The following is a 69436-nucleotide window of genomic DNA, read 5'->3' as shown; positions in this document are numbered from 1 at the left end:
GGCAAACAGTGTAAGGCAGGTTGATGGAGTCTCAGATGTGGCACCAACATGTGAGCTCTGTGGCTTTTTGGAAAGAGGATCCAGAAACCGGACAGTGGCCTCTTCCTGCCTTTTTGCCTGGAAGAAAACTATACCCCAGCTCTCACATTGATGCCAGACACTTCAGTTTCTCCCAGTGTGCCACTGGTGCATCTCAAACTGCTAGTCCTGTGCTGGAGCCCAGCGGGAGTGAGCCTGAATCTGTATGTGTTTTCTTTAAGAAGTGCTTAGGAGTTTAGAAATTTCTTCCCTCAACTCAATCTCCATTGATTTTTGCAGACAAGGATGAAGACTTGTCTTCCTGGCCCTGGAACTGTGGGCCGGGGGCTGTTGTGGGGCTGGGATTCCTCACTGCTGAAATACTCCTCTCAAATTTTTATCCATCACATGCACATATTGGACCTAACTGTTCCACAACTCCTCCCCCTGTATCAGTGTGTTTGGATGTGGTTTCTTGAGTTCTGTAGTTGTTGGACTTCCACTCACCTCTGTTCCTGACAGTTCTGAGTGATGGGTGTTCTATAGTTTAATTGTAAGTTGATGTGGTTTTGCAAGGCGGAGGGCCGTGTTTACTTATGCCAACATCTTGATCTCATTGATGATTCTTATATGACAAGATTACCACAAATGTGATGGCCAGATGGTAATTTTTCAAATACTATGTTTTTTCCTATGTTTATTAATTGTGTTCTCATAAGAAGGAAGTTACCCTTATTCCCCACTCATTTGTTTTCTATTTGTTTATATCACTATGGACTCTTAGAATTTTACTTATTATTCTCTGAGTTATAATCCATTACAATTGTTATTCATTTTGAATGTGTAGGTGTGTTTATTGTTTACAGGGATTCTAAATAATATCAGAGAAGTCAACTAGGGAATATATATAAAAGGAATATAAGAAATAAAACCTTGAAACCAAAGTCTAAAGGAATGTTTATACATGGGTGTGTATCAGGAGTGGGACAGAAAGAATGAGGGATCAGAAGATAAAGATATATATACACACACACACACATATATATACATACATATATATATAAACATAAGTTTCCATTTCTTTATATGGAAAACCATATAACTCGGAAAGTTAAATGGCTACAAAGAACCATTTACATAGTTCTTTGTAAAACCCATGAACTGGAACTGATATCTCCAATACTAGTTAACACCCAAGAGTCCTTTGCAGCTTCTCCTTTTCTTTGCACAGTACCTTTCCCAGGAGAGCGAGGAGTCACTCTGTTCTCCTCAGTGTTTACTTGTTTGCTGAATCTCTGGATACATTGGAAGTAGTTCAGAATCTTGAACTCATACCACTGTTAATGACACACTAACTACAGCTTAAGACTTTGTTTCCAGTTTTCTTTTGTTTTTTTGTGAGAGTATATAGACAGAAATCTGGGTTCAAGAATTACTAGGGTACTTACAGTATTTCCCTCTTTAGTCTAAGTATGGCATTTATTTAAGATATAGTTAGGTTTATTTGTCTTCTTGATTCTATTTTGCTTTATGCATCACCTCTTCTATTTCTTTTCTAGTGGCGAAAGACAACATGGTCATAAGCAGGCTAATAATTATACTCACCTCCCATCTCTTCTGTCCCCTTTCTCTGGGAAAAGCACCTCATTAGTTGCTGATTTATTCTTCCTGTGTTTCTTTTTGCTCAAGTGGGCAAACATATGCATGTTTTATTTCCCCTTAATTTTTACAAAACCTTCAGTACTGTAAGTGTCCTTGTCCACGTTGCTTGTTTCCATTTAACAATATATACAGATGTTTCTCCATATTGATTCATAGATATGTTTGCTTTTATTTTTTCACAGTTGAAAATTACTCAATTTTATTGATGCTCTTTAGAGTTTCCTGTAGGGGTCCTAAATTGAGATATTGATGATGAGTCTCCTAAATGCCACTGAATTGTGTATCTTAGAAGGCTAAAGTGGTCAATGTGGTGTTTTGTATATTAAACATTACTTAAAAATTAAAAAGAGAGTAAGAATTAATCTCTGCATAAAGCACAGAAAAGAATTACAAAATAGTAATAATGTATGATTAATAAGTTAGTAGAGGGGTAATAGAATATCAAATTATAAATGAATATCAAAAGGGAGAAAAACGAGAGAATAAATGTAAAGCAGGTGTATTGCGTAGTTATATGGAAAATACAAACTCAAATACATTATGATTACTTTAGATGTCAATAGAGAAATAGCTCAAAAATAACAATTGTTGCTGCACATGAAAAGAACAAAATCCAACTTTATTTACACCACTGACAAAAGGACACCTTACTGACAAATTGGACACAGTACAGTCCAAAGTGATGAGGAAAAAATGCCATGTAAAACCTAACATGAGAAAAGCTGAGTATATCCTTACTAGATATACTATAGTAATACCCATATCTATATCTATATATGCATCTATGTAGATATAAAGTATCAATATTAATATGAGAAGTAGATGACTATTATTTTAGGCCCCATTTCTAGAAATATCTGTATCCAAATCTGTATCTATCTGTCTTCCTATCTATCTGTCAATCTATGTCTATCTGTATGTGTATCTATGTGTATAGGTATAAAATATCAATGTTAATATGAGAAGTAGATGAAGTATTAATGCAGGACACGATGTTAGAAATATCTCATTTTAAACAAAGTAGTGTGCTTTAAATGCATTTTTAAAAAGCATGTCTCTCTTTGGTTGAGAATTTTGCTTTGTAGCACATGTGCATTTTGATAGTATAATTATTCTGATCATGGCTGACTGCAGTCAGCCAGCATGACATCATTGAATGTGAGTTCGGAAGATGTGTACATAATGAACCTGAAGCTGACAAAAGCCAGCCTAACAAAATCAGTTCAAAAGAAAGGAGAGTTCACTAGTAGTAGATCATAACACTAAATCAGGTGTCCTCATAATACATAATAAAAATACATAAGGAAGAACTGACATATCTCAGTGGAGAAAAAAAACAAATTCATAGTTAAAATTGTGCAATAGGTTTTGCAAAAGATTTTGCGCATACCTTATAAGAGATGATGAATAAGTGAAAAATATTGTTTAGGAATAAGGAATTATAAACAATCCAAGTAGGAAATGTGACCTCATAGACATATGAACTTCTTCAACCCTGTTAAACATTCTAAGGCCTGCTTTATATCTCTGTTCCTCAGGCTGTAGATGAAGGGGTTCAGCATGGGGGTAACTACCGTATACATGACTGAAGCAATTATGTTTTTGGAATCCCATGATGAGGACAAAAAGTAAACACCTACAATTGTCCCGTAGAATAAAGACACCACAAGGAGATGGGAGCCACAGGTAGAGAAGGCTTTCAAGAGTCTCCTGGTCGAGGGAGCCTTCAGGATGATGGTCCCTATATGGATATATGAGCCCAAAGTAATACCCAAAGGCAAAAGTAAAATCATTCCTCCCTCAGTGAGGATTACCAGTTCATTGAGGGAGATGTCTGAGCAGCTGAGCTTCAGTAGCACACTGAGGTCACAAAGGAAGTGTGTGATGACATTGTTGGCACAGAAGGACAGTCGAACCAAGAGGACAGTGTGCAACAGTGCATGGGCACATGAAGTAATCCATGAGGCAGCCACCAGCAGCACACACAACTCTTCCCTCATGATGGTGGTATAGTGTAGAGGGTGACAGATGGCCACATACCTGTCATATGCCATCACTGCCAGAAGAAGATTATCAGCACAAGCAAAACATATATAAAAATACAACTGAGAAATACACCCTGGGTAGGAAATGAAGAAGTGATGAGTCTGCATGTTCATGAGCATCTTAGGGACAGTGACAGATGAGAAAGAGACATCAGTGAGTGCCAGGTGGCTGAGGAAGAAGTACATGGGCATGTGCAGGCGGGGGTCCAGCCTGATGAGCAGGATGATGAGCAGGTTGCCCAGCACTGTGGTCAGGTACATGCCCAGGAACAGGGCAAAGAACACGCCCTGGTGCTCTGGCACGATGGGCAGCCCCAGGAGGAGGAACTCAGACACGCTGCTCTGGTTCTCAGGCCTCATGCTGCTCTTCTGTCTGCTGGGGACAAAGGAGGTTTCGGAATCTCAGTATCCTAGAAAGACAAGCAGGACCATTACCTTTCATACTGTAATTTAATGGGAAAATCATGAAATTTTCTTCCCTTTCCTGAATGCACCTAATCCACACTCCCCCACTCCCTTAAGCCATCACCACAGAATGGCTCATGCATGTATATTCTTTGGCTAATCACTTCACCTGCCAGGTGCCGTTGACCTACAGCTATAAACTCAGGCCCACTCCAGAAATGGGTGACTGTTTAAAGCCCTTTGATGCCAGAATAGCTCTGAAACCAGAACAGTCCACAAACTCTTCCATAGTAATGCTGGCCATCCTGGGGCCATAAACACTGAGCTGTATATTTAAGTCAGGGGCTTTGTCTACCTTTTATAATCCAACATCAGCCTTACATTCCCAGACTAAACAATCTTCACAACTACAGTAAGCATGACTATCCTTTCTTTCTTATATTAGCTGCAAGGAAATAGAAACATAAAAATCATATAAATCTTATGTGCTTATGTAAATAGTATGTATTACCATTTTCTACAGGTTAAAAAATATCAAATACTTTTTAATAGCCAATAATAGAATAACTTCTTATGGTGACAAGTAGTTATTTAAATGTTGAATCACCATGTTGTGCACACCTGAAACTAATATTATATGTCAACTATAATTAGAATAAGCTTAAAGGGACAAATTATCAAATATGCAGGTCAGTCTACTCCATCTGTATGATCAGAGCCTGTGGTCTTAACTACCACCCATGGACACCTCTCCCATCCTTGGTAACACCCTGGGTTACTGTAGGGCTGCAAGCAGTTCAGTAGTTTCTTAGACCCCTACCTACATAGTTCCCATCATTTATATTGATCTGCTTTCCAATTGAGAAAAGACCATTACATTCATTATCATTGATTCAGAAATACATATTTATTGCACACCCAGCCACACACACTCTACAACAAGCAGCATACACCCTCCTATTAATAATGAGGGCATGCTTCTGCCCTTTCTGACCCATCCCATTAATTGGGGAAGGCTACGAGCATGGGGCAGTTAAGCCTATTCAGTCACAGGCACACTGATTAAACCACCTCCAACATCCCATGCACATGGACACACAGCATGGTAACACAGAGAGAAAACCAAGCAATACACCTTCCTGCTCTCACACACCAGTGTGTCACCCACAGACACAGCTCACATGTACACCAGCACATGCTGCTGAGCAGAGTGTGAACCCTCTCTGACCTGACCTTGGCTCCAGTGAGGTCAGTTGCTTCTTGTCCAGCACCAGAGCCAACAATGTCATCTCTGATGCTCAGCTGTGATGGAAGTACTTACGATCACAGGCATGAATCAGGAGTCCCTAGTCACATACCAGGAGGCTGATACAGGGGTATCCAACCTTTTGGTATCTCTGGGCCACAGTGGAAGAAGAAGAGTTGTTTTGGGCCACACATTAAATACATTGTAACACATAATCACAAAAAGAAATCTCATAATGTCTTAAGTAAATTTATGATTTTGTGTTGTGCCACATCATAGCCATCCTGACCTGCCTGTGGCCCATAGGCCACAGGTGAACACCCCTGGTATATACACTGAAGCAGCCCAGGTTAGGTCTCACTTAGGAAAAGAGTCAGGCTGTGAGTCAGATACACAGCACAAGCACACACATGAAACTACCAAATGACATGTACAGAAGGATGCATATATGATACACAGAAACAGAGAGTATCACACAGAAGCCCACCTATCCACAGGCAGATCCATAGTCAAGTGCACATTTACAGCTCCTCTGACTTGAGCTCATCCTTGGTGATCTCACACCCTTTTGCTCCGGACTGTGGCCTGACTCCTCAGCTTCTCTTTTGGAGACTCAGACAAATAGAAGAAATCTCTGTGGCCTCAGTGCTTCTGCAGGTGTTTATGTTGCTTAACCAACTCCAGAGCCATGAGCAAAAAGGTAACATTTTAATTACTGATATGAGGACTGAAACAAAGTCCCCAAGCTTCTGGGTCAGGGAGGAGCCACCACAGGCTAATTGGCCCACTTCTGACTGCCCTTAGGGGAGCTGTGTGTCCAGGACCAGAGGGGACTGAAGTTCCAGGGAACAGTGTCCCTGATGCCAGTGATGCCTTTCTTCTTGGACATGGATCCAGCTGGGACAAAGGATTTTTAAAAAGAGATTGTAATAGTGGCTTGTTTAGAAAGGTGTTGGTCAGTTTGAGGGGAACTGTTATGGTGTGGTGAGGGCTAGCAACAGTGGGGAACAGGTGTAAGGGGAGGGGGTGGTCATCAGAACCTGGTGAGACATGTAGGTTTAAGAGAGGACCCCTAAACAAGAACTATGGATGGCCACAGTCACCCCATGGTCCAGCAGGGAGAACAACAGACTAAATGCCCCAACCTTTCTCCTTCTGCCTTTGATCTTTTGATTGTGTTTTCCATTGGCCTGTCCCTTTGGGACAGGGAGCCCACTTGATGCAGCCCATAAAGGTCTGACTCCGGAGACAAAACAGGGTGGGAGAAGCTGGAGAGTGGACCTGGGGCAGTGGTGAGTATCTCGCATACATTAGCAGACATACATAGCATACATTATCTATGCTATAGATAATACGAGGTCTTCCGGAAAGAAACCCAAACATTGTTAATATAATGAGAACAGTTAGTGTGACATCGATGTAACTGGCAGCCTAGGTGAGTGGACTACAATGCACGTGCGTGAACAATGATGACTTCATTGTACTAGTCAGTGGGAACAGTACACACTGTTGAATGAGCATGTATATTGTGTGGCTTTCACCTTCAAAATGACTGAGCAAGTAGAGCAATGAATCTGCATCACATTTTGCATTAAGCTTGAACATTCTCCACAGAAACTATTTGGATGATTCAGAAGGCCACAGCTATGGGCAGCTGGTGACTGGCACCTTCATCAGGACAACAGAGCCACTCATATATCATGTCTCATGGAGAGTTTTTTGGCGAAACACCAAATCAACCAGGTGACTCAGCCCTCCTACAGCCCAGTTTTGGTGCCCTGTGACTTCTAGATTTTCCTAAAACTGAAATCATCTTGGAAAGAGAAGAGCTTTCAGACCTTTGATAAGATTCAGGAAAATATGACAGGGCAGCAGATAGTGATTAGGAGAACTGTGTGAGGCTCCAAGGTGCCTACTTTGAAGGGGACTAAGGAATTCTTGTCCTATGTACAATATTTCTCATGTCTTCTATGTTCTTCAATAAATGTCTTTATTTTTCATATTACCTGGTTGGATACCTTCTTGACAGACCTCATATATTATTATGAATTCACAACTTTTTTAATCTCTGAGTCATAATCCATTAGAGTTGTTACTCTTTTTGAATATATTATTATTTCAGATTCATTTAATATTTATGAGTTGAAGGTCCCAGCAAATTATAGAACTAATGGTGAAATGAAAAATTGGGGAAAAGTATTTTCACTCTCTAAGCAAGAACATAGGTGTTTCAGAGGTGATTTATTTATTGAGCATTCTGATTCATAGTATCTGGCTTGAGTGTCCATCCCCATAGCCACCACAGTGTACCATCTTCAACTCAGCCCATTAGCATTTTCTCTTGGGCTTCTGGATGCTGCTTCATTCTGACCTCTTTAAGGAGAAAAATTTCTGGTCACTCATATGCTTGCACAAAAGAGATACTTATTTCTGTGGTTTTAGTGTAATCTGTCCCTTTTTTTTGTCAAAGTTGTATCTTTGCATAAACAAAACTATATCTGGCAAGTAAAGTTAAAAGTAATCCCATTTGCAATAGCATCAAAAACAATTAAATGCTCAGGAATAAATTTAGCAAAGACGTGAAGGACTTGTATACTGAAAACTGTAAGACATTGAGAAAGAAATCAAAGAAGATGTAAGTAAATGGAAATATACCCAATGCTCATGGATTGGAAGAGCTAATATTGTTAAAGTATCCATGCAACTCATAGTGATCTGCAGATTTGATGCTATTCCCATCAACATCCCAATGATAGTTTTTATAGAAATAGAAAAAACATTTCTGAAATGTACAAGGAATGTAAATGTCCCACAACAGCAAAGCAATATAAAAAATAACAATGCTGGAGGCATCACCCTTTTTTATTTCAAACTACACTACAATGCTATAGTGATCAAAACAGTATGTTCCTGGCACAGAAATGGACACATAGGTCAATGGCAGAGATTAGAGCGCCCATGCATATGTGGTTGACTAATATTTGATGATGGAGTCAAGAATAGTCAATGGAGGAAAAACAGTCTCTTCAAAAAATGGTGCTGATGATACAGAACAAGAAGGGGGGCCAAGGGTAATATACTATTACCTGAAAAAATCCCGCAGATTCATTATGTCCACCATCTATAGGAAAGATGTCTCTCAATGCCAGAGATTCATGAAAAGGAAAGGAAATGTTTATTTAATGCTATACAAACTTAAAGTAGTGACCTAATGTCTTCATCAAAATCCCAAAGTCCCTTAAAACACCCACAAACACGCACAGTCCTTCCTTCCCCCTTTGCCCATTCTGGGGTACCATATCTCAGGAAAAGAAATAGAATTCTTCAGGCAGCCCCTGGTTCATCCCAGTAGTTTGTCTTGGCTGGGAGACCTCCCTTGGTTCTCTGCACCCTCAGCTGTGTTGCCAGGATCTCTGCTAAAGCCAGGTGGTGGTTCCCCCTACTAATGCTGCAGGGATCCCCACTCTGGCAAAGGCATGAGGTTCACTCCACTGCCCCAGAAACATGGTCCCCTCTTCCAGGGCCACGGGAGTCCCCACTCAGCCAAAACCATGTGGTTCTCTGCAGCAATGGCTGCCGTATCTGGGTTTTAAATCCCCAAGCCAACCTTCCTCTGCAAGCCCATTCCTGACTCCTCCCACACTCAGCCACACTTGCCATCAATCTCACATTCTTTCCACCTTTACTGGGCTGCCCTCGTGGGCCTGGGCAAGTGTGTCCCCTTGTCATGGAGCCAATCTTCTCCAAGCTCCCACATAGGCACTGTAACTCAGCAGACCTGTCCCCCAGTCACATATTGGGGGGGGGGGGGGAGTCCCTTTCTATCTCCCTGGCCCACAGCATGGTCACAGCTATTTAGCATATCTAAGTGACCAGCCAAAGGCTATAGGTATGTTAATGACCATGCCATGGATTAGCTGCAAAGCTGTTTCTGTATAAAACAGCCCTGCATGTTCTTGTTCCCTGTGTCCCTTACCCCAACTCACACCTGTGAGGGAAAGGGATGAAGACATCTTGTATGTCTTTGTAATATTTCTTGGACACCTTGAGTTCTGCACCCCATTTCAAATGCCAACTTAGGGTCCCCTCACTTGGCTGCGCCCTGTAACATTCCCTCCTTTCAGATATGCACCCACTTTATAATATTATAAAGGAGAATGGATGAAGGTCTCATCTTCTTGTAACTACTTCCTGCTGGACATGACATTGTGCTACCTACCCTTGGGTCAGGGCTGCCCTGAAGCAGGGGGGAGGTGCAGCAAGGAGGGAGTCCTTCCTGTAAGGGGAAGGACCTTACAGAATCCTGGTCAGTTGCTGAATCCAGGAAGTCACAGGCTTGGTGTCCAAAGGCTGGCATTGTTGGCCTTTTGGCATCCTGGTCATATTCTGGAGGTGACAGGTTTGGAAGGAGTTGGAAGGCACAATTAAATCATAAACACTAAATGTCAAAGGCAGGGACTTAAGTAAGGAATGGCTTATCATGAGGAAGGTGTACAAGGCATGCTACACCTATCCAGAACTCTTGTGGCCCATTATACTACACTTGGGCTGAGGGGAATACATTAGGATTTCCCTCCTTTCAGATTTCCGGGCTGTTTCTGTCCAAGCCATCAAGACAGAAAAGGCAAAATCAGTTCTAAAGTGAAGTCCACTGACTGCCCGAACCATTCACCAACCCAACCACTTAGTTCAGCCAAACCGTTGAGTCTCAGTGGGCGATGATGGAAATGGACTCCTTAAGTGAGGTTTATATTCACTCACTCATACAACCAATCACTCGGGTAATGAAGTCATAGGCATATGCCCTGTGAAAACAGAAGAACACACAGGTTAATGCACACAACAATCCCCAAACCTGCCTCTGTGCCTGTGAGACCATCTTTTGGGAAGACATTCAGTTGCAAGTTCCTTCCTGCAATAACATTTACCAATGGCAATTTGACAGGTCATCCATACCTGTAAAATTGTCCATCTTTGGTGATACTATAAACCCAGTTTCAACTTTCAAATGAAAACAAACTTTCAAGACAGTTAGCTGAGCCATTCTGATGTCCAATACTGAGCACTGTGATTTTCCTTGAACCCCAGTTTTTCTCCTTAAGATCACCTTCCTTGTTATTAAAGGGACTACTTTGAGTGTCGCTGTTGAATTTGACTGTTCATTTGCATAAACACACCAAGAGCAGCCTGGATCACTTATGATCTTTAAGCCCACTTTGCTGGAACTCACACAGGGAACCTTTAGATTGACTTTTCTGTCTGCCCCTCGGGGCACAGAAGTACAGCCACACATCCGCCATCTGGCTTCGCCTGTACCAGTTGTTTCACTCACATCCTTGAAGCTTCCATTGTCCTACTGGTTCCTTTTTGGCCATCTTTCAGAAAAGCAACCTTCGTTCCTTCCCTGGAAAGACTGCCATGAACCGCATAACCACCCAAGTACCAGGCTTTTCTCGTGGGCTTACGCTAGCTTCTCAAGTCATTCCTAGTTCTCAGGGCTCTCTGGTGATGACCAGAACCCAGACATGCCTTCTTCAGGCATGATGTTGCAGTCAAAGTCTTGGTTAGCAAAAACACTATTAACAACTGCTCTTATTGGTTTTATGCAAAGAAACCTTATGTCATCACTCACTCCTTCAGAATGCCAAGTTTTGGAGTGGTCAGGTAGGGAGAAAACTACAAAATATTAAGGAGAATCCTTTCCCTTCTGCTTTCCACCAGGCTTCTCAAAACTTTCACTTCCCCAGACCTTTTGCAATATTCACAAACCCTCTATTCTTTTTTCCATACACCTTCTGATATCCATCAAGATTGCATCTCCATGCCTTATAGCTTCTATTATTAACTAGCACCACACAATTCTTTCTTAAAACTTTCACTTTTCCATTTATCTTTACGGTTTCCCACAGACCTTCTGCAACATTCACAAACCCTTTATTCTTTCTTTCATACACCTTCATCTACATATTTCTACTCATCCAGATTTAACTATCATTCTCTTTTAGTCTTGGTTCCTTTCTCACACCGGGAAGGATTAGTGTCTGCCCTAAATGCTGTACACATTGCTTAATTCGTGCCTCGTGCTCCAAATCCAGAGGGGGTTTACCTAAGACACAAATTCAGAGGGGTTTCCCATAAAGTATTTCAAAAGGGCTCAGTTTAAACCTGCTTCTAGGTGCCACTCTGATCCGGAGCAAAGCAATGGGGAATGCCTGGTCCCATTTTAAATGTGTTTCCTGGCATATTTTTCCCAAAGTCTTCTTTATGGTGTGATTCATTTTCTCAGTCTTTCCTGTGGACTGAGGTCTCTAAGATGTGTGCAATTTCCATTGTATCTGCAATGCCTGTCCGACCTTCTGGGAGATTTCTGAAGGGAACGATGGTCCATTGTCACTTTGAATGCTTTGGGGAAGTCCAAACCTGGGAATTATTTCTTTAAGCAACAGTTTTGCCACCTCAGCTGCTTTTTCAGTCCTGGTGGGGTATGCTTCTACCCACCCAGAAGAAGTATCCACAAAGACCAACAAGAGTCTGAAATTTCCCTTCATTTTAGGCATTTGTGTGAAGTCCACCTGCCAGTCCTCAAAGGGGCACATGCCTTTATATTGTACTCCATTTTCTGTGGGAACACACTCTGCCTTAATTGTTTCTGGCACATATCTAACAGGCTTGGCTAACCCTGTGGACAGTCCTTTGCACATAAGGGCCCTTCAGGTATGGCCTAATGAAATCCATTAGAGCATCCCTTCCATAGTGGGTCCCTTCATGTAGGTGCTTGAGGACAGGATACACCAGAGCCTCAGGCAGTAAAATCATACCAGGAGGCATGATTTGGGCGTTGACCTTCCACATAGAATTGGGATCAGTGTTAGTGAGTCCCCACTCGCGGGCCTGCTCCTCATCCTGTTCCATGGAATGAGGTTTAAACTCTGACAAGTCCAGATGGGGAACCAGAGCTGCTAGGCGTGGCAAGTCCTTGGCTGCTTGTCTTGCTGCTTTGTCAGCAATTTGGTGTCCCTGACTGGTTTGGGAACCATCCCTCTGGTGTCCTGGGCAGTGCATTATAGCAACCTTGTCTGGTACGTTCACTGCCTCTAGTAGTGGTAAAATCACCTCTGAGTGTTTAACATCCTTGTTCCCCGAGGTCAAAAGTCCTCTTTCTTTCCATATTGCTCCATGGGCATGGACTACCATGAAGGCATACTTAGAATCTGTATCTATATTAACTTTCTTTCCTTGGGACAGCAGTAAGGCTCTTGTGAGGGCTATTAGCTCAGCTTTTTGTGCTGAGGTTCCTGGCATAAGGGCCTGGGCTTCCATTACCTTGTCTGCTTTGGCCACTGCATACCCCACTCATCACTGGCCATTTTCCATGAAGGTGCTCCTGTCTGTATACAGCTCCGAGTCCAGTGACGCCAGCGGCTGGTCCATCAGATCTGGCCTGCTAGAATAAACTTGGCCAATTATTTCCAAGCATTCATGCTCAAGGGCAGAGTCCCCCTCCATATCTGGGAGTAGGGTGGCTGGGTTCAGGGTTGTGGTGGTCTGTAAGGTAACATTTGGATTGTCCAGCAAAATGGCCTGGTGTTTGCCCATACACCCGGCTGTCAGCCAATATCTTCCTGTCTGATCTAGCAGAGTCAGAACCTGATGTGGTACCAACACTGTAGTAGGCTGTCCCAAGGTGAACTGAGCTTCCTGTAAGATGTCATAGGTGGCTGCTGCTGCTTGGAGGCATGGTGGCCATCCTTTCGTTGCGTGGTCCAGCTTCTTTGAGAGAGAGTCTGTGGGTCTGGGGATATTTCCCAGGGTCTGGGTTAGCACCCCTAGTCCTATCCCCTGCCTTTCATGAATATACAATTTGAAAGGCTTCTGTAAGTCCAGCAGTCCCAATGCAGGGGCCAGAGCCAGCTTCTCCTTCAAAGTATCAAATGTACCTGACAATCCCCTGTCCATTCTAGGGGTTCAGAGTCCCGTCCTTTTAGGGCATTATACAATGGCTTTGCTATGAGTCCAAAGCTTGGAATCCAAATCCGACAAAACCCTGTAATTCCTAAGAACCCACGAAGCTGCCTTTGATTTTCTGGGATTTTTAGCATAGCAATGTCTTGCTTTCCATCTGCCATCAGACTCCTGGTACCTTGTTTCAGTTGAAATCCCAGACATACCACTTCCTGTTTGCAAATTTGGGCCTTATGACATGACACTTTATATTCTTTCTTTGCCAAATGATTTAGAACCGTGAGGGTGCTGTGCAAACAGTCCACATAGTTACTGCTGGCTATTAACAGGTCATGCACACATTGCAAAAGAACTCCCGATTTCAACTGAACATCCCTTAAGGCTTTTGACTGCACTTACCCGAATATTGTCTGGGAGTTCTTAAATCCTTGTGGCAGCACAGTCCAGCAGTATTGGAGCGTGGCTTTCGTCTCTGGGTTCTGCCACTCAAAGGCAAACAATTGCTGAGCCTGCTCATCTATCAAGATACAAAAAAATAAGCATTTTTTAAGTCCAGGACTGAAAACCATTTGCTATCCCCAGGCACCATAGTCAACAGGTATAAGGGTTAGGCACAGTATGGTGAGTGTCCTGGACAATGTCATTGATGGCACGGAGATCCTGTACAGACTGGTACTCATCTGAGTTTGGCTTTTTATTTTATTTTTATTTATTTATTTTTTAGGATGAATCCAAAGCAGCACTCTTTTTTTTTAAGATTTTATGTATTTATTTTTAGAGAGGGAAAGGAAGGAGAACGAAAGAGAAACATCAATGTGTGGTTGCTGGGGGCCGTGGCCTGCAACCCAGGCATGTGCCCTGACTGGGAATGGAACCTGCAATGCCTGGATCGCAGCCCGCGCTCAATCCACTGAGCTCCGCCAGCCAGGCTGAGTGTGGCTTTTTGACTGGCAAAATGGTAATGTCGTATGGTGACCAGCAAGGCCAAATTAATCCTGATTTCAAAATCTTCTGCAACACTGGGTGGATCCCCTGTAAAGCCTCCTTTTGGAGGGGATACTGTTTCTTTCATGGGATCTGCACCCGTTCTTTCAGATTTATCTTTACGGGTTGTATGTTAACTACTTTACCTGGAGTTCTGTCAGCTCAAACAGTTTGATCAACCTGCTTGCAGATCTCAGGCAGGAAGGGTTCACCTCCAGGGCCTCCAGGACAGGTCAGGGAAGCCTGCAAGTGGAGGGCATTTTCCAGCAGGACTTCCATCCACAGCTGCTGTTGCTTGGAGAAAAAGGTTATTTGTGCATGCAGTCTATGCAGCAAATCTCGGCCCAACAATGGAATGGGGCAATCAGGCATATACAGAAAACTGTGTATAAGGTTTTCCCCCCCAAGCTGGCATTCCAGAGGTTGTAGGAATGTCTGTTTTTGTACCTGGCCAGACACACCAGTAACTGCTACTGTTACAGAACAAACAAGGTGGGCCTGGGAGAATATACTATTATTGAAAAAAAGCCCCCAGTTCCGTCATGTCTGCCGCCCGAGGAAAGACGTCCCTCAATGCCAGAGATTCGTGAAAAGGAAATGAAATGTTTATTTAATGCTATACAAACTTAAAGTAGTGACTTAATGCCTTTATCAAAAATCCTAAAGTCCCTTTTAAAACCCCCACAAACAGACACAGTCCTTCCTTCCTTCCCCCTTTGCCCAGTCCAGACCTCCCTGGGTTCCCGGCACCCTCAGCTGAGTCGCCGGGATCTCTGCTAAAACCAGGTGGTGGTTCCCCCTTCTAAAGCTGTGGGGGTCCCCACTCTGGCAAAGGCACGTGGTCCTCTCTCCCAGGGCCACGGGAGTCCCCACTCTGTCCAGGCCGCGTGGTTCTCCCTCTCAGGGATGCGGGAGTCTCCACTCTTTCAAGGCCACGTGGTTCTCTCTCAATGGCTGCCATTTCTGGGTTTAAATCCCTGTGCCAGTCTTCTTCTGCAGCCCCATTTCCGACTCCTCTTATTCTTGGGCACACTTGCCCTCAATCTGCTGTCTTCTTCAGCTTTTCTGGTCGCCATCGTGGGTCTGGGCAGGTGTGACCCCATGTCCTGGAGCCAATCTTCTCCGAGCTCCCACACAGGCGCTGTAACTCGGGGGACCTGCCCCCCAGTCACATCTTGGGTGGGGGGAGGTCCCTTTCCATCCCCCTGGCCTTGAGCATGGCCATAGCTATTTAGCGCATCTAAGTGACCAGCCAAAGGCTATAGGTATGTTAAATGACCATGCCATGGATTAGCTGCAAAGCTGCCCTGCATGTTCTTGCTCTGGGTGCCCCTTCTCCCAACTCACACCTGTGGGGGAACGGGTGAAGATACCTGAAAATCTCCTGGACACCTTGAGTTCTGGACCCCATTTCAAATGCCTATTTGGGATCCCCCCTCTTGGCTGCACCCTGTAACAACCCCAATGTGAATGTTGGAACATTTGAGGTTGATACAGAGGCTCCTTACAGTATCCTTGGTTTCATTTTTGATTCCTTTTTCTTCTTCTTGTTTTTTTATTTCTTTAAGTTCCAAATCTCTGATTTGATTCTCAGCTTTGTCCACTCTGCTGTTGTTTCCCTTTACATTGTTCTGTATTTTAATCCATGTATCATTTTTTCTGACTGGATCTTTTTTTTATTCTGTTGAAGTCCTCCCTAAGTTCCTTGAGCAGCCTTATAGTCAGTATTTTGAACTCTGCATCTGACAGAGTGCTATGTTTATTTTGTTTAGTTCTTTTTCTGGAGTTTTATTCTGTTCTTTGATTTGGGCCTTATTTCTCTGTGTACTCATTTTGTCAGCCTCCCTGTGTTTGTTTCTGTGTATTAGGTAGAGCTGCTATGACTCCCTGTCTTCTAGAGTGGCCTAATGTTGTAGGTGTCCTGTAGGGAGCAGTAGCACAGCTTCCCCTGTCACCAAAGCTGGGTGTTCAAGGTGTGCATTTTGTGTGGGCTGAGTATACTCTCTTCTTGTAACTGAGCCTCAGTTGGTGCTGGCAGGTTAATGGGAATGCTTTATGCAGGCCAGTCACCTGCAAGGATTGACTGTGACCACTTACCACCACCCTCCACCCTCTGTGGAGGATCAGCTGTGCAGGAGCCAGGAGATGGTGCTCTGACATAGTCTGTAGCTGTCAACTTGATGCACAGGCTCTGAGGTTTCTGATGTGGTGCAGGACAAGGTTAGCTGCCTCTTGTGTTCTGCCTGAAGTTACCCTGCATGAGCTGTCATGAGATGACTGCTACCTGTGCTGGGCTTGGAGGTTGCGAGGCAAAGCCAAGCTCTGAATCAAGGCTGGCTGCTGCTAGTGCCAGGCCTGGGGCCACTTAGCTAGAGGTATGGGGGATGGTGGCTCACTGAGGCTGACTGTTGGTTGTTTGAGATGATTAGGAAGTTGAGAAGCATGAGCTAAGACCAGCCATTCCTATGGAAAGGCCACTGTTAACATCCTGGGTGGGCCCATAAGATTGGTGAGAGAGAGTCTCGGGATCTCTAGGGCAGGGCAAACAGTGTAAGGCAGGTTGATGGAGTATCAGATATGACACCCACATGTGAGCTCTGTGGCTTTGTGGAGGGAGGATTAAGAAAAGGGACAGTGGCCTCTGCCTGCCTTTTTGTCTGGAAGAAAACTGTTCCCCAGCTCTCCCCTTGATGCCAGACACTTCAGTTTCTCCCAGTGTGCCACTGGTGCCTCTCAAATTGCTAGCCCTGTGCTGGAGCCCAGCGGGAGTGAGCCTAAATCTGTACATGTTTTCTTTATGAGGAAGTTCTTGGGACTCTAGAAGTTTCTTCCCTCAACTCAATCTGCACTGATTTTTGCAGACAGAAGGATAGAGACTTGTCTTCCTGGCCCTGGAACTCTGGGCTGTGGGCTGTTGTGGGTATGGGACTCCTGACTCCTGAGATATTCCTGTATAAATTTTATACACCACATGTGGATGTGGGACCAGCCTGTTCTACACTCCTCCCCTTATACTAGTGTGGATGGGTGTGGTTTCTTTAATTCCATAGTTGTCATACTTCCTCTCAACTCAATTCCTTACAGTTTTGAGTGATGGGTGTTCTGTAGTTTAGTTGTAATTTGATGTGGTTGGGCAAGGAGGAGAGCTGTGTTTACTTATGCCACCACCTTGATCTCATTGATGATTCTTATATGACAAGATTATCACAAATGTGGTGATCAGAGGGTAATTTTTCAAATAATATGTTTTTTCTTATGTTTATTGTGTTCTTTTATAAGAAGGAAGTTACCCTTATTCCCCACTCATATTTTATTCTTTGTTTATATCATTATGGACTCATATATTTTTGCTTACTATTCTCAGAGTTACAATCCATTACAACTGTTATTCATTTTGAATCTCTATGTGTGTTTATTATTTACAAGGATTCTAAATAATACCAGAGAAGACAACTAGGGGATATATATAAAAGGAACACAAGAAGTAAAACCTTGAAACCAAAGTCTAAAGGAATGTTGATACATGGGTGTGTATCAGGAGTGTGACAGAAAGAATAAGGAATCAGAGGATAAAGATAGATAGATAGATAGATATACACATAACTTTCCATCCATTCATAATTTTTAAAACCCATGAGCTCAAATTCATATCTCCAATTCTAGTTAACACCGGAGAGTCCTTTTGCAGCTTCTTCTTTTCTATATACAGTACCATTCCCAGGAGAGCAAAGAGTCACTCCCTTCTCCTCAGTGTTTACTTGTTTGCTGAATCTTTGGAAACATGGGAAGTAGTTCAGAATCTTGAACTCATACCACTGTTAATGACACACTAACTGCAGCTTAAGACTTTGTTTCCAGTTTTTTTTTTACTGTGAAGGTATATAGACAGAATTCTGGGTTCAGGAATTACTAGGGTACTTACATTATTTCCCTCTTTAGTCTAATTATGGTATTTATTTAAGACATACCTAGGTTCATTTGTCTTCTTGATTCTATTTTGCTTTATGTTCCACCTCTTTTATTTATTTTCTACTGGCAAAAAACAACATGGTCATAACCATGTTAATTATTATACTCAATCCCATCTCTTCTGGTCACTTTCTCTAAGAAAAGCACCTCATTAGATTCTGATTTATTTTTCCTGTGTTTCTTTTTGCTCAAGTGGACAGACATATGTATATTTTATTTCCCCATAATTTTTGCCAAAAGTTCATTAGTATCAGTACCCTTTTGCACATTGCTTGTTTCCATTTAACAATATATGCAGATGTTTTTCCATATTGATTCATAGATATCTTTGCTTTTATTTTTTCACAGTTGAAAATTACTCAATATTATTGATGTTCTTTAGAGTGTCCTGTGGGGGTCCTAAATTGAGATATTGGTGATGAGTCTCCTAAATACCACTGAACTGTGTATCTTAGAAAGCTAAAGTGGTCAATGTGGTGTTTTGTATATTAAACATTACTTAAAAATTAAAAAGGAAGTAAAAAGAAATCTGTAAATATAACCCAGAAAAGAATTAGAAAATAGTAATAATATATGATTAATAAGTTAGTAGAAGGGTAATGGAATACCAAAATATATATAAACAAAAGGGAGGAATACACCAGTAGCATTCATGACACTAAATCAGTGTGTCTTCATAACACAGTATGAAAATACATAAGCAAAAACTGACATATCTCAGTGGAGAAAAAGACAAATTCATAGTAAAATTGTGCAACATGGTTTGCAAAAGATTTCTCAGATATCTTATAAGAGATGATGAACAAATTATTTAGGAATCAAGAATTATAAATAACCCAAGTAGCAAACATGAGCTGGTTGATATATTAACTTTTTTAACCCTGTTGACAAATATTCTAAGGCCTGCTTTACATCTCTGTTCCTCAGGCTGTAGATGAAGGGGTTCAGCATGGGGGTAACTACCGTATACATGACCGAAGCAATTACATCTTTAGAATCCCATGATGAGGTCAAAAAGTAAACACCTAAAACTGTCCCATAAAATAAAGACACCACAAGGAGGTGGGAGCCACAGGTAGTAAAAGCTTTCAAGAGTGTCTTAGTGGAGGGAGCCCTCAGGATGATGGTGCCTATACGGATATATGAGCCCAAAACAATACACAAAGGCAGAAAAGAAATAATTCCTCCCCCAGTGAGAATGACCAGTTCATTGAGGGAGATGTCTGAGCAGCTCAGCTTCAGGAGCACAGTGAGCTCACAGAAGAAGTGGGTGATGACATTGTCGGCACAGAAGGAGAGTTGGACCAGGAGGACAGTGTGCAACAGTGCATGGGCACAGGCAATAATCCATGAGGCAGCTACCAGAAGCACACACAACTCCTCCTTCATGATGGTGTTATAGTGTAGAGGGTGACAGATGGCCACATACCTGTCATATGCCATCACTGCCAGAAGGAAATTGTCAACACTACCGAAAAGTATGAAAAAATACAACTGAGAAATGCATCCCACATAGGGGATGGATTGTTGCTGAGTCTGCATGTTCATGAGCATCTTTGGGACAGTGACAGATGAGAAAGAGACATCAGTGAGGGCCAAGTGGCTGAGGAAGAAGTACATGGGCGTGTGCAGGCGGGAGTCCAGCCTGATGAGCAGGATGATGAGCAGGTTGCCCAGCACCGTGGTCAGGTACATGCCCAGGAACAGGGTGAAGAACACGCCCTGCTCCCCTGGCCTGATGGGCAGCCCCAGGAGGAGGAACTCAGACACGCTGCTCTGGTTCTCAGGCCTCATGCTGCTCTTCCATCTACTGGGGATGAGGAAGGTGTGGGACTCTCAGAATCCTGGAAATACAACCAGGATCATCACATCTCAAACTGTAATTTTCTGGGAAGTACACGACTTTTTAACGATACACTCATTAAGTTTTTGTACTAGTAAATGTGTGCATCTCTGCTGTCACCCAGTCTGGTTCCAGGAAAACAGAGAGCCCAAAAAGTAGCCAAGAAGACCTCATGGCACAGAAGCAGGAGGCGTTAACTGTTCCATTCGGCCATTACTTATTGAACACGGAATCTGTGTTGGAACCTCTACTAAGGACTAAGATGCCACGGTGAACAAGAAAAGCAAGGTCCCCATTTCTGGGAGTTCAGATCTTGATGAGCATGGAGGGATACTTTGTACACTGGTCCAGTGAATACATAATTCACTGCAGCAGAATTGGAAGATGAGCCCTGAAAACGGATCAATTGTGTCTGCCTTAAGTAAACATGAGACTCCAGTGCTGAGGGGATGTTGGAAAAATGTGATTCTCTGCCTGTGAACCTGTGAAGTCCCATTAACCCACAACTGTAACCTCAGGGACACTGGAGAAATTTGTTGCCATTTAAAGCCACTTGATGCCACAATACCTCCAAAACCAGAAAAGTCCACAAACTGTCTTTCATAACAGTGCTGAACAGTTTGGTGAACATCTGAGTACTGGACTGAGGTTGTCACCTGTGTTCCCTAACTATATCCACTCATCAGATTTACATCCCCAGATTTCACAACTACCTGGCTGCTGCACTAAGACTTTGTGGCCTTTGACCTATATTGCAGCTTTTAAAAACAGAAACAGAAATGATACAAACTCTGTAGGCACAGAGCAGTGCACTGGTGGGCAGAATGGTACACACACATGTGTATCTGTGTGTATATGATATGCAATGTATAATATATAAATGACATGTATGTGTTACCATTTTCTATACCTCACAATTACCAAGTCCTGGTTGCTTCATGGGGTTCAGCCTAATACATGTGTGTAATCAGCACCCATGCTCTAAAACATTCTCACACAGAAACTTCCCGTTTGTTGGTTAGGGGAGCCAAGCATGATATGTTGTTTTAGAGCTGTAAGGACTCCAACTTGTCCAAAATTTTCTTAGTCTGCTTACTAATTTTGTTCCTTCACATTTATATACTCTCCAAGTGACAAAAATTCTTCAGTGCATACAAATTTTCATACAATAAACAATTCCTGAAAGCCTCTCTAAGATTCACAAGGAAGTGTAATTCTTTCTACTTTATAGATGTAAACCGAGGCCAAGGATTTAAATAACTTTCCAAGGTCACCACTATTTGAAGGTCATTCTGCCCAATACCTTCTCACAGTGGGATGCCTGGAATTTTTTTTTTGCCTGCAATGTTTAGTAAAGCTAAAGAGTTGCAACATTCTGAGTGACTCAGTCACACTCAGGTACATGAATATGACAGCAGGTCCATTTCCAGAAACAGGACATTTTTTGGAGTTTCGTTCTCTCAGCTAATGGTGCCCCACAATGAGGACACTTAAAGAAAAATCAAGGTTGTTGATGCAGATCACACACACACAGTGCTGAGTTGTGAATATTACTTACCTGGTACCAAGTTCCCACCCTAAGGGAAAGAGAGCTTATAACATACACACACATACATACAAATCTTAAGAAACACACAAATGAGGCATACAGAACTCACATTGATGGACAGATCACCTGCAAACACACTCAAAATGCACATCAACACACCTGAGTCATGACACACCCAGTAAACGGCTCACCACATATACACTAACACTACACATGTCACCAAAAACACACAAGGCCAAAAACAAAATAATCTCACAAGAAACAAACGCAAATGGCACATATGCACCCCCACCACACATTGACCACAACGGGCAGCACACACCCTCCTATTAAAAATGAGGGCATGCTTCTACCCCTTCTGACCCATCCCCTTCCTGGGGGAAGGCCATCACCTTGGGGCAGGGTAGCCTATTCAGTCACAGGTGCCCTCATTAAACCACCACAACATGCTATGCACATGGTAAACCACAATGCCATGCACACGGTCACACAATAGGCCACTATACAGAGCACAACATCAATACACCCTCCTGCTCTCAGACACCAGTGTGTCCACCCACGGACACAGCTCACACATGCACCAGCACATACTGCCAAGCAGAGGTGTGACCCTTCTCTGACCTGACCTTGGCTCCAGTGAGATCAGTTGTCTTCTTGTCCAGCACAAGAGCCAACAATGTCACCTCTGATGCTCAGCTGTGATGCAAGTACTTATGATCACAGGCATGAATCAGGAGTCCCTAATCACAGGCAAGAGGCTGGTAACTTGGTATACATCAGCTAAAACGGGGCCAGGTTAGGTCTAACTCACGAAGAGTCAGGCTGTGAGTCAGGTACCTGTTCACACACGTGTGCATACACATGTGCACACAAAAGCAACAATCAAACATAATGTGCATAAGCATACACAGTACCTGAAGACACACAGTCATGAACTGAGAGTCTCATCCATGAATCCACCATCACACAGGCAGATCTGTCCATCAGTGCAGACATCCAGCCTCTCTGACCTGTGCTCTTCATCTTTGGTGAGTTCAGACACCTCCTGCTGCAAACTGTTACCTTGCTCTTCAGGTTTCCCTCAGGAGTCCTAACATCGACACAAACAGAAGAAACATCATGGGCCTTGGCATTTGTACAGACTTTCATTTTGTTTAAACAGCCCCAGAGAGATGACTTAAAAGATAACCCTTACTAATGAGAGACTGGCACCCAGTCCCCAAGCTTCTGGCTAATTTCTGCCTGCCCTTTGGGGAGCTGGGTGTCCAAGAGCCAGAGGGACTAGAGTCCTAGGGGACAGTGTCCCTGATTCCAGTGATGCCTGGACCCCTTTCTTCTTGGGCATGTGCCAGCTGGCACAAAGGACCTTCAAGTTCTTATTTGGAAATGATTTTAAAGATACAGAAATGTTATAAAAGTGATGTCAAGAATTCCTGGAAGGGCCCTATCCTGATTCCCCAATGTTTAATGTTTTACTATGTTTACCTTCTGAGTGCATGCATGTATTAATGTAAGTATGTTTGAGGCTTAGGTTTTCAGAAGGTATGCCACAATGCATGTTATTAGGAGACATAGGATATTAATTTTTGCATTTAGTAGTGTTTGAATTCTTGATCAATTGACTATGGTGGTATCTGGCAGGTTGTCTTCTAAAGTGACTGTTGTTTTAAAGTTAATATTTTCACCTGGTTATTAATAGGTATCAGTTGAGTAGATAATTTTGATGATATATAAACATAACTTTTCCCTTATAACATTTCACCCACTATATTTAACATCCATTGGTGATTCTTTGTTTTCTTTCCTTTTTAAAAAAATTATATTGTTTGATTATGCTGTTACTGTTGTCCCAGGTTTTTCCCAATTTTCGCCCTCACCCAGCACCCCCCACTCCCTTAGGCAGTCCCCACTGTGTTGTTCACATCCATGTGTCATGCATATAAATTCTTTGGCTGCTCCATTTTCCTTACTTTACATCCCCATGGTTATTCTGCAACTACCTGTTTGTACTTAATTCTCTCACCTCTGCATCCATTTCCCCACACTCCCCTCCCTTCTGGCAGTCATCAGCATACTCTCCATATCCATTATTTTGTCTCTGCTCTTTATTATTGTCTAGTCTGTTTTTCAGTTTCAATTGTTGATAGATATGTGTTTATTGCCTTTTTATTGTTCCTAGTTTTTCTCTTCTTCTTTTTCTTAAATACATCCTTTCAACATTTCATATAATAATGGCTTGCTGACGAAGAACTCCTTTCATCTTTTCTGTCTGCGAAGTTCCTTATCTGCCCTTGGAATCCAAATGATAGCCTTGCTGGGTAGAGCAATCTTGGTTGTAGGTTCCTGCTCTTATTGATTTTGAATATTTCTTGCCAATCCCTTCTAGCCTGTAAAGTTTCTTTTGAGAAATCAGTTGATAGTCTTATGGGAACTCCTCTGTAGGGAACTACCTGCTTTTCTCTTGCTGCTTTTAAGATTTTCCCTTTATATTTAACCTGTGCATTTTAATGATGATGCCCCTTAGAGTGGGCCTCTTTGCATCCATCTTGTTTGGGACTCTCTGTGCTTCTTGCACTGGCATGTCTATTTCCTTCACCAAATAACAGAAGTTCTTTTTCATTGTGTTCTTCCGAATAGATTTTCAATTTCTAGCTTTTTTTCTTCTCCTTCTGGCACACCACATGTGAATGTTGGGACATTTGAGGTGGCTACAGAGGCTCCTTAGAGTATCCTTGGTTTCATTTCTTATTCCTTTTTCCTCTTGTTGTTTTTTATTTCCTAAAGTTCCAAATCACTGATTTCATTCTCAGCTTCGTCCAGCCTGCTGTTGTTTTCCTTTAAATTGTTCTTTATTTTAATTTGTGCATCCTTTCTTTCTGACTAGATTTTTTTATTCTGTTGAAGCCCTACCTAAGTCCCTTGAGCAGCTTTATAGTCAGTATTTTGAACTCTGCATCTGATAGAGTGCTTATCTCCATTTTGTTTAGTTCTTTTTCTGGAGTTTTATTTTGTTCTTTGATTTGGGCCTTGTTTCTCTGTGTACTCATTTTGTCAGCCTCCCTGTGTTTGTTTCTGTGTATTAGGTAGAGCTGCTATGACTCCCTGTCTTCTAGAGTGGCCTAATGTTGTAGGCGTCCTGTAGGGACCAGTAGCACAGCTTCATCTGTTACCTAAGTTGGGTACTCAAAGTGTGTGCATTTTGTGTGGGCTGAGTATACTCTCTTTTTGTAATTGAGTCTGGGTTTCTCCTGGCAGGTTAATGGGAATGCTTTATGCAGGCCAGTCACCTGTAAGGATTGGCTGTGACCACTTACCACAAACCTCCAACCTCTGCGGAGGTTCAGCTGTGCAAGAGCCAGGAGATGGTGCTCTGACATGGTTGTAGCTGTCCACTGGATGCACAGGCTCTGAGGTTTCTGATGTGGTGCAGGACAAGGTTAGGCACCTCCTGTGTTCTGCCTGAAGTTACCCTGCATGAGCTATCAAGCTACTTGAGATGACCGCTACCTGTGCTGGGCTTGGAGGTTCCCAAGCAAAGCCAAGCTCTGAATGAAGGCTGGCTGCTGCTATGCTAGGCCTGGGGCCACTTAGCAAGAGGTATGGGGGATGGTGGCTCACTGAGGCTGCCTGTTGCTTGTTTGAGATGATTAGGACGTTGTGAAGCATGAGCTAAGACCAGCCATTCCTATGGAAAGTCCACTGTTAACAGCCTGTGTGGGTCCATGAGTTTGGTGAGAGAGAGTCTCAGGGGATCTCTAGGGCAGGGCAAACAGTGTAAGGCAGGTTGATGGAGTGTCAGATATGACACCCACATGTGAGCTCTGTGGCTTTGTGGAGGGAGGATTAAGAAAAGGGACAGTGGCCTCTGCCTGCCTTTTTGTCTCGAAGAAAACTGTTCCCCAGCTCTCACTTTGATGCCAGACACTTCAGTTTCTCCCAGTGTGCCACTGGTGCCTCTCAAACTGCTAGCCTTGTGCTACAGTCTAGAGGGAGTGAGCCTGAATCCATACGTGCTGTCTTTAAGAGGAAGTGCTTGGGACTCTAGAAATTTCTTCCCTCATCTCAATCTCCTCTGATTTTTGCAGACAGAAGTTATGGAGACTTGTCTTCCTGGCCCTGGAACTCTGGGCTGGGGGCTGTTGTGGGATGGGACTCCTTGCTCCTGAGATATTCCTGTATAATTTTTATCCACCAAATGTGGATGTGGGACCAGTCTGTTCCACATCTCCACCCCCCTATATCAATGTGGATGGGTGTGGTTTTTTTAATTCCATAGATGTCAGACTTCCACTCGACTTGATTCCTGACAGTCCTGAGTAATGGATGTTCTGTAGTTTAGTTGTAATTTGATGTGTTTGGGCAAGGAGGAGAGCTGTGTTTATCTATGCCATCAGCTTGATCTCACTGGTGATTCTTCTCTGACAAGATTATCACAAATGTGATGGCCAGATGATAATGTTTCAAATACTGTCTTTTTCCTGTTTATTAATTGTGCTCTCATATAAGAAGGAAGTTACCTTTATTCCCCACTCATTTGTTTTCTATTGGTTTATATCATTATGGGCTCATGGATTTTTACTTATTGTTCTCTGAGTTATAATTTATTACTGGTGTTATTCATTTTGAACCTCTACGTGTGTTTATTATTTACAAGGATTCTGAATAATATCAGAGAAGTCAACTAGGGAATATATACAAAGGGAACACAAGAAGTAAAACCTTGAAACCAAGGACAAAGGAATGTTTATCCATGGGGGTGGGTCAGGAATGGTGCAGAAAGAATAAGGAATGGGAAAAAATATATATATATATTAGACTCTTTAGTCTAATTATGATATTTATTTAAGATAGAGTTAGGTTCATTTATCTTCTCGATTCTACTTTGCTTTATTCACCACTCTTCTATTTATTTTCTAGCAGCAAAAGACAACACCATCATAACCATTGTAATAATTATACTCGCTCACATCTCTTCTGTCCACCTTCTCTGGGTAAACCACCTCATTAGGTGCTGATTTATTCTTCCTGTGTTTCTCTTTGCTGAAATGGGCAGACATATGTATATTTTATATCCCATTAATTTTTACAAAAAGTTCAGTAGTATCGGTACCCTTTTGCACATTGCTTGTTTCCATTTAACAATATATGCAGATGTTTCTCCATATTGATTCATAGATGTCTTTGCTTTTATTTTTTCACAGTTGCAAATTACTCAATATTATTGATGTTCTTTAGAGTTTCCTGTAGGAGTCCTAAATTGAGATATTGGTGATGAGTCTCCTAAATGCCACTGAATTGTGTATCTTAGAAGGCTAAAGTGGTCAATGTCCTGTTTTGTATATTAAACATTACTTAAAAATTAAAAAGAGAGTAAGAATCTCTGCATAAAGCACAGAAAAGAATTACAAAATAGTAATAACGTATGATTAATAAGTTAGTAGAGGTGTAATGGAATATCAAAATATATATGAATATCAAAAGTGAGAAAAACAAGAGAGAATAAATGTGGAGCAGGTGTATAACAAAGTTATAGGGAAAATATAAATTCAAATATATTAAGATTACTTTAGATGTCAGTAGAGAAGTAGCTCTAAAAATAACAATTGTTCCTGCACATGAAAAGAACGTAATCTAACTTTATATACACCATTGACAAAAGGACACCTTACGGACAATTTGGACACAGTAAAGTCTAAAGTAATGGAAAAAATGCCATGTAAAACCTAACATGAGAAAAGCTGCATCTTTACTAGATATACTATAGTAATACCTATATCGATATCTATATATGCATCTATGTCTACAGATGTAAAGTATTGATATTAATATAAGAAGTAAATGAACCTTTATTGCAGGTCCCATAGCCAGAAATATCAAAATCTGTATATATATATATATATATATATATGTATATATATATATGTATATATATCTGTATGTGTATCTATGTCTACAGATAAAAAATAACTATATTAATATGAGAAGTAGATGAAGATTAATACAGGATCCAATGTTAGAAATATCTCCTCATTTTAAACAAAGTAGTGTGCTTTAAATGCATTTTTAAAAAGTCTGTCTCTCTTTGGTTGAAAATTTTGCTTTCTAGCACATGTGAATTTTCATAGTATAATTATTCTGACTGCAATCATGGCTGATTGCAGTCAGCCAGAATGACGTCATTGAATATGAGTTGGGAAGATGTGTGCATATTGAACCTGAAGCTGACAAAAGCCAGCATAACAGATTCAGTTCAAAAAAGAAAGGAAAGTTCACCAGTAGTAGATCATAACACTAAATCAGGTGTCCTCATAATACATAATAAAAATACATAAGGAAAAACTGACATATCTCAGTGGAGAAAAAGACAAATTCATAGTTAAAATTGTACAACAGGTTTTGCAAAAGATTTTGCAGATACCTTATAAGAGATGATGAACAAGTGAAAAATATTACATAGGAATCAAGAATTATAAACAATCCAAGTAACCTCATTGTGACCTCATTGACATATGAACTTCTTCAACCCTGTTAACAAACATTGTAAGGCCTGCTTTATATCTCTGTTCCTCAGGCTGTAGATGAAGGGGTTCAGCATGGGGGTAACTACTGTATACATGACTGAAGCAATTATGTCTTTGGAATCCCATGATGAGGACAAAAAGTAAACACCTGCAATTGTCCCATAGAATAAAGACACCACAAAGAGATGGGAGCCACAGGTAGAAAAAGCTTTCAAGAATCTCCTAGTGGAGGGAGCCTTCAGGATGATGGTCCCTATACGGATATATGAGCCTAAAACAATAGCCAAAGGCAAAAGTAAAATCAATCCTCCCTCAGTGAGAATGACCAGCTCATTGAGGGAGATGTCTGAGCAGCTGAGCTTCAGGAGCACATTGAGGTCGCAAAAGAACTGGGTGATGACATTGTTAGCACAGATGGACAGTCGGACCAAGAGGACGGTGTGCAACAGTGCATGGGCACATGAAGTAACCCATGAGGCACTCACCAGCAGCACACACAACTCCTTCCTCATGATGGTGGTATAGTGTAGAGGGTGACAGATGGCCACATACCGGTCATATGCCATCACTGCCAGAAGAAGATTATCAACACAAGCAAAAAATATATAAAAATACAACTGAGAAATACACCCTGGGTAGGAAATGAAGAAGTGATGAGTCTGCATATTCATGAGCATCTTAGGGACAATGACAGATGAGATAGAGACATCAGTGAGGGCCAGGTGGCTGAGGAAGAAGTACATGGGCATGTGCAGGCAGGGGTCCAGCCTGATGAGCAGGATGATGAGCAGGTTGCCCAGCACCGTGGTCAGGTACATGCCCAGGAACAGGGCGAAGAACACACCCTGGTGCTCTGGCAGGATGGGCAGCCCCAGGAGGAGGAACTCAGACATGCTGCTCTGGTTCTCAGGCCTCATGCTGCTCTTCTGTCTGCTGGGGACAAAGGAGGTTTGGGAATCTCAGGAACCTAGAAAGACAAGCAGGACCATCACATCTCATACTGTAATTTAATGGGAAAATCATGAATTTATCCCCTTATTTTTTATTGTTTACACCATTACAGTTCCCATTTTTTTCCCCTTTCCTGAATGCACCAAATACACACTCCCCCACTCCCTTAGGCCATCACCACAGAATGGGTCATGCATGTATATTCTTTGGCTAATTACTTCACCTGCATGGAGCCATTGACCTACAGGTGTAAACTCAGGGCCACTCCAGAAATGGGTGACTGTTTAAAGCCCTTTTATGCCAGAATAGCTCTGAAGCCACAACAGTCCACAAACTCTTCCATAGTAATGCTGGCCATCCTGGGGCCATAAACACTGAGCTGTATATTAAGTCAGGGGCTTTGTCTACCTTTTATAATCCAACATCAGCCTTACATTCCCAGACTAAAACATCTTCACAACTACAGTAAGCATGACTATTCTTTCTGTCTTATATTAGCTGCTAGGAAATAGTAACATAAAAATGATGTAAATCTTATGTGCATATGTAAACAGTATGTATTGCCATTTTCTATAGGTTAAAAATATGAAATACTTTTTAATAGCCAATAATAGAATAACTTCTTATGGTGACAAGTAGTTATTTAAATGTTGAATCACCATGTTGTGCACACCTGAAACTAATATTATATGTCAACTATAATTAGAATAAGCTTAAAGGGACAAATTATCAAATATGCAGGTCAGTCTACTCCATCTGTATGATCAGAGCCTGTGCTCTTAACTACCACCCATGGACACCTCTCTCATCCTTGGTAACACCCTGGATTACTGTAGGGCTGCAAGAAGTTCAATCGTTTCTTAGATCCCTACCTACATAGTTCCCTTCATTTATATTGAAATGCTTTCCCATTGAGAAAAGACCACTACATTCATTATCATTGATTCAGGAATACATATTTATTGTACACCCAGCCACACACACTCTACAACAAGCAGCATACACCCTCCTATTAATAATGAGGGCATGCTTCAACCCTTTCTGACCCACCCCCTTCCTAAGGAAGGCCACCAGCATGGGGCAGTTAAGCCTATTCAGTCACAGGCACACTGATTAAACCACCTCCAACATCCCATGCACATGGTCACACAGCATGGTAACACAGAGAGAAAACCAAGCAGTACACCTTCCTGCTCTCACACACTAGTGTGTCACCCACAGACACAGCTCACATGTACACCAGCACATGCTGCTGAGCAGAGTGTGAACCCTCTCTGACCTGACCTTGGCTCCAGTGAGATCAGTTGTCTTCTTGTCCAGCACCAGAGCCAACAATGTCACCTCTGATGCTCAGCTGTGATGCAAGTACTTACGATCACAGGCATGAATCAGGAGTCCCTAGTCACATACCAGGAGGCTGATACAGGGGTGTCCAACCTTTTGGCATCTCTGGTCCACACTGGAAGAAGAAGAGTTGTCTTGGGCCACACATTAAATATATTTTAACACATAATCACAAAAAATCTCATAATGTCTTAAGTAAATTTATGATTTTGTGTTGTGCCACATCATAGCCATCCTGATCCACATGTGGCCCATAGGCCGCAGGTTGGACACCCTTGGTACATGCACTGGCACAGGGCCCAGGTTAGGTCTAACTGAGGAAAAGTGTCAGGCTGTGAGTCAGATACACAGCACAAGCACATACATGAAACTACAAATGACATGTACACAAGGATGGATACACGATACACAGAGACAGAGAGTATCACACAGAAGCCCACCTGTCCACAGGCAGATCCATAGTCAAGTGCACATTCACAGCTAGCTCCTCTGACTTGAGCTCATCCTTGGTGATCTCAGACCCTTCTGCTCCAGACTGTAGCCTGGCTCCTCAGCTTCTCTTTAGGAGACTCAGACAAATAGAAGAAATCTGTGTGGCCTCAGTGCTTCTGCAGATGTTTATGTTGCTTAACCAACTCCAGAGCCATGAGCAAAAAGGTAGCGTTTTAATTACTGATATGAGGACTGAAACAAAGTCCCCAAGCTTCTGGGTCAGGGAGGAGCCACCACAGGCTAATTGGCCCACTTCTGACTGCCCTTTGGGGAACTGTGTGTCCAGGACCAGAGGGGACTGAAGTTCCAGGGAACAGTGTCCCTGATGCCAGTGATGCCTTTCTTCTTGGACATGGATCCAGCTGGGACAAAGGATTTTTAAAAAGAGATTGTAATAATGGCTTGTTTAGAAAGGTGTTGGTCAGTTTGAGGAGAACTGTTATGGTGTGGTGAGGGCTAGCAACAGTGGGGAACAGGTGTAAGGGGAGGGGGTGGTCATCAGAACCTGGTGAGACATGTAGGTTTAAGAGAGGACCCCTAAACAAGAACTGTGCATGGCCACAGTCACCCCATGGTCCAGCAGGGAGAACAACAGACTAAATGCCCCAACCTTTCTCCTTCTGCCTTTGATCTTTTGATTGTGTTTTCCATTGGCCTGTCCCAAAGGGACAGGGAGCCCACTTGATGCAGCCCATAGAGGTCCGACTCCTGAGACAAAACAGGGTGGGAGAAGCTGGAGAGTGGACCTGGGGCAGTGGCGAGTATCTCGCATACATTAGCAGACATACATAGCATACATTATCTATGCTATAGATAATACAAGGTCTGTCCGGAAAGAAACCCAATCATTGTTAATATAATGAGAACAGTTAGTGTGACATCGATGTAACTGGCAGCCTAGGTGAGTGGACTACAATGCACATGCATGAACAATGATGACTTCACTGTACTAGTCAGTGGGAACAGTACACACTGTTGAATGAGCATGTATATTGTGTGGCTTTCACCTTCAAAATGACTGAGCAAGTAGAGCAATGAATCTGCATCACATTTTGCATTAAGCTTGAACATTCTCCACAGAAACTATTTGGATGATTCAGAAGGCCACAGCTATGGGCAGCTGGTGACTGGCACCTTCATCAGGACAACAGAGCCGCTCATATATCATGTCTCATGGAGAGTTTTTTGGCGAAACACCAAATCAACCAGGTTACTCAGCCCTCCTACAGCCCAGTTTTGGTGCCCTGTGACTTCTAGATTTTCCTAAAACTGAAATCATCTTTGAAAGAGAAGAGCTTTCAGACCTTTGATAAGATTCAGGAAAATATGACAGGGCAGCAGATAGTGATTGGGAGAACTGTGTGAGGCTCCAAGGTGCCTACTTTGAAGGGGACTAAGGAATTCTTGTCTTATGTACAATATTTCTCATGTCTTCTATGTTCTTCAATAAATGTCTTTATTTTTCATATTACCTGGTTGGATACCTTCTTGACAGACCTCATATATTATTATGAATTCACAACTTTCATTTAATCTCTGAGTCATAATCCATTAGAGTTGTTATTCTTTTTTAATATATTATTATTTCAGATTCATTTAATATTTATGAGTTGAAGGGCCCAGCAAATTATAGAACTAATGGTGAAATGAAAAATTGGGGAAAAGTATTTTCACTCTCTAAGCAAGAACATAGGTGTTTCAGAGGTGATTTATTTATTGATCATTCTGACTCATGGTATCTGGTTGAGTGTCCATCCCCTTGGCCACCACACTATACCATCTTCAACTCAGCCTGTTAGCATTTTCTCTCGGGCTTCTGGATGCTGCTTCATTCTGACCTCTTTAAGGAGAAAAATTTCTGGTCAATCATATATTTACACAAAAGAGATACTTATTTCTGTTGTTTTAGTGTCATCTGTCCCTTTTTCTGTCACAGGTGTATCTTTGCATAAACAAAACTATATCTGGCAAGTAAATTAAAAAGTAATCCCATTTGCAATAGCATCAAAAGCAATTAAATACTTAGGAATAAATTTAGCAAAGAGGTGAAAGACTTCTATACTGAAAACTATAAGACATTGAGGAAGAAATCAAAGAAGACACAGCTAAATGGAAATATATCCAATGCTCATGGATTGGAAGAGCTAATATTGTTAAAGCATCCATGCAACTATATTGATCTGCAGATTTGATGCTATTCCCATCAAACTCCCAATAATAGCTTTTATAGAAAGAGAAAAAACATTCCTGAAATGTACAAGGAATGTAAATGTCCCACAACAGCGAAAGCAATCTAAAACAATAACAATGCTGGAGGCATCACCCTTTTTTATTTCAAACTATACTACAATGCTATAGTGATCAAAACAGTATGTTCCTGGCACAGAAATGGACACATAGGTCGATGGCAGAGATTAGAGGGTCCATGCATACATTGTTGACTAATATTTGATGATGGAGTCAAGAATACTCAATGGAGGAAAGACAGTCTCTTCAAAAAATGGTGCAGATGTTACAGAACAGTAAGGGGGTGGGCCAAGGGCAATATACTATTACCCAAAAGGAACCCGCAGGTTCATTATGTCCACCATCTATAGGAAAGATGTCTCTCAATGCCAGAGATTCGTGAAAAGGAAAGGAAATGTTTATTTAATGCTATACAAACTTAAAGTAGTGACCTAATGTCTTCATCAAAATCCCAAAGTCCCTTAAAACACCCAGAAACACACACAGTCCTTTCTTCCCCCTTTCCCATCCTGGGATACCATACATCAGGAAAAGAATAGACATCCTTGGTTCAGGCAGCCCCTGGTTCTTCCCAGTTATCCATGTTGGCTGGGAGACCTCCCTCGGTTTCTGGCACCCTCAGCTGTGTCAGCACGACCTCTGTTAAAGCTGGGTGGTGGTTCCCCCTACTAATGCTGTGGGTGTCGCCACTTTGGCAAAGGCACGAGGTTCTCTCTCCACTGCTCCAGCCATGTGGTCCTCTCTCCCAGGGCCACAGGAGTCCCCACTCAGCCAAAACTGTGTGGTTCTCTCCTGCAATGGCTACTGTGTCTGAGTTTTAAATCCCCGCACCAGCCTTCCTCTGCAGCCCCATTTCTGACTCCTCCCGCACTCGGCCACACTTGCCATCAATCTCACATCCTTTCCAGCCTTACTGAGCAGATGTGTCCCCATGTCACGGAGCCAGTCTTCTCCGAGCTCCCACATAGGCACTGTAACTCGGGGGACCTGCCCCCCAGTAACATCTTGAGGGGTAGTCCCTTTCCATTCCCCTGGCCCAGAGAAAAGCCACAGCTATTTAGTATATCTAAGTGACCAGACAAAGGCTATAGGTATGTTAAATGACTATGCCATGGATTAGCTGCACAGCTGTTCCTGTACTACACAGCCCTGTATTTTCTTGCTCCATGTGTCCCTTCCCCAAACTCACACCTGTGGGAAAAGGGGTGAAGGCATCTTATATGTCTTTCTAATATTTCCTGGACACCTTGAGTTCTGGACTCCATTTCAAATGCCAATTTAGGGTCCCCTCACTTGGCTGCGCCCTGTAACATTCCCTCCTTTCAGATATGCACCCACTTTATAATATTATAAGGGAGAATGGATGAAGGTCTCATCTTCTTATAACTACCTCCTGCTGGACATGACATTGTGCTACCTACCCTTGGGTCAGGGCTGCCCTGAAGCAGGGGGGAGGTGCAGCAAGGAGGGAGTCCTTCCTGTAAGGGGAAGGACCTTACAGAATCCTGGTCAGTTGCTGTCACCAGGAAGTCACAGGCTTGGTGTCCAAAGGCTGGCATTGTTGGACTTTTGGCACCCTGGTCATATTCTGGAGGTGACAGGTTTGGAAGGAGTTGGAAGGCACAATTAAATCATAAACACTAAATGTCAAAGGCAGGGACTTAAGTAAGGAATGGCTTATCATGAGGAAGGTGTACAAGGCATGCTACACCTATCCAAAACTCTTGTGGCCCATTATACTTCACTTGGGCTGAGGGGAATACATTAGGATTTCCCTCCTTTCAGATTTCCGGGCTGTTTCTGTCCAAGCCATCAAGACAGAAAAGGCAAAATCAGTTCTAAAGTGAAGTCCACTGACTGCCCGAACCATTCACGAACCCAACCACTTAGTTCAGCCAAACCATTGAGTCTCAGTGGGTGATGATGGAAATGGACTCCTTAAGTGAGGTTTATATTCACTCACTCATACAACCAATCACTCAGGTAATGAAGTCATAGGCATATGCCCTGTGAAAACAGAAGAACACACGGGTTAATGCACACAACAATCCCCAAACCTGCCTCTGTGCCTGTGAGACCATCTTTTGGGAAGACATTCAGTTGCAAGGTCCTTCCTGCAATAACATTTACCAATGGCAATTTGACAGGTCATCCATACCTGTAAAATTGTCCATCTTTGGTGATATTATAAACCCAGTTCAACTTTCAAATGAAAACAAGTTTTCAAGACAGTTAGCTGAGCCATTCTGATGTCCAATACTGAGCACTGTGATTTTCCTTGAACCCCAGTTTTTCTCCTTAAGATCACCCTCCTTGTTAATCAAGGGACTACTTTGAGTCCCCGTTTTTGATTTGACTGTTCATTTGCATAAACACACCAAGAGCAGCCTGGATCACTTATGATCTTTAAGTCCGCTTTGCTGGAACTCACACAGGGAACCTTTAGATTGACTTTTCTGTCTGCCCCTCGGAGCACAGAAGTACACAGAAGCCACACATCCGCCATCTGGCTTCGCCTGTACCAGTTGTTTCACTCACATCCTTGAAGCTTCCATTGTCCTACTGGTTCCTTTTTGGCCATCTTTCAGAAAAGCAACCTTCGTTCCTTCCCTGGAAAGACTGCCATGAACCGCATAACCACCCAAGTACCAGGCTTTTCTCGTGGGCTTACGCTAGCTTCTCAAGTCAATCCTAGTTCCTCAGGGCTCTCTGGTGATGACCAGAACCCAGACATGCCTCCTTCAGGCGTGAGGTTCCAGTCAAAGTCTTGGTTAACAAAAACACTATTAGCCACTGCTCTTATTGGTTTTATTCAAAGAAACCTTATGTCATCACTCACTCCTTCAGAATGCCAAATTCTGGAGGGATCAGGTAGGGAGAAAAATACAAAATGTGAAGGAAAATCTTTTCCCTTCTGCTTTCCACCAGGCTTCTCAAGACTTTCACTTCCCCAGACCTTTTGCAACATTCACGAACCATCTATTCTTTTTTCCATACACCTTCTGATATCCATCAAGATTGCATCTCCATTCCTTATAGCTTCTATTATTAACTAACACCACATAATTCTTTCTTAAAACTTTCACTTTTCCATTTATCTTTACAGTTCTCCACAGACCTTCTGCAACATTCGCAAACCCTTTATTCTTTCTTTCATACACCTTCATTTACACATTTCTACTCATCCAGATTTAACTATCATTCTCTTTTAGGCCTGGTTCCTTTCTCACACCAGGAAGGTTATACTTAAACTCAGTAAGTGGCAGCCAAAAGTCCCTAGCTTTACAAACACTTTCATGACATGACAAACACTGTCACCCTGTACCGGGATTCATTGTCTCTTTCCGGAAGAGGAATTTCAAACCTTCCTCCGGAGTGCAGGTCCAACTTTCCCTTTCTGCCTCAGCTGCAGCAGCAGGGTCTTCATCTCCCTTTGGCGGTGCCTGTTTTCCCCGTGTGTGGTGAATCCAGGGCTTAATTCCCAGCAGCTTCAGGGAGGAATGCATTGTCAACAGGACATCATAGGGAGCAGTCCATTGTTCAGATACCTGCTGTTCAGGGCCTTGGCTCTTCGAGGTCTGTAGTAGGACCTGGTCCCTGGCTGGAATGGCTGCAGGGGCTCATCAGAGGGGTAGACAGACCTGCAATGAGCAAACTTGTGCAAAGTGGTTAGTGTCTGCCCTAAATGCTGTACACATTGCTTAATTCATGCCTCGTGCTCCAAATCCAGAGGGGGTTTACCTAAGACACAAATTCAGAGGGGTTTCCCATAAAGTACTTCAAAAGGGCTCAGTTTAAACCTGCTTCTAGGTGCCACTCTGACCCGGAGCAAAGCAATGGGGAATGCCTGGTCCCATTTTAAATGTGTTTCCTGGCATATTTTTCCCAAAGTCTTCTTTATGGTGTGATTCATTTTCTCAGTCTTTCCTGTGGACTGAGGTCTCCAAGATGTGTGCAATTTCCATTGTATCTGCAATGCCTGTCCGACCTTCTGGGAGATTTCTGAAGGGAACGATGGTCCATTGTCACTTTGAATGCTTTGGGGAAGTCCAAACCTGGGAATTATTTCTTTAAGCAACAGTTTTGCCACCTCAGCTGCTTTTTCAGTCCTGGCGGGGTATGCTTCTACCCACCCAGAAGAAGTATCCACAAAGACCAACAAGAGTCTGAAATTTCCCTTCATTTTAGGCATTTGTGTGAAGTCCACCTGCCAGTCCTCAAAGGGGCACATGCCTTTGTATTGTACTCCATTTTCTGTGGGAACACACTCTGCCTTAATTGTTTCTGGCACATATCTGACAGGCTTGGCTAACCCTGTGGACAGTCCTTTGCACATAAGGGCCCTTCAGGTATAGCCTAATGAAATCCATTAGAGCATCCCTTCCATAGTGGGTCGCTTCATGTAGGTGCTTGAGGACAGGATACACCAGAGCCTCAGGCAGTAAAATCATACCAGGAGGTATGATTTGGGCGTTGACCTTCCACATAGAATTGGGATCAGTGTTAGTGAGTCCCCACTCGTGGGCCTGCTCCTCATCCTGTTCCGTGGAATGAGGTTTAAACTCTGACAAGTCCAGATGGGGAACCAGAGCTGCTAGGCGTGGCAAGTCCTTGGCTGCTTGTCTTGCTGCTTTGTCAGCAATTTGGTGTCCCTGACTGGTTTGGGAACCATCCCTCTGGTGTCCTGGGCAGTGCATTATAGCAACCTTGTCTGGTACGTTCACTGCCTCTAGTAGCGGTAAAATCACCTCTGAGTGTTTAACATCCTTGTTCCCTGAGGTCAAAGTCCTCTTTCTTTCCATATTGCTCCATGGGCATGGACTACCATGAAGGCATACTTAGAATCTGTATCTATATTAACTTTCTTTCCTTGGGACAGCAGTAAGGCTCTTGTGAGGGCTATTAGTTCAGCTTTTTGTGCTGAGGTTCCTGGCATAAGGGCCTGGGCTTCCATTACCTTGTCTGCTTTGGCCACTGCATACCCCACTCGTCACTGGCCATTGTCCATGAAGGTGCTCCTGTCTGTATACAGCTCCCAGTCCAGTGATGCCAGCGGCTGGTCCATCAGATCTGGCCTGCTAAAATAAACTTGGTCAATTATTTCCAAGCATTCATGCTCAAGGGCAGAGTCCCCTCCATATCTGGGAGTAGGGTGGCTGGGTTCAGGGTTGTGGTGGTCTGTAAGGTAACATTTGGATTGTCCAGCAAAATGGCCTGGTGTTTGCCCATACACCCGGCTGTCAGCCAATATCCTCCTCTCTGATCTAGCAGAGTCAGAACCTGATGTGGCACCAACACTGTAGTAGGTTGTCCCAAGGTAAACACAGCTTCCTGTAAGATGTCACAGGTGGCTGCTACTGCTTGGAGGCACGGTGGCCATCCTTTCGTTGCGTGGTCCAGCTTCTTTGAGAGAGAGTCTGTGGGTCTGGGGATATTTCCCAGGGTCTGGGTTAGCACCCCCAGTCCTATCCCCTGCCTTTCATGAATATACAATTTGAAAGACTTCTGTAAGTCCAGCAGTCCCAATGCAGGGGCCAGAGCCAGCTTCTCCTTCAAAGTATCAAATGCTACCTGACAATCCCCTGTCCAATCTAGGGGTTCAGAGTTCCGTCCTTTTAGGGCATTGTACAATGGCTTTGCTATGAGTCCAAAGCTTGGAATCCAAATCCGACAAAACCCTGTAATTCCCAAGAACCCACGAAGCTGCCTTTGATTTTCTGGGATTTTTAGCATAGCAATGTCTTGCTTTCTATCTGCCTTCAGACTCCTGGTATCCTGTTTCAGTTGAAATCCCAGATATGCCACTTCCTATTTGCAAATTTGGGCCTTATGATATGACACTTTATATCCTTTCTTTGCCAAATGATTTAGAACCGTGAGGGTGTTGTGCAAACAATCCTCATAGTTACTGCTGGCTATTAACAGGTCATCCACATATTTCAAAAGAAATCCTGATTTCAACTGAACATCCCTTAAGGCTTTTGACTGCACTTACCCGAATATTGTCCGGGAGTTCTTAAATCCTTGTGGCAGCACAGTCCAGCAGTATTGGAGTGTGGCTTTCGTCTCTGGGTTCTGCCACTCAAAGGCACACAATTGCTGAGCCTGCTCATCTATCAGGATGCAGAAAAATAAGCACCCTTTAAGTCCAGGACTGAAAACCATTTGCTATTCCCAGGCACCATAGTCAACAGGTATAAGGGTTAGGCACAGTATGGTGAATATCCTGAACAATGTCATTGATGGCTCGGAGATCCTGTACAGACTGGTACTCATCTGAGTTTGGCTTTTTATTTTATTTTTATTTATTTATTTTTTAGGATGAATCCAAAGCAGCACTCTTTTTTTTAAAGATTTTATGTATTTATTTTTAGAGAGGGAAGGGAAGGAGAACAAAAGAGAGAGACATCAATGTGCCGTGGCTGGGGGCCGTGGCCTGCAACCTAGGCATGTGCTCTGACTGGGAATCGAACCTGCAATGCCTGCATCGCAGCCCGCGCTCAGTCCACTGAGCTACACCAGCCAGGCTGAGTGTGGCTTTTTGACTGGCAAAATGGGAATGTCGTATGGTGACCAGCCAGGCCAAATTAATCCTGATTTCAAAAACTTCTGCAACACTGGCTGGATCCCCTGTAAAGCCTCCTTTTGGAGGGGATACTGTCTCTTTCATGGGATCTGCACCCGTTCTTTCAGATTTATCTTTATGGGTTGTATGTTAACTGCTTTACCTGGAGTTCTGTCAGCTCAAACAGTTTGATCAACCTGCTTGGAGATCTCAGGTGGGAAGGGTTCACCTCCAGGGCCTCCAGGACAGGTCAGGGAAGCCTGCAAATGGAGGGCATTTTCCAGCAGGACTTCCATCCACAGCTGCTGTTGCTTGGAGGAAAAGGTTATTTGTGCATGCAGTCTATGCAGCAAATCTCGGCCCAACAATGGAATGGGGCAATCAGGCATATACAGAAAACTGTGTATAAGGTTTTCCCCCCCAAGCTGGCATTCCAGAGTTTGTAGGAATGTCTGTTTTTGTACCTGGCCAGACACACCAGTAACTGCTACTGTTACTGAACAAACAAGGTGGGCCTGGGACAATATACTATTATTGAAAAAAAGCCTCCAGGTCCGTCATGTCCGCCGCCCAAGGAAAGACGTCCCTCAATGCCAGAGATTCGTGAAAAGGAAATGAAATGTTTATTTAATGCTATACAAACTTAAAGTAGTGACCTAATGTCTTTATCAAAAATCCTAAAGTCCCTTTTAAAACCCCCACAAACAGACACAGTCCTTCCTTCCTTCTCCCTTTGCCCAGTCCAGAGTACCGTATCTCAGGAAAGGAAATAGAAGTCCTTGGCTCAGGCAGTCCTCTGGTTCTTCCCAGTTAGTACTCCATCTCGACTGGGAGACCTCCCTGGGTTCCTGGCACCCTCAGCTGAGTCGCCGGGATCTCTGCTAAAACCAGGTGGTGGTTCCCCCTTCTAAAGCTGCGGAGGGCTCCACTCTGGCAAAGGCACATGGTCCTCTCACCCAGGGCCACAGGAGTCCCCACTCTGCCAGAGCCACATGGTTCTCTCTCTCAGGGCTGCGGGAAGGGAGAGTCCCCACTCTGTCCAGGCCACTTGGTTCTCTCGCAATGGCTGCCATGTCTGGGTTTAAATCCCCAGCCAATCTTCTTCTGCAGCCCCATTTCCGATTCCTCCTACACTTGGGCACACTTGCCCTCAATCTGCTGTCTTCTCCAGGTTTCCTGGTCGCCATCGTGGGTCTGGGCAGGTGACCAGTGTGACCGCGTGTCTTGGAGCCAATCTTCTCTGAGCTCCCACGCAGGGGCTGTAACTCGGGGGACATGCCCCCCAGTCACATCTTGGGGGGGAAGGTCCCTTTCCATCCCCCTGGCCTTGAGCATGGACATAGCTATTTAGCATATCTAAGTGACCAGCCAAAAGCTATAGGTATGTTAAATGACCATGCCATGGATTAGCTGCAAAGCTGCCCTGCATGTTCTTGCTCTGGGTGCCCCTTCTCCCAACTCACACCTGTGGAGAAAGGGGTGAAGACACCTTAAAATCTCCTGGACACCTTGAGTTCTGGACCCCATTTCAAATGCCTATTTGGGATCCCCCCTCTTGGCTGCACCCTGCAACAACCCCAATGTGAATGTTGGGACATTGGAGGTTGATACAGAGGCTCTTCACAGTATCCTTGGTTTCGTTTTTGATTCCCTTTTCTTCTTGTTTTTTATTTCTTTAAGTTCCAAATCTCTGACTTGATTCTCAGCTTTGTCCACTCTGCTATTGTTTTCCTTTACATTGTTCTGTATTTTAATTCGTGTATCTTTTTTTCTGACAGGATCTTGTTTTATTCTGTTGAAGTCCTCCCTAAGTTCCTTGAGCAGTTTTATAGTCAGTATTTTGAACTCTGCATCTGACAGAGTGCTATGTCCATTTTGTTTAGTTCTTTTTCTGGAGTTTTATTCTGTTCTTTGATTTGGGCCTTGTTTCCTTGTCTCCTCATTTTGTCAGCCTCCCTGTGTTTGTTTCTGTGGATTAGGTAGAGCTGCTGTGACTCCCTCCCTGTCTTAGTAGAGTGGCCTAATGTTGTAGGTGTCCTGTGGGGACCAGTAGCACAGCTTCCCCTATCACCAAAGCTGGGTGTTCAAGGTGTGCATTTTGTGTGGGCTGAGTATACTCTCTTCTTGTAATTGAGCCTCAGTTGGTGCTGGCAGGTTAATGGGAATGCTTTATGCAGGCCAGTCACCTGCAAGGATTGACTGTGACCACTTACCACCATCCTTGAGCCTCTGTGGAGGATCAGCTGTGCAGTAGCCAGGAGATGGTGCTCTGACATGGTCCGTAGCTGTGCACTGGATGCACAGGCTCTGAGGTTTCTGATGTGGTGCAGGGCAAGGTTAGCTGCCTCTTGTGTTCTGCCTGAAGCTACCCTGCATGAGCTATCATGAGATGACTGCTACCTGTGCTGGGCTGGGAGGTTCCCAGGCAAAGCCAAGCTCTGAATCAAGGCTGGCTGCTGGTAGTGCCAGGCCTGGGGCCACTTAGCAAGAGGTATTGGGGATGGTGGTTCACTGAGGCTGACTGTTGGTTGTTAGAGATGATTAGGAAGTTGAGAAGCATGAGCTAAGACCAGCCATTCCTATGGAAAGGCCAGTGTTAACTGCCTGGGTGGGCCCATAAGATGGGTGAGAGAGTCTCAGGGGCTGTGTAGGGCAGGGCAAACAGTGTAGGCAGGTTGATGGAGTGTCAGATATGACACCCACATGTGAGCTCTGTGGCTTTGTGGAGGGAGGATTAAGAAAAGGGACAGTGGCCTCTGTCTGCCTTTTTGCCTGGAAGATAACCGTTCCCCAGCTCCCACCTTAATGCCAGACACTTCATTTTCTCCCAGTGTGGCACTGGTGCCTCTAAAATTGCTAGCCCAGTGCTGGAGCCCAGCGGGAGTGAGCCCAAATCTGTACATGTTTTCTTTACAAGGAAGTGCTTGGGACTCTAGAAGTTTCTTCCCTCAACTCAATCTGCACTGATTTTTGCAGACAGAAGTTATGGAGACTTGTATTCCTGGCCCTGGAACTGTGGGCTGGGGGCTGTTGTGGGGATGGGACTCCTCACTCCCTAGATATTCCTGTATAAATTTTATATACCACATGTGGATGTGGGACCAGCCTGTTCTACACTCCTCCCCTTATACTAGTGTGGATGGATACGGTTTCTTTAATTCCATAGTTGTCGTACTTCCTCTCAATTCAATTCCTTACAGTTCTGAGTAATGGGTGTTCTGTAGTTTAGTTGTAATTTGATGTGGTTGGGCAAGGAGGAGAGCTGTGTTTATTTATGCCACCACCTTGATCTCACTGATGATTCTTATATGACAAGATTATCACAAATGTGGTGATCAGAGGGTAATTTTTCAAATAATATGTTTTTCTTATGTTTATTATGTTCTTTTATAAGAAGGAAGTTACCCTTATTCCCCACTCATATTTTATTCTTTGTTTATATCATTATGGACTCATGTATTTTTGCTTATTATTCTCTGAGTTACATTTGTTACTCAGTCCATTACAATTGTTATTCATTTTGAATCTCTATGTGTGTTTATTATTTACAAGGATTCTAAATAATACCAGAGAAGACAACTAGGGGATATATATAAAAGGAACACAAGAAGTAAAACCTTGAAACCAAAGTCTAAAGGAATGTTGATACATGGGTGTGTATCAGGAGTGTGACAGAAAGAATAAGGAATCAGAGGATAAAGATAGATAGATAGATAGATAGATATACACATAACTTTCCATCTATTCATAATTTTTAAAACCCATGAGCTCAAATTCATATCTCCAATACTAGTTAACACCTGAGAGTCCTTTGCAGCTTCTCCTTTCTTTGCACAGTACCTTTCCCAGGAGAGCAAAGAGTCACTCCCTTCTCCTCAGTGTTTACTTGTTTGCTGAATCTTGGATACATGGGGGTAGTTCAGAATCTTGAACTCATACTACTGTTAGTGACACACTAACTGCAGCTTAAGACTTTGTTTCCATTTTTTTTTATTGTGAAGGTATATAGACAGAATTCTGGGTTCAGGAATTACTAGGGTACTTACATTATTTCCCTCTTTAGTCTAATTATGGTATTTATTTAAGACATACCTAGGTTCATTTGTCTTCTTGATTCTATTTTGCTTTATGCACCACCTCTTCTATTTATTTTCTAGTGGCAAAAGACAACATGGTCATAATCATGTTAATTATTATAATCATCTCCCATCTCTTCTGTCCACTTTCTCTGGGAAAAGCACCTCATTAGTTTCTGATTTATTTTTCCTGTGTTTCTTTTTGCTCAAGTGGACAGACATATGTATATTTTATTTCCCCATAATTTTTGCCAAAAGTTCAGTAGTATCAGTACCCTTTTGCACATTGCTTGTTACCATTTAACAGTATATGCAGATGTTTTTCCATATTGATTCATAGATATCTTTGCTTTTATTTTTTCACAGTTGAAAATTACTCAATATTATTGATGTTCTTTAGAGTGTCCTGTAGGGGTCCTAAATTGAGATATTGGTGATGAGTCTCCTAAATGCCACTGAATTGTGTATCTTAGAAGGCAAAAGTGGTCAGTGTGGTGTTTTGTATATTAAACATTACTTAAAAATTAAAAAGGAAGTAAGCAGTGATCTGTAAATATAGCCCAGAAAAGAATTACAAAATAGTAATAATATATGATTTAATAAGTTAGTAGAAGGGTAATGGAATACCAAAATATATATAATTAAACAAAAGGGAGGAATACACCAGTAGCATTCATGACACTAAATCAGTGTGTCTTCATAACACAGTATGAAAATACATAAGCAAAAACTGACATATCTCAGTGGAGAAAAAGACAAATTCATAGTAAAATTGTGCAACACGGTTTGCAAAAGATTTCTCAGATACCTTATAAGAGATGATGAACAACTGAAACATATTATTTAGGAATCAAGAATTATAAATAACCCAAGTAGCAAACATGAGCTGGTTGATATATTAACTTTTTTAACCCTGTTGACAAATATTCTAAGGCCTGCTTTACATCTCTGTTCCTCAGACTGTAGATGAAGGGGTTCAGCATGGGAGTAACTACTGTGTACATGACCGAAGCAGTTATGTTTTTGGAATCCCATGACGAGGAGAAAAAGTAAACACCTAAAACTGTCCCATAAAATAAAGACACCACAAGGAGGTGGGAGCCACAGGTAGAAAAAGCTTTCAAGAGTGTCTTAGTGGAGGGAGCCCTCAGGATGATGGTCCCTATACGGATATATGAGCCCAAAACAATACACAAAGGCAGAAAAGAAATAATTCCTCCCTCAGTGAGGATGACCAGCTCATTGAGGGAGATGTCTGAGCAGCTGAGCTTCAGGAGCACAGTGATGTCACAGAAGAAGTGGGTGATGACATTGTCGGCACAGAAGGAGAGTTGGACCAGGAGGACAGTGTGCAACAGTGCATGGGCACAAGCAATAATCCATGAGGCTGCTACCAGAAGCACACACAACTCCTCCTTCATGATGGTGTTATAGTGTAGAGGGTGACAGATGGCCACATACCTGTCATATGCCATCACTGCCAGAAGGAAATTGTCAACACTACCGAAAAGTATGAAAAAATACAACTGAGAAATGCATCCCACATAGGGGATGGATTGTTGCTGAGTCTGCATGTTCATGAGCATCTTAGGGACAGTGACAGATGAGAAAGAGACATCAGTGAGGGCCAAGTGTCTGAGGAAGAAGTACATGGGCGTGTGCAGGCGGGAGTCCAGCCTGATGAGCAGGATGATGAGCAGGTTGCCCAGCACCGTGGTCAGGTACATGCCCAGGAACAGGGTGAAGAACACGCCCTGCTCCCCTGGCCTGATGGGCAGCCCCAGGAGGAGGAACTCGGACACACTGCTCTGGTTCTCAGGCCTCATGCTGCTCTTCCATCTTCTGGAGATGAGGAAGGTGTGGGACTCTCAGAATCCTGGAAATACAACCGGGGCCATCACATCTCATACTGTAATTTTCTGGGAAGTACACGACTTTTTAACGATACACTCATTAAGTTTTTGTACTAGTAAATGTGTGCATCTCTGCTGTCACCCAGTCTGGTTCCAGGAAAACAGAGAGCCCAAAAAGTAGCCAAGAAGACCTCATGGCACAGAAGCAGGAGGCGAATGTTCCATTCGGCCATTACTTACTGAACATGGAATCTGTGTTGGAACCTCTACTAAGAATTGAGATGCCACGGTGAACAAGAAAAGCAAGGTCCCATTTCTGGGAGTTTAGATCTTGATGAGCTTGGAAGCATACTTTGTACACTGGTCCAGTGAATACACAATTCACTGCAGCAGAATTGGAAGATGAGCCCTCAAAACTGGGATCAATTGTATCTGCCATTAGTAAACATGAGACTCCAGTGCTGAGATTTTGGAAAAATGTGACACTCTGCCTGTGAACCTGTGAAGTCCCATGAACCCACAGCTGTAACCTCAGGGACACTGGAGAAATTTGTGGCCATTTAAAGCCACTTGATGCTACAATTGCTCCAAAACCAGAAAAGTCCACAAACTGTCTTTCTTAACAGTGCTGAACAGTTTGGTGAACATCTGAGTGCTGGACTGAGGTTGTCACCTGTGTTCCCTAACTATATCCACTCATCAGATTTACATCCCCAGATTTCACAACTACCTGGCTGCTGCACTAAGATTTTGTGGCCTTTGACCTATTGCAGCTTTTAAGAAACAGAAACATAAATGATAGAAACTCTGTAGGCACAGAGCAGTACACTGGTGGGGAGAATGGTACACAGACATGTGTATCTGTGTTTATATGATATGTAATATATAATATATAAATGACATGTATGTGTTACCATTTTTTATAGCTCACAATTACGAAGTACTGGCTGCTTCAAGGGGTTCAGTCTAATACATGTGTGTAATCAGCGCCCATGCTCTAAACCATTTCACACAGAAACTTCCCATTTGTTGGTTAGGGGAGGCAAGCATGATACATTGTTTTAGAGGTATAAGGACTCCAACTTGTCCAAAATTTTCTTAGTCTCCTTACTAATTTTCTTCCTTCACATATATATACGCTCCAAGTTACCAAAATTCTTCAATACATACAAATTTTCATACAATAAACAATTCCTGAAGGCCTCTCTAAGATTCTCAAGGAAGTGTAATTCTTTCTACTATATAGAATTACATATAGAAATCCTTGGCATCGGATGTAAACCGAGGCCAAGGATTTAAATAACTTTCCAAGGTCACAAGTATTTGAAGGTCATTCTGCCCAATAACTTCTCACAGTGGGATGCCTGGAATTTTTTTTTTGCCTGGGATGTTTAGTAAAACTAAAGAGTTGCAATATTCTGAGTGACTTAGTCACACTCAGGTACATGAATATGACAGCAGGTCCATTTCCAGAAACAGGACATTTTTTGGAGTTTCGTTCTCTCAGCTAATGGTGCCCCACAATGAGGACACTTAAAGAAAAATCAAGGTCGTTGATGCAGATCACACACACGGAGCTGATTTGTGAATATTACTGACCTGGTACCAAGTTCCCACTCTAAGGGAAGGAGAGCTCATAACTAACACACACATATATACAAATCATAAGAAACACACAAATGAGGCATACAGAACTCACATTGATGGACAGATCACCTGAAAACACACTCACAATGCACATCAACATGCCTGAGTCATGACACACCCAGTAAAGAGCTCACCACATATACACTAACACTACACACATGTCACCAAAAACACGCAAGGCCACAAACAAAAGAATCTTACAAGAAACACACGCAAACAGCACATAGGCACCCCCACCACACACTGACCACAACAGTCAGCACACACCCTCCTATTAAAAATGAGGGAATGCTTCTACCCCTTCTGACCCATCTCCTTCCTGGGGGAAGGCCATCACCTTGGGGCAGGGTAGCCTATTCAGTCATAAGTGCCCTCATTAAACCACCACAACATGCTATTGGACATGGTCACACAACAGGCCACTATACAGAACATCAATACACCCTCCTGCTCTCAGACACCAGTGTATCCACCCACGGACACAGCTCACATGTGCACCAGCAAATGCTGCTGAACAGAGGTGTGACCCTTCTCTGACCTGACCTTGCTCCTCTGAGGATAGGCATCTTTCTGTCCAGTACCAAAGCCAACAATGTCACCTCTGATTCTCAGCTGTGATGCAAGTACTTATGATCACAGGCATGAATCAGGAGTCCCTAATCACAGGCAAGAGGCTGGTAACTTGGTATACATCAGCTAAAACGAGGCCAGGTGAGGTCTAACTCATGAAGAATCAGGCTGTGAGTCAGGTACATGTGCACACACATGTGCATACACGTGTGCACACAAAAGCAACAATCAAACAGAATGTGCACAAGCATACACAGTACCTAAAGACTCACAGAGACACACACAGTCATGAACTCACAGTGTCATCCATGAATCCACCATTACACAGGCAGATCTGTCCATCAGTGCAGACATTCAGCCTCTCTGACCTGTGCTGCTCATCTTTGGTGAGTTCAGACACCTCTGCTCCAGACTGTTGCCCAGCTCCTCAGGTTGTCCTCAGGAGTCCTAATATCGACACAAACAGAAGAAACATCTGGGGCCTTAGCACTTCTACAGCCTTTCATTTTGTTTAAACAGCCCCAGAGAGATGACTTAAAAGATAACCCTTACTAATGAGATTCTGGCACCCAGTCCCCAGGCTTCTGGCTAATTTCTGCCTGCCCTTTGGGGAGCTCGGTGTCCAAGAGCCAGAGGGACTAGAGTCCTAGGGGACAGTGTCCCTGATTCCAGTGATGCCTGGAGTCCTTTCTTCTTGGGCATGTGCCAGCTGGCACAAAGGACCTTCAAGTTCTTATTTGGAAATGATTTTAAAGATACAGAAATGTTATAAAAGTGATGTCAAGAATTCCTGGAAGGGCCCTATCCTGATTCCCCAATGTTTAATGTTTTACTTTGTTTACCTTCTGGGTGCATGCATGTGTTAATGTAAGTATGTTTGAGGCTTAGGTTTTCAGCAGGTATGCCACAAAGCATGTTATTAGAAGACGTGATATTAATTTTTCCATGTACTAGTATTGGAATCCTTGATCAATTGACTATGGTGGTATCTGGCAGGTTGTCTTTTAAAGTGACTATTGTTTTAAAGTTAACATTTTCACCTGGTTATTAATAGGTATCAGTTGAGTAGATAATTTTGATGATATATAAACATAACTTTTTCCTTATTAACATTTCAGCCACTATATTTAACATCCATTGGTGATTCTTTGTTTTCTTTCCTTTTTAAAAAAATTATATTGTTTGATTATGCTGTTAATGTTGTCCCAGCTTTTCCCAATTTTCACCCTCACCCAGCACCCCCCACTCCCTTAGGCAGTCCCCACTGTGTTGTTCACATCCAAGGGTCTTGCATATAAATTCTTTGTCTGCTCCATTTCCCTTCCTTACATCCCCATGGTTATTCTGCAACTACCTGTTTGTACTTAACTCTCTCACCTCTTCATCCATTTTCCCACACTCCCCTCCCTTCTGGCAATCATCAGCACACTCTCCATATCCATTATTTTCTCTGTGCTCTTTATTATTGTCTAGTCTGTTTTTCAGTTTCAATTGTTGATAGATAAGTGTTTATTGCCATTTTATTGTTCATAGTTTTTCTCCTCTTCTTTTTCTTAAATATATCCTTTCAACATTTCATATAGTAATGGCTTGGTGATGAAGAACTCCTTTCATTTTTTCTGTCTGGGAAGTTCCTTATCTGCCCTTGGAATCCAAATGATAGCCTTGCTGGGTAGAGCAATCTTGGTTGTAGGTTCCTGCTCAAGTGATTTTGAATATTACTTGCCAATCCCTTCTAGCCTGCAAAGTGTCTTTTTTTTTTTATTTCAATCATTGTTCAAGTACAGTTTTCTCCCCCCTACTCCCGTTCCAGCCCCTCCACCCAACCCTCCCCCCTTCCCCCCATTACCCCCCACCCCTAGTTTTTGTCCATGTGTCCTCCAAATTTGTTCCTGTAATCCCTACCCATTCCCCCCTGAAATTCCCTCTTCTCTCCCCTCTGGCCACTGTCAGACTATCCCCTATTTCAGTGTCTTTGGTTATATTTTGCTAGTTTTTTGTTTTGTTTTGTTTTGTTGTTTAGATTCCTGTTAAAGGTGATATCATGTGGTGTTTGTCTTTCACTGCCTGGCTTGTTTCACTTAGCATAATGCTTTCCAGCTCCATCCATGCTGTTGCAAAGGGTATGAGCTCCTTCTTTCTTTCTGCTGCATAGAATTCCATTGTGTAAATGTACCATAGTTTTTTGATCCATTCATTTACTGATGGGCATCTAGGTTGCTTCCAGCACCTAGCTATTGTAAATTGTGCTGCTATGAACATCTTTTGAGAAATCAGTTGACTGTCTTATGGGAACTCCTTTGTAGGTAACTACCTGCTTTTCTCTTGCTACATTTAAGATTTTCCCTTTATATTTAACCTGTGAATTTTAATGATGATGCACCTTAGAATGGACCTCTTTGCATCCATCTTGTTTGGGACTCTCTGTGCTTCTTGGACTGGCATGTCTATTTCCCTCATCAAATAATGGAAGTTCTTTTTCATTGTATTTTTCCAAATAGATTTTCAATTTCTACCTTTTTCTCTTCTCCTTCTGGCACCCCACATGTGAATGTTGGGACATTTGAGGTGGCTACAGAGGCTCATTAAAGTATCCTTGGTTTTATTTTTTATTCCTTTTTTTCTTGTTGTTTTTTATTTCCTTAAGTTCCAAATCACAGATTTCATTCTCAGCTTCGTCCACTCTGCAGTTATTTCCCTTTAAATTGTTCTGTATTTTAATTCATGTATCCTTTGTTTCTGACTGGACCTTTTTTATTCTGTTGAAGCCCTCCCTAAGTCCCTTGAGCAGCCTTATAGTCAGTATTTTGAACTCTGCATCTGATAGAGTGCTATGTCCATTTTGTTTAGTTCTTTTTCTGGAGTTTTATTCTGTTCTTTGATTGGGCCTTGTTTCTTTGTGTACTCATTTTGTCAGCCTCCCTGTGTTTGTTTCTGTGTATTAGGTAGAGCTGCTATGACTCCCTATCTTAGTAGAGTGGCCTAATGTTGTAGGTGTCCTGTGGGGACCAGTAGCACAACTTTTTCTGTTACTCAGGTGGGTACTCAAGGTGTTCCCTTTGTGTGGGCTGAGTACACTCTCTTGTTGTACTTGAGCCTTGGTTGCTTCTGGCCGGTTAATGGGAATGCTTTATGCAGGCCAGTCACCTGCAAGAATTGGCTGTGACCACTTACCACCAACCTCCACCCTCTGTGGAGGATCAACTGTGCAGGACCCAGGAGATGGTGCTCTGATATGCCCTGTAGCTGTCCACTGGATACACAGGTTCTGAGGTTTCTGATGTGGTGCAGGACAAGGTTAGCCACCTCCTGTGTTCTGCCTGAAGCTACCCTGTATGAGCTATCAAGCTACTTGAGATGACTGCTCCCTGTGCTTGGCTTGAAGGTTCCCAAGCAAAGCCAAGCTCTGAATCAAGACTGGCTGCTGCTAGTGCCAGGCCTGGGGCCCCTTAGCAAGAGGTATGGGGGATGGTGGCTCACTGAGGCTGGCTGTTGCTTCTTTGAGATGATTAGGATGTTGTGAAGCATGAGCCAAGAACAAGCATTCCCATGCAAAGTCCACTGTTAACAGCCTGGGTGGGTCCATGAGTTGGGTGAGACTAAGTCTCAGGGTATCTCTAGGGCAGGGCAAACAGTGTAAGGCAGGTTGATGGAGTGTCAGATATGACACCCACATGTGAGCTCTGTGGCTTTGTGGAGGGAAGATTCAGAAAAGGGACAGTGGCCTCTTCCTGCCTTTTTGTCTGGAAGAAAACTGTTGCCCAGCTCTCACCTTGATGTCAGACACTTCAGTTTCTCCCAGTGTGCCACTGGTGCCTCTCAAACTGCTAGTCCTGTGCTGGAGCCCAGAGGGAGTGAGCCTGAATCCGTATGTGTCTTTAAGAGGAAGTTCTTGGGAGTCTAGAAATTTCTTCCCTTATCTCAATCTCCACTGATTTTTACAGAGAGAAGTTATGGAGACTTGTCTTCCTGGCCCTGGAACTCTAGGCGGGGTGCTGTTGTGGGATGGGACTCCTTGCTCCTGAAATATTCCTGTATAATTTTTATCTACCAAATGTGGATGTGGGACCAGTCTGTTCCACATCTCCACCCTTTTATAAAAGTGTGGATGGGTGTGGTCCTTAATTCCATACATGTCAGACTTCCACTCAACTGGATTCCTGACAGTTCTGAGTAATGGGTGTTCTGTAGTTTAGTTGTAATTTGATGTGGTTCCACAAGGAGGAGAGCTGTGTTTACCTATGCCACTATCTTGATCTCATTGGTGATTCTTCTCTGACAAGATTATCACAAATGTGATGGCCAGATAATAATGTTTCAAATACTGTCTTTTTCCTCTGTTTATTAATTCTGTTCTCATATAAGAAGGAAGTTTCCCTTATTCCCCACCCATTTGTTTTGTATTGGTTTATATCATTATGGGCTCATGAATTTTTACTTATTATTCTCTGAGTTATAATCCATTACTAGTGTTATTTATTTTGAATCTCTACATGTGTTTATTACTTACACGGATTCTAAATAATATCAGAGAAGTCAACTAGGGAATATATACAAAGGGAACACAAGAAGTAAAACCTCGAACCAAGGACTGAAGGAATATTTATCCATGGGGGTGAGTCAGGAATGGGGCAGAAAGAATAAGGAATGGGAAAAAATATATATATATGTGTATTAGAATCTTTAGTCTAATTATGGTATTTATTTAAGATAGAGTTAGGTTCATTTGTCTTCTTGATTATACTTTGCTTTATTCACCACTCTTCTATTTATTTTCTAGTGGCAAAAGACAACATGGTCATAACCATTGTAATAATTATACTCATCTCCCATCTCTTCTGTCCACGTTCTCTGGGTAACCCACCTCATTAGTTTCTGATTTATATTACCTGTGGGATTTTTTGCTGAAATGGACAGACATATGTATATTTTATATCCCCTTAATTTTTACAAAAAGTTCACTAGTATCAGTACCCTTTTGCACATTGCTTGTTTCCATTTAACAGTATATCCAGATATTTCTCCATATTGATTCATAGATGTCTTTGCTTTTATTTTTTGACAGTTGCAAATTACTCAATTTCATTCATGCTCTTTAGAATTTCCTATAGGGGTCCCAAATTTGAGATAGTGATGATGAGTCTCCTAAATGTCACTGAATTGTGTATCTTAGAAGGTCAAAGTGGTCAATGTTGTGTTTTGTATATTAAACATTGCTTAAGAGTTAAAAAAGAACTAAGAAGTAATCTCTGCAAACAGCCTAGAAAAGAATTACAAAATAGTAATAACGTATGATTAATAAGTTAGTAGAGGTGTAATGGAATATCAAAATATATATGAATATCAAAAGGGAGAAAAACAGGAGAGAATAAATGTGAAGCAGGTGTATAACAAAGTTATAGGGAAAATATAAATTCAAATACATTATGATTACTTTAGATGTCAGTAGAGAAATAGCTCTAAAAATAACAATTGTTGCTCCACATGAAAAGAACATAATCCGACTTTATATACACCATTGACAAGAGGACACCTTATGGACAATTTGGACACAGGACAGTCTAAAGGGATGGAAAAAATGCCATGTAAAAACTAACATGAGAAAAGCTGCATCTTTACTACATATACTATAGTAATACCTATATCTATATCTATATATATGTCTATGTCTACAGATGTAAAGTATCGGTATTAATATAAGAAGTAAATGAACTTTTATTGCAGGCCAAATTGCCAGAAATATCAAAATCTGTACCTATATATATATGTCTATCTGTATGTGTATCTATGTGTATAGGTATAAAATATCAATATTAATATGAGAAGTAGATGAAGTATTAATGCAGGGCACAATGTTAGAAATATCTCCTCATTTTAAACAAAATAGTGTGCTTTAAATGCATTTTTAAAAAGCCTGTCTCTCTTTCTTGGAAAATTTTGCTTTGTAGCACATGTGAATTTTTGTAGTATAACTATTCTGATCATGGCTGATTGCAGTCAGCCAGCATGATGTCATCAAATGTGAGTTGGGAAGATGTGTGCATGATGAACCTAAGCTGACAAAAGCCAGCATAACAGATACAGTTAAAAAAAGAAAGGTAAGTTCACCAGCAGTAGATCATGACACTAAATCAGGTGTTCTCACAATACATAATAAAAATACAAAAGGAAGAACTGACATATCTCAGTAGAGAAAAAGACAAATTCATAGTTAAAATTGTGCAACAGGGTTTGCAAAAGATTTTGCATGTACCTTATAATAGATGATGAATAAGTGAAAAATATTGTTTAGGAATAAAGAATTATAAACAATCCAAGTAGGAAATGTGACCTCATTGACATATTAACTTCTTCAACCCTGTTGACAAATATTCTAAGGCCTGCTTTACATCTCTGTTCCTCAGGCTGTAGATGAAGGGGTTCAGCATGGGGGTAACTACCGTATACATGACCGAAGCAATTATGTCTTTGGAATCCCATGATGAGGACACAAAGTAAACACCTACAATTGCCCCATAGAATAAAGACACCACAAGGAGATGGGAGCCACAGGTAGAAAAAGCTTTCACGAGTCTCCTAGTGGAGGGAGCCTTCAGGATGATGGTCCCTATACGGATATATGAGCCTAAAATCATAGCCAAAGGCAAAAGTAAAATCATTCCTCCCTCAATAAAGATGACCAACTCATTGAGGGAGATGTCTGAACAGCTAAGCTTCAGGAGCACACTGAGGTCACAGAAGAAGTGGGTGATGACATTGTTGGCACAGATGGACAGTCGGACCAGGAGGACAGAGTGCAACAGTGCATGGGCACATGAAGTAATCCATGAGGCACTCACCAGCAGCACACACAACTCCTCCCTCATGATGGTGTTATAGTGTAGAGGATGACAGATGGCCACATACCTGTCATATGCCATCACTGCCAGAAGAAGATTATCAACACAACTAAAACATAAATAAAAATACAACTGAGAAATACACCCTGGGTAGGAAATGAAGAAGTGATGAGTCTGCATGTTCATCAGCATCTTTGGGACACTGACAGATGAGAAAGAGACATCAGTGAGGGCCAGGTGGCTGAGGAAGAAGTACATGGGCGTGTGCAGGCGGGAGTCCAGCCTGATGAGCAGGATGATGAGCAGGTTTCCCAGCACCGTGGTCAGGTACATGCCCAGGAACAGGGCGAAGAACATGCCCTGGTGCTCTGGCAGGATGGGCAGCCCCAGGAGGAGGAACTCAGACACGCTGCTCTGGTTCTCAGGCCTCATTGCTGCTCTTCTGTCTGCTGGGGACAAGGGAGGTTTTGGAATCTCAGTATCCTAGAAAGACAAGCAGGACCATCACATCTCATACTGTAATTTAATGGGAAAGTCATTAATTTTTTCCCTTATTTTTTATTGTTTACACCATCATAGTTCCCATTTTTTTCCATTTCTTGCATCTACCTAGCCCACACTCCCCCACTCCCTAAGGCAATCACCACAGAATGGGTCATGCATGTATATTCTTTGGCTAATCACTGCACCTCCCATGTGCCATTGACCTACAGCTGTAAACTCAGGGCCACTCCAGAAATGGGTGACTGTTTAAGCCCTTTGATGCCAGAATAGCTCTGAAACCAGAACAGTCCACAAACTCTTCCATAGTAATGCTGGCCATCCTGGGGCCATAAACACTGTGCTGTGTATTAAGTCAGGGGCTTTGTCTGCCTTTTATAATCCAACATCAGCCTTACATTCCCAGACTAAAACATCTTCACAACTACAGTAAGAATGACTCTCCTTTCTCTCTTATATTAGCTGCTAGCAAATAGAAATATAAAAATGATGTAAATCTTATGTGCATATATAAATGGTATGTATTGCCATTTTCTATAGGTTAAAAATATCAAATACTTTTGATAGCCAATAATGGGATAACTTTTTATGGTGACATGTAGTTATTTACATGTTGAATCACCATGTTGTACACACCTGAAACTAATATTGTTTTGTATGTCATTTATACTTAGAATAAAGTTAAAGGGAAAAATTATCAATATGCAGGTCAGTCTGCTACATCTGCATGAACAGAGCCTGTGCTCTTAACTACCACCCATGGACACCTCTCCCATCCTTGGTAACACCCTGGGTTACTGTAAGGCTGCAAGCAGTTCAATAGTTTCTTAGATCCCTACCTAGATAGTTCCCTTCATTTATATTGAAATGCTTTACAATTGAGAAAAGACCATTACATTCATTATCATTTATTCAGAAATGCATATTTATTGCACACCCAGCCACACACTGTAAAACAAGCAGCATACACCCTCCTATTAATAATGAGGGCATGCTTCAACCCTTTCTGACCCATCCCCTTCCTAAGGGAAGGCCATCAGCATGGGGCGGTTAAGCCTATTCAGTCATAGGCACACTGATTAAACCACCACCAACATCCCATGCACAAGGTCACACAACATGGTAACACAGAGAGAAACCCAAACAGTACACCTTCCTGCTCTCACACACCAGTGTGTCACCCACAGACACAGCTCACATGTATACCAGCACATGCTGCTGAGCAGAGTGTGAACCCTCTCTGACCTGACCTTGGCTCCAGTGAGATCAGTTGTCTTCTTGTCCAGCACCAGAGCCAACAATATCACCTCTGATGCTCAGCTGTGATGCCTGTACTTAGGGTCACAGGCATTAATCAGGAGTCCCTCCCTAATCACACTCCAGGAGGCTGATACAGGGGTGTCCAACCTTTTGGCATCTCTGGGCCACACTGGACAAAGACAAGTTGTCTTGGGCCACACATTAAATACATTGTAACACATAATCACAAAAAAATCTCATAATGTCTTAAGTAAGTTCATGATTTTTTTGCTAAGCCATTTCATAGCCATCCTGAGCTGCATATAGCCCATAGGCCACAGGTGAACACCCCCGGTATATACACTGAAGCAGCCCAGGTTAGCTCTCACTGAGGAAAAGAGTCAGGCTGTGAGTCAGATACACAGCACAAGCACACATATGAAACTACCAAATGACATGTACACAAGGATGCATATACAATACAGAGACAGAGAGTATCACACAGAAGCCCACCTGTCCACAGGCAGATCTATAGTCAAGTGCACATTACAGCTCCTCTGACTTGAGCTCATCCTTGGTGATCTCACACCCTTCTGCTCCAGACTGTGGCCTGACTCCTCAGCTTCTCTTTAGGAGACTCAGACAAAAAGAAGAAATCTGTGTGGCCTCAGTGCTTCTGCAGGTGTTTGTGTTTCTTCACCAACTCCAGAGCAATGAGCAAAAAGGTTAACATTTTAATTACTGATATGAGGACTGAAACAAAGTCCCCAAGCTTCTGGGTCAGGGAGGAGCCACCACAGGCTAATTGGCCCACTTCTGACTGCCCTTAGGGGAACTGTGTGTCCAGGACCAGAGGGGACTGAAGTCCCAGGGAACAGTGTCCCTGATGCCAGTGATGCCTTTCTTCTTGCACATGGATCCAGCTGGGACAAAGGATTTTTGAAAAGAGATTGCAATAATGGCTTGTTTAGAAAGGTGTTGATCAGTTCCAGGGGAACTGTTAGGGGTGGTGAAGGCTAGCAACATTGGGGAACAGATGTAAGGGGAGGGTGTCATTATCAAACCTGGTGAGACATGTAGGTTTAAGAGAGGACCCCTAAACAGGAACTGTGGATGGCCGCTGTCAACCCATGGTCCAGCAGGGAAAACAACAGACTAAATGCCCCAGCCTCTTTGTCCTTCTGCCTTTGATCTTTTGATCGTGTTTTCCATTGGCCTATCCCCAAGAGCCAGGGAGTCCACTTGATGCAGGCCATAAAGGTCCGACTCCTGAGACAAAACAGGGTGGAGGAAGCTGGAAAATAGACCTGGGGCAATGGTGAGTATTCCGCATACACTGCTATAGATAATAGGAGGTCTGTCTGGAAAAAAACCCAGCCATTGTTAGAGAACAGTTTGTGTGACATTGGTGTAACTGGGATCCAAGGCAAGTGGACTACCATGCACGTGCATGAACAATGATGACTTTATTGTCCTAATGGGTGGGGACAGTACACACAGCATGTATACTGTGTGACTTTCACTTTCAAAATGACTGAGCGAGTAGAGCAATGAATGTGCATCACCTTTTCCCTTAAGCTGGAACATTCTCCACAGAAACTGCTTGGATGATTCAGAAGGCCACAGCTATAGGCAGCTGGTAAGCGGTATCTTCATTATGACAACACAGCAGCTCATGCATTATGTCTCATGGAGAGTTTTTTTGCAAAACACCAAATCACCCAGGTGACTCAGCCCCCCGATAGCCCAGATTTGGTGCCCTGTGACTTCTAGATTTTCCTAAAACTAAAATAGTCTTTGAAAGAGAAGAGATTTCAGACCTTTGATAAGATTCAGGAAAATATGACAGGGCAGCAGATAGTGATTGGGAGAACTGTGTGAGGCTCCAAGGTGCCTACTTTGAAGAGGACTGAGGCATCATTGTCCTATGTACAATATTTCTTGTATCTTGTGTGTTCTTCAATAAATGTCTTTATTTTTCATATTAGCTTGTTGGACACCTTCTTGACAGACCTCATATATTATTATGAATTCACAATTCTTATTTAATTTCTGAGTCATAACCCATTACAGTTGTTATTCTTTTTGAATGTATTATTATTTCAGATTAATTTAATATTTATGAGTTGAAGGGCCCAGCAAATTATAGAACTAATGGTGAAATGAAAAATTGGGGAAAAGTATTTTCACTCTCTAGGGAAAGACATAGGTGTTTCAGAGGTGAATTCTTTATTGAGCATTCTGATTCATGGTATCTGGCTTGAGTGTCCATCCCCTTGGCCACCACACTGTACCATCTTCAACTCAGCCTGTTAGCATTTTCTCTTGGGCTTCTGGATGCTGCTTCATTCTGACCTCTTTAAGGAGAAAAATTTCTGGTCACTCATATGCTTGCACAAAAGAGATACTTATTTCTGTTGTTTTAGTGTCATCTGTCCCTTTTTCTGTCACAGGTATATCTTTGCATAAACAAAAATATATCTGGCAATAAATTAAAAAGTAATCCTATTTGCAATAGCATCAAAATAATTAAATACTTAGGAACAAATTTAGCAAAGAGGTGAAAGACTTGTATACTGAAAACTGTAGGACATTGAGGAAGAAATCAAAGAAGATGTAAGTAAATGGAAATATACCCAATGCTCATGAATTGGAAGATCTAATATTATCAAAGTATCCATGCTACCCATAGTGATCTACAGATTCAATGCGATTCCCATCAACATCATAATGATAGTTTTTATAGAAAGAGAAAAAACATCCCTGAAATGTACAAGGAATGTAGATGTCCCACAGCAGCAAAGCAATCTAAAAAAATAACAATGCTGGAGGCATCACACTTTTTTATTTCAAACTACACTACAATGCTATAGTGATCAAAACAGTATGTTCCTGGCACAGAAATGGACACATAGGTCAATGGCAGAGATTAGAGGGTCCATGCATACATTGTTGACTAATATTTGATGATGGAGTCAAGAATATTCAATGGAGGAAAAACACTCTCTTCACAAAATGGTGCTGATGATACAGAACAAGAAGGGGGGCCAAGGGCAATATACTATTACCCATAAGGATCCCACAGGTTCATTATGTCCACCACCTATAGCAAAGATGTCTCTCAATGCCAGAGATTCATGAAAAGGAAAGGAAATGTTTATTTAATGCTATACAAACATAAAGTAGTGACCTAATGTCTTCATCAAAATCCCAAAGTCCCTTAAAACACCCACAAACATGCACAGTCCTTCCTTCCCCCTTTGCCCGTTCTGGGGTATCATATCTCAGGAAAAGAAATAGAAATCCTTGGCTCAGGCAGCCCCCAGTTCTTCCCAGTAGTCCGTCTTGGCTGGGAGACCCCCCACAGTTCCCCGCACCCTCAGCTGTGTCACCAGGATCTCTGCTAAAGCCCGGTAGTGGTTCCTCGTACTAATGCTGTGGGGGTCCCCACTCTGGGAAAGGCATGAGGTTCTCTCTCCACTGCTCCAGTCACATGGTCCTCTCTCCCAGGGTCATGGGAGTCCCCACTCAGCCAAAACTGTGTGGTTCTCTCCTGCAATGGCTGCCATGTCTGGGTTTTAAATCCTCGAGTGAACCTTCCTCTGCAACCCCATTTCTGACTCCTTCCACATTCGGCCACACTTGCCATCAATTTCACATCCTTTCCAGCTTTACTGGGCTGCCATCGTCGGTCTGGGCAGGTGTGTCCCCTTGTCATAGCGCCAGTCTTCTCCGAGCTCCCACTCAGGTGCTGTAACTTGGGGAACCTGCCCCCCAGTCACATCTTGGGGCGGAGAGAGTCCCTTTCCATCCCCCTGGCCCAGAGCATGGCCAAAGCATTTAGCATATCTGAGTGACCAGCCAAAGGCTATGGGTAAGTTAAATGATTGTGCCATGGATTAGCTGCAAAGCTGTTGCTGTACAAAACAGCCCTGCATGTTCTTGCTCTATGTGTCCCTTCCGCCAACTCACACCTGTGGGGGAAGGGGTGAAGACATCTTACATGTCTTTCTAATATTTCCTGGACACCTTGAGTTGTGGACCCCATTTCAAATGCCTATTTAGGGTCCCCTCACTTGGCTGCACCGTGTAACATTCCCTCCTTTCAGATATGCACCCACTTTATAATCTTGTAAAGGAGAATGGATGAAGGTCTCATCTTCTTGTAACTACTTCTTGCTGGACAAGGACGTTGTCCTCCCTACCCTTGGGTCAGCGGTGCCCTGAAAGACAGGGGGAGGTGCAGCATGGAGGGAGTCCTTCCTGTAAGGGGAAGGACCTTACAGAATCCTGGTCAGTTGCTGTCACCAGGAAGTCACAGGCTTGGTGTCCAAAGGCTGGCATTGTTGGACTTTTGGCATCCTGGTCATATTCTGGAGGTGACAGGTTTGGAAGGAGTTGGAAGGCACAATTAAATCATAACCACTAAATGACAAAGGCAGGGACTTAAGTAAGGAATGGCTTATCAGGAGGTAGGTGTACAAGGCATGCTACACCTATCCAAAACTCTTGTGGCCCATTATATTTCACTTGGGCTGAGGGGAATACATTAGGATTTCCCTCCTTTCAGATTTCTGGGCTGTTTCTGTCCAAGCCATCAAGACAGAAAAGGCAAAATCAGTTCTAAAGGGAAGCCCACAGACCTCCCGAACCATTCACCGACCCAACCACTTAGTTCAGCCAAACTGTTGAGTTTCAGGGGGTGATGATGGAAATGGACTCCTTAAGTGAGGTTTATATTCACTCACTCATTCAACCAATCACTCGGGTAATGAAGTCATAGGCATATGCCCTGTGAAAACAGAAGAACACACGGGTTAATGCACACAACGATCCCCAAACCAGTCTCTGTGCCAGTGAGACCGTCTTTTGGGAAGACATTCAGTTGCAAGTTCCTTCCTGCAATAACATTTAGCAGTGGCAATTTGACAGGTCATCCATACCAGTAAAATTGTCCATCTTTAGTGATATTATAAACCCAGTTTCAACTTTCAAATGAAAACAAACTTTCAAGACAGTTAGCTGAGCCATTCTGATGTCCAATACTGAGCACTGTGATTTTCCTTGAACCACAATTTTTCTCCTTAAGATCACCTTCCTTGTTAATCAAGGGAGTACTTTGACTCCCGCTTTTGACTTTGACTGTTCATTTGCATAAACACACCAAGAGTAGCCTGGATCACTTATGGTCTTTAAGTCCGTTTTGGCTAGAACTCACACAGGGAACCTTTAGATTGACTTTGCAGTCTGCCCCTCGGGGCACAGAAATACAGCCACACATCCGCCATCTGGCTTCGCCTGTACCAGTTGTTTCACTCAAATCCTTGAAGCTTCCATTGTTCCTACAGGTTCCTTTTTGGCCATCTTTCAGAAAAGCAACCTTCGTTCCTTCCCTGGAAAGACTGCCATGAACCGCATAACCACCCAAGTACCAGGCTTTTCTCGTGGGCTTATCCTAGCTTCGCAAGTCAATCCCATTACCTCAGGGCTTTCTGGTGATGACCAGAAACCAGACATGCCTCCTTCAGGCGTGAGGTTCCAGTCAAAGTCTTGGTTAACAGAAACACTATTAACAACTGCTCTTAATGGTTTTATGCAAAGAAACCTTATGTCATCACTCACTCCTTCAGAATGCCAAGTTCTGGAGGGATCAGGTAGGGAGAAAAATACAAAATGTGAAGGAAAATCCTTTCCCTTCTAATATCCACCAGGCTTCTCAAAACTTTCACTTCCCCAGACCTTTTGCAACATTCACGAACTGTCTATTCTTTTTTCCATACACCTTCTGATATCCATCAATATTGCATCTCCATGCCTTATAGCTTCTATTATTAACTAACACCACATAATTCTTTCTTAAAACTTTCACCTTTCCATTTATCTTTACAGTTCTCCACAGACCTTCTGCAACATCCGCAAACCCTGTATTCTTTCTTTCATACACCTTCATTTACACATTTCTACTCATCCAGATTTAACTATCATTCTCTTTTAGGCCTGGTTCCTTTCTCACACCAGGAAGGTTATACTTAAACTCAGTAAGTGGCAGCCAAAAGTCCCTAGCTTTACAAACACTTTCATGACATGACAAACACTGTCACCCTGTACCGGGATTCATTGTCTCTTTCCGGAAGAGGAATTTCAAACCTTCCTCCGGAGTGCAGGTCCAACTTTCCCTTTCTGCCTCAGCTGCAGCAGCAGGGTCTTCATCTCCCTTTGGCGGTGCCTGTTTTCCCCATGTGTGGTGAATCCAGGGCTTAATTCCCAGCAGCTTCAGGGAGGAATACGTTGTCAACAGGACATCATAGGGAGCAGTCCATTGTTCAGATACCTGCTGTTCAGGGCCTTGGCTCTTCGAGGTCTGTAGTAGGACCTGGTCCCTGGCTGGAATGGCTGCAGGGGCTCATCAGAGGGGTAGACAGACCTGCAATGAGCAAACTTGTGCAAAGTGGTTAGTGTCTGCCCTAAATGCTGTACACATTGCTTAATTCATGCCTCGTGCTCCAAATCCAGAAGGGGTTTACCTAAGACACAAATTCAGAGGGGTTTCCCATAAAGTACTTCAAAAGGGCTCAGTTTAAACCTGCTTCTAGGTGCCACTCTGACCCGGAGCAAAGCAATGGGGAATGCCTGGTCCCATTTTAAATGTGTTTCCTGGCATATTTTTCCCAAAGTCTTCTTTATGGTGTGATTCATTTTCTCAGTCTTTCCTGTGAACTGAGGTCTCCAGGATGTGTGCAATTTCCATTGTATCTGCAATGCCTGTCCGACCTTCTGGGAGATTTCTGAAGGGAACGATGGTCCATTGTCACTTTGAATGCTTTGGGGAAGTCCAAACCTGGGAATTATTTCTTTAAGCAACAGTTTTGCCACCTCAGCTGCTTTTTCAGTCCTGGTGGGGTATGCTTCTACCCACCCAGAAGAAGTATCCACAAAGACCAACAAGAGTCTGAAATTTCCCTTCATTTTAGGCATTTGTGTGAAGTCCACCTGCCAGTCCTCAAAGGGGCACATGCCTTTGTATTGTACTCCATTTTCTGTGGGAACACACTCTGCCTTAATTGTTTCTGGCACATATCTGACGGGCTTGGCTAACCCTGTGGACGGTCCTTTGCACATAAGGGCCCTTCAGGTATGGCCTAATGAAATCCATTAGAGCATCCCTTCCATAGTGGGTCCCTTCATGTAGGTGCTTGAGGACAGGATACACCAGAGCCTCAGGCAGTAAAATCATACCAGGAGGTATGATTTGGGAGTTGACCTTCCACATAGAATTGGGATCAGTGTTAGTGAGTCCCCACTCGTGGGCCTGCTCCTCATCCTGTTCCGTGGAATGAGGTTTAAACTCTGACAAGTCCAGATGGGGAACCAGAGCTGCTAGGCGTGGCAAGTCCTTGGCTGCTTGTCTTGCTGCTTTGTCAGCAATTTGGTGTCCCTGACTGGTTTGGGAACCATCCCTCTGGTGTCCTGGGCAGTGCATTATAGCAACCTTGTCTGGTACGTTCACTGCCTCTAGTAGCGGTAAAATCACCTCTGAGTGTTTAACATCCTTGTTCCCTGAGGTCAAAAGTCCTCTTTCTTTCCATGTTGCTCCATGGGCATGGACTACCATGAAGGCATACTTAGAATCTGTATCTATATTAACTTTCTTTCCTTGGGACAGCAGTAAGGCTCTTGTGAGGGCTATTAGTTCAGCTTTTTGTGCTGAGGTTCCTGGCATAAGGGCCTGGGCTTCCATTACCTTGTCTGCTTTGGCCACTGCATACCCCACTCATCACTGGCCATTGTCCATGAAGGTGCTCCTGTCTGTATACAGCTCCGAGTCCAGTGACGCCAGCGGCTGGTCCATCAGATCTGGCCTGCTAGAATAAACTTGGCCAATTATTTCCAAGCATTCATGCTCAAGGGCAGAGTCCCCCTCCATATCTGGGAGTAGGGTGGCTGGGTTCAGGGTTGTGGTGGTCTGTAAGGTAACATTTGGATTGTCCAGCAAAATGGCCTGGTGTTTGCCCATACACCCGGCTGTCAGCCAATATCCTCTGATCTAGCAGAGTCAGAACCTGATGTGGCACCAACACTGTAGTAGGCTGTCCCAAGGTGAACTGAGCTTCCTGTAAGATGTCATAGGTGGCTGCTGCTGCTTGGAGGCATGGTGGCCATCCTTTCGTTGCGTGGTCCAGCTTCTTTCAGAGCAAGTCTGTGGGTCTGGGAATATTTCCCAGGTTCTGGGTTAGCACCCCCAGTCCTATCCCCTGCCTTTCATGAATATATAATTTGAAAGACTTCTGTAAGTCCAGCAGTCCCAATGCAGGGGCCGGAGCCAGCTTCCCCTTCAAAGTATCAAATGTACCTGACAATCCCCTGTCCATTCTAGGGGTTCAGAGTCCCCTCCTTTTAAGGCATTATACAATGGCTTTGCTATGAGTCCAAAGCTTGGAATCCAAATCTGACAAAACCCTGTAATTCCCAAGAACCCACGAAGCTGCCTTTGATTTTCTGTGATTTTTAGCATAGCAATGTCTTGCTTTCTATCTGCCCTCAGACACCTGGTACCTTGTTTCAGTTGAAATCCCAGACATGCCATTTCCTGTTTGCAAATTTGGGCCTTATGACATGACACTTTATATTCTTTCTTTGCCAAATGATTTAGAACCGTGAGGGTGCTGTGCAAACAGTCCACATAGTTACTGCTGGCTATTAACAGGTCATCTACACATTGCAAAAGAACTCCCGATTTCAACTGAACATCCCTTAAGGCTTTTGCCTGCACTTACCCGAATATTGTCCGGGAGTTCTTAAATCCTTGTGGCAGCACAGTCCAGCAGTATTGGAGCGTGGCTTTCGTCTCTGGGTTCTGCCACTCAAAGGCAAACAATTGCTGAGCCTGCTCATCTATCAAGATACAAAAAAATAAGCATTTTTTAAGTCCAGGACTGAAAACCATTTGCTATTCCCAGGCACCATAGTCAACAGGTATAAGGGTTAGGCACAGTATGGTGAATGTCCTGGACAATGTCATTGATGGCACGGAGATCCTGTACAGACTGGTACTCATCTGAGTTTGGCTTTTTATCTTATTTTTATTTATTTATTTTTTAGGATGAATCCAAAGCAGCACTCTTTTTTTTTTTAAGATTTTATGTATTTATTTTTAGAGAGGGAAGGGAAGGAGAACAAAAGAGAAACATCAATGTGTGGTTGCTGGGGGCCGTGGCCTGCAACCTAGGCATGTGCCCTGACTGGGAATGGAACCTGCAATGCCTGGATCGCAGCCCGTGCTCAATCCGCTGAGCTCCGCCAGCCAGGCTGAGTGTGGCTTTTTGACTGGCAAAATGGTAATGTCATATGGTGACCAGCAAGGCCAAATTAATCCTGATTTCAAAAACTTCTGCAACTCTGGCTGGATCCCCTGTAAAGCCTCCTTTTGGAGGGGATACTGTTTCTTTCATGGGATCTGCACCCGTTCTTTCAGATTTATCTTTATGGGTTTTATGTTAACTACTTTACCTGGAGTCTGTCAGCTCAAACAGTTTGATCGACCTGCTTGCAGATCTCAGGTGGGAAGGGTTCACCTCCAGGGCCTCCAGGACAGGTCAGGGAAGCCTGCAAATGGAGGGCATTTTCCAGCAGGACTTCCACCCACAGCTGCTGTTGCTTGGAGGCAAAGGTTATTTGTGCATGCAGTCTATGCAGCAAATCTCGGCCCAACAATGGAATGGGGACAATCAGGCATATACAGAAAACTGTGTATAAGGTTTTTCCCCCAAGATGGCATTCCAGAGTTTGTAGGAATATCTGTTTTTGTACCTGGCCAGACACACCAGTAACCATTACTTCATTTGAACTTTTACCAGTCAACTTTGTGTACAACACTGAGTATGTGGCTCCCGTATCTACAAGAAAGTCAATTGGCTCATTCCCCACAGTCATGTGTACCTGGGGCTCCCATGGGTAAATAGTGGTGGGTCGGGAGATGTCCAGTGGAGCCCCTGGGGTTCCTCATTCCTTGTCCTCCTCCATTTCTTGCTTCACCATCATTCAACTTGGATTCTTACTTTCGCTTTTGCGATATGGACACTCATTCCTCCAGTACCCCTCCTCCTTGGAATGGGCACACTGATAACAGCCTAGTGCTTTTTTCCTCTCTGTAGGGTCCCTTCTGCCACTGGCCCGGTGGCAGGCACCCGGTGAGTTTCCCTTTTCTGCCCCAGTGCCCTGCGTCTTTTGGTTTCCTTGGGCTAACTCCAAGAACACTGTGACCCATTTTGCCTTCCCTGCTTCCGGGGCATTGTAGACTTTAAAAGCTGTGTCCACTAGCTGGGAGGAGCTCCTTCCCAGTACTCTATCTACACGCTGAAGTTTGTTCCTAATATCCGGAGTGCTCTGTCCAATAAAAGTCATGTTTACCATTCTCACATTCTCTGGTGCCTCTGCATCAACATCAGGGATGTTAATATTTCCTGTATGCCTGGTAGAGCCTTTCTAAAAATTCAGAAGGATCCTCATCTGGCTTCTGCTGGAGAGTCTGTATTAGGTTCAGACTCCTCTGCTTGGGCACTCCTTTCCTAAGTCCTTCCAATATGCACCTTCTATAGTGTCTCAAAGAGGTTAAGCCATCTCTGCTATTCAGGTCCCACTTATGGTCTACCCGAGGAATTGCATCCATTGGGTTAAGAATTCCCTTGGTGTCCTCATTGAGGAGGTGCTAGACCTCCTGACCAGCTCTAGTTAGAACCAACTGTCTTTTGTCTGCTGTTAGCAAAAATGTTCAGGAGGGCCTGTATGTCTGCCCAGTTTGGGTGGTGAGTGGCAAAAATAGAGGCAATAAGATCTGCCATCTTCTGAGGATCACTCCTATAGGAGGGACTGGCATTCCTCCAGTTCAGTAAGTCCAAAGTGGAGAACGGAGTATGGGCCCAATAGTAACCAGTGGGCTGGCCTTCCTCATTTATTCCGCCTATCTGGTATTACCTCAAAGGGTATTGGCTGGCTACACCTCTGAAGGCTCCCCAGTTATAGGAGGTGCCCTGGCAATTTCTGGGCAGTGAGACGCATTCTTCAGCAGGTGGAGATGATGCAGTTGGCTCTGCAATCTCCACCTCAGGGTCATTTGCGGGAGGAGACAGTACTGAGGTGGCTCCCACCACCTGTGCAGGGGGAGGTACTACAGCAGTAGTAGTTCTCATCCTGTGTGAGGCTGGAGATATAGAAACCTCCATCAGCTGTGAAGGTGGTGGCCTCACGGAGGCTCCTCCCACCAGTAGAGGGACTGAAGTGGTACAGGCCCCTCCCACCTGTGGAGGGTGGTGTCCCAAGGTTTCATCTTGCAGAGGGAGCCAGGCCCCTCCCACCTGCTGGGGAAGCAGCAGGACTCCAGAGCTGACCCCCACCCAATGGGGGTGGGGAGCAGGCAAGGCGCAGGCCCTGCCCACTTGCAAAGGTGCTGGCAGAACACAGGCTGCTCCCACCTGTGAACATGGTGAAGGCCCTTTGGCTCTGATTTCCAGAGCCAAGGGGGCCCCTCCCACCTGCTGGTGAGGCTGGTGAGCAGAGCCAACTGGCAGAGGGTTTGAATCCCTGGTGGAGATTTCTCCCACCTGCAAGGGGAGGTGATGGTGGCGGGCCCCACCTCTTCGGGAGGCAGCAGCACCACTGGAGTTCCCCCTGTCTGTGAGCCCCCATTCCCTGGGTTCAGAGTATTAATGAGGTTTATCTCCTCATTCACTCTCTCTTCCTGTGTTCTATCAAGGAGGGGTTCTGAGACCTCTTTTCCCTTCTGTACCATCACACACTTCTCTGTCTCTGGCAAAAAGCTGTTGTGCAATATTATAAATGCATTAAGATAGTGTAACTCTTCCGATAGTTCACACCGCCGGCAATACTGTTTCAATCTAGCAATGATGCAGTAATTCAAAGAATCATTCACCAGCCATCTCAGCTCATCACCCAAAACATAAGTAGGCCACACCGTGTTACAACAATAACCATTAACTGCTTAGTCAAGGGATTCTTCTGTGTTGACTTAGCACAGTAGTTCTCCCAAAATCAATGGGCTCCACTTAGGAACCAGCTCAGAACTATTCATACAGCTCCAACAAAGCAAGCAAAAGTTCAGAGCAAGAAGAATACATGTGGCATAAAGAGCGGGTATTTCCCCAGCTATTGCCCACAATTGCAGCTCCATTACTCAAAAAAACAAACAAACAAACAAACAAACAAAAAAACCCACACACTCGGAAACCAAGTTTTCAACCAAAACACTTTCACATCTCTGCTCCCTCCCCGTTTTGTTTACTTTTCACCTTTCCAGGCATGATAGGTGGCCAATGCCCTCAGGAGGAGTGCAGAGAGATTCTCAAGACTGGGAAAACTCCAAAGTCTCACTCTTTCGCACCTAGGGTGTCGGTCTGCCACAGACAATTGCAGTCCTGCTGCGGTTGCCAAAAACTGTTACAGAACAACAAGCGGGGGGGGCCAAGGGCAATATATTATTACCTGAAATGAACCCCCAGGTTCATTATGTCCGCCACCTACAGTAAAGATGTCTCTCAATGACAGAGATTCCTGAAAAGGAAAGGTAACATTTATTTAATGCTATAAAAACTTAAAGTAGTAACCTAATGTCTTCATCAAAATCCTAAAGTCCCTTAAAACACCCACAAACATGCACAGTCCTTCCTTCCCCTTTGCCGGTTCTGGGGTACCATATCTCAGGAAAAGAAATAGAAGTCCTTGGCTCAGGCAGCCCCCAGTTCTTCCCAGTAATCTGTCTTGGCTGGGAAACCTCTCTCGGTTCCCAGCACCCTCAGCTGTGTCGCCAGGATCTCTGCTAAAGCCAGGTGGTGGTTCCCCCTACTAATGCTATGGGGGTCCCCACTCTGGCAAAGACATGAGGTTCTCTCTCCACT

At 43.3% G+C, this 69436-nt stretch overlaps 5 protein-coding genes and 1 long non-coding RNA gene across 6 annotated transcripts in view; all 6 read right to left on the bottom strand.

The window, feature by feature from the left end:
• Nucleotides 1-3051: 3051 nt before the first annotated feature.
• Nucleotides 3052-6123, bottom strand: LOC114491038 (olfactory receptor 1J4-like). The gene is made up of 2 exons (XM_036021515.1): nt 5864-6123; nt 3052-4101 (listed from the first exon to the last, which is right to left on the bottom strand). Exons 1-2 carry the CDS (start codon nt 5881-5883, stop codon nt 3150-3152), a joined length of 972 nt encoding a protein of 323 aa, XP_035877408.1. The 5' UTR covers nt 5884-6123; the 3' UTR covers nt 3052-3149.
• Nucleotides 6124-12294: 6171 nt separating this feature from the next.
• LOC118499648 lies at nt 12295-36478 on the bottom strand. Its single transcript, XR_004902156.1, has 4 exons — nt 36410-36478; nt 21839-21842; nt 13584-13595; nt 12295-12305 (listed from the first exon to the last, which is right to left on the bottom strand). It is a non-coding gene; the product is annotated as an uncharacterized LOC118499648 (long non-coding RNA).
• Nucleotides 19108-20132, bottom strand: LOC118499647 (olfactory receptor 1J4-like). The gene has a single exon (XM_036021517.1). It carries the CDS (start codon nt 20083-20085, stop codon nt 19117-19119), a length of 969 nt encoding a protein of 322 aa, XP_035877410.1. The 5' UTR covers nt 20086-20132; the 3' UTR covers nt 19108-19116.
• On the bottom strand, nt 28183-31029 carry LOC114491047 (olfactory receptor 1J4-like). Its single transcript, XM_036021518.1, has 2 exons — nt 30940-31029; nt 28183-29171 (listed from the first exon to the last, which is right to left on the bottom strand). Exon 2 carries the CDS (start codon nt 29119-29121, stop codon nt 28183-28185), a length of 939 nt encoding a protein of 312 aa, XP_035877411.1. The 5' UTR covers nt 29122-29171; nt 30940-31029.
• A 7733-nt stretch (nt 36479-44211) lies between the features above and the next one.
• LOC118499646 (olfactory receptor 1J4-like) lies at nt 44212-48301 on the bottom strand. Its single transcript, XM_036021516.1, has 2 exons — nt 48210-48301; nt 44212-45755 (listed from the first exon to the last, which is right to left on the bottom strand). The coding sequence occupies exon 2, from the start codon at nt 45703-45705 to the stop codon at nt 44737-44739; it is 969 nt and encodes a 322-aa protein (XP_035877409.1). The 5' UTR covers nt 45706-45755; nt 48210-48301; the 3' UTR covers nt 44212-44736.
• Nucleotides 48302-54129: 5828 nt separating this feature from the next.
• Nucleotides 54130-69436, bottom strand: part of LOC114491055 (olfactory receptor 1J4-like) — a 32092-nt gene continuing 16785 nt past the window's right edge. The window contains exon 3 of the mRNA XM_028505218.2: nt 54130-55227. Coding sequence (XP_028361019.1) covers nt 54282-55227 — 946 coding nt within the window. The 3' untranslated portion in view covers nt 54130-54281. The remainder of the gene's footprint in view (nt 55228-69436) is intronic.

This window comes from Phyllostomus discolor, chromosome 3, assembly GCF_004126475.2.
Source record: "Phyllostomus discolor isolate MPI-MPIP mPhyDis1 chromosome 3, mPhyDis1.pri.v3, whole genome shotgun sequence".
In the NCBI taxonomy this organism is placed as follows: domain Eukaryota; kingdom Metazoa; phylum Chordata; class Mammalia; order Chiroptera; family Phyllostomidae; genus Phyllostomus; species Phyllostomus discolor.
This window is presented reverse-complemented; position numbering and strand designations above follow the sequence as displayed.

What these genes read in the sequence shown, in the direction of transcription:
- LOC118499647 (XM_036021517.1), bottom strand. Translation starts at nt 20,085, where the DNA reads ATGAGGCCTGAGAACCAGAGCAGCGTGTCTGAGTTCCTCCTCCTGGGG.
- LOC114491047 (XM_036021518.1), bottom strand. Translation starts at nt 29,121, where the DNA reads ATGAGGCCTGAGAACCAGAGCAGCATGTCTGAGTTCCTCCTCCTGGGG.
- LOC118499646 (XM_036021516.1), bottom strand. Translation starts at nt 45,705, where the DNA reads ATGAGGCCTGAGAACCAGAGCAGTGTGTCCGAGTTCCTCCTCCTGGGG.
- LOC114491038 (XM_036021515.1), bottom strand. Translation starts at nt 5,883, where the DNA reads ATGGATCTGCCTGTGGATAG. An exon ending in ATGGATCTGCCTGTGGATAG is followed by an intron (nt 4,102 to 5,863) that starts GTGGGCTTCTGT and finishes CTTTGTCCCCAG; the next exon opens with CAGACAGAAGAGCAGCATGA.